This window comes from Magallana gigas, chromosome 8 (genome assembly GCF_963853765.1).
Source record: "Magallana gigas chromosome 8, xbMagGiga1.1, whole genome shotgun sequence".
NCBI lineage: Eukaryota > Metazoa > Mollusca > Bivalvia > Ostreida > Ostreidae > Magallana > Magallana gigas.
The window spans coordinates 43,734,041-43,806,129 of NC_088860.1; the positions used below are offsets into that span (position 1 = coordinate 43,734,041).

Consider the following 72,089-nt stretch of genomic DNA (forward strand, 5'->3'; position numbering starts at 1 on the left):
TTGAACGGTGAAAAAGGGGGAGGGGGTCATCACAACAAGTTGTAACATACATGTATGTGACCCGATTTTCGTTCAGTTGGGCGATTTCATTAATCTTGAAAAGGGGTCATAACTCGCGTGTCTTACTAAATGTTCATTACTACATTTAACAATTACTAATCAAGTGTGTTTCTTAATTCGATAGAATTCTTTCAAAACATCCGATCCAGAGTATAATATACGTGTATGTAGCTGTTACAAAACAAATGTCAAAAAATTCATCTTATCCCCTCCTCATGGATCTCTGCCAATGGATGAGTTCATTCGTTGCGTGAACGGTAATAGCCGTATTTTGCCCCATAATGTTTATTCATAAATTTTGCGTACCGATTAGGTGACGAGACCGTTGGGATCATGCGAATTGAAGTTACAGTTAGGGTTTTTTCATGAATTTGAGAATTCACCCTTTTTTAATTGGTTGTCAAGATGATTTTGATGAAGCTGACCACACACATTAAAAAACTATACGTGTTTGTATACCCTTTCATATTTCAAGTGGTTGGAAATTTTTAAAAATGCCTTTCAGTTGATATTGCATCTTAATATAACAAATACAATTTTTAAAAAACTACTATTTACTTTCAGCTTTCAAGCTTACATGCACTTATATGATATGTGTACATTCCAAAAAAAAATAATAAAATAAATGAATTTCAAGTGATATATATGTAGATGTTCTAGATCGAAGAAAAGACTGACATTTTGTCTTACATTTGCACGTTCCGTTTATAAAGTTATGATCAGCAGCGAATTTTAAAATTCATTTCTGATAAGATAGTCTAATTGATACATGCATGCTTCCATTGAATTATTTTGTTTAGTCAGGCAAGCTTTTTGGAAAGCTATTACTTGTATCTTCATTATACCGAACTTGTATGATAATTTGATAGTTAAACATGGGAATGTCAATGTCCTCTGTCGAACACTCGGCGTCGTCCTACCACGACGTTTGTACGGGAGGTATCTTCTCCTCGTTGTGAGGAGTAGGCGGATTACTCAGTACAAAAAGAGAAGGCAAAAGGAGAGCTTACATTTGACTAGTAAAGAACTGCTTTTTTCTCCACCCAATTCTTATACACTTGAACGTTGTGTCTAAAAATTCCAAACTGTTGAAGTAAATATAGGTTCATGTTCATACTAATGAAATTACGCACAGTGGTCAGCAGTTACACTTTCTTTATATTTCTGACCCGGTGTCTACAAATACCTTACTGGAATTAATTAGGAAACAGATTTCTCCATAAACATTGACGGTCACAAGTAATCTGTATATCGAATGCACTTTCACTAATTTCTATAGAATCTATGTTATCATATCATATGATAATAGAGCTTCGTGACTTTTCTAATGCTTACAGTATCATTATGCGGTACTGAAAATTCCTTATTTCACGATAGCGCTTAATTCCGCGAGTCCATTGTTTTGCATCAGACCCATGTGAACGAATGCAGTAAAATAATTTTCATTGCACCTGACATTGTTAAATGTAGTTAATTTTAAAAAATAATTGAATAAGACTCCTGGTGCGCAGATATGACAGACTTGTATGTAACTTTTTGATTTGAAACTTTGATAACATTTCAGTAATCGTAATATGATCTTTAATAATTTAATTTCAACGAATCACATTGCCATTTGAGAACAATTTTTGTGCGGTTTTTTTTCTGAAAGAGTCAATTTTTCTATATCACATAACGAGTCAATCAAAGTCAATTTAGAACCATTCTACTGTTTTTACATTGGATGTTTTATCAAATGGTTCAAATTGATATAAGTGTATTTTTAAACCAACATTAATGAGAATGTTTTGTGAATACTTGCTATACCAGTCGTTAAAACGCTTACTCTGGTTACCAGAACGTTTTCAATCCTCTAGCTAATTTTCGTATCTTTTTCGTTGCTTTTACAATGCATTTCAACTAATTTATAATATACCTTTTAGTTAGTTAAAATGTAAAACTAAAACTGAAACAACATTACAATATTTTTATTTGGGTCAGAACTTCAAAGGGCAAGGTCACGATTTTGGTCAAATTCTATTTTTTTGTTTTTATTATTTACAATGCTGTAGGAATACATTTCTAATGATCAAATGGACGTTAAGAGTCAGTCGTAGAGTAATAAGCAAGATAAAGGGCTCACAATTCTTTGTCATGTAAACAAGGCTTGTGCACTGTTTTTTGTTTAAATAGGTTCAATATACGAATAAAAAATCTTTATCAAGCTGATTTGTCTATGTTTTTATTCATTTTAAGCATAAATAAACAGTTCCTAAAGTTTTAGCACATTCATTTTAGGTCTAAAATTGGAATTTTCACTTCCCCATTCAAAATGTAAACAAAAGCTTTGTTTACATAGCAAAGAGTTGTAAACTCTGTAACTCGCTTGTAACTCAACAAATGACACTCAAAAATTGGTTGCCTTTTAAATAAGCTATACTGAAGCATTGTAAACATTAATGTCGGAAAAATTATTTTTGACCAAAATCGTGATCGTGCCTCTTTAAAAGAGCTTAATGACATTTAAAAATGTGTTGTATTTATTAACTGGTCAATACAGTAAGACTCCTGAAAATCCTGAATACATGTCAGGATGTATGTAACCGTTGTTTACATGATTTTCAACTTTGACATGGTCTCCAGACTTCAGCTTCACGATGACTGTCCTGCTTATTTGGATTAAAGGGGTTGAATTGAAACCACCATTAGACACGTGAAGTTTACCTTTAGTTTTTTTGTTGACCTTTATAAATAACCATATTCCTGGGTACGATAAAGAATCGACAACAAACATGTAGGTTCCCGCCAGAGGACACGTGAACACTCCCGTTCTGTCGTCATATCCGTTCCCGTCATTCGTTAGGACTGTGTTATATTTTACTGTTTGTCCAGCTCCAAGTCTGAGAGGTTCTGATTGTAAGTTGACAGAAAAACTGACTTGTGGAGAACTGGATGAATCTGTTATAATATTTAAATAATTTTACTTTGGTTTTAACGCCTCTTTTTGGCTAAACATAGTAATCTACATTCTATAAAATAACTTGCCTACATCAAAATATGCAGCCCCTGCAAAATGATCAATCAGCCTGACGTTACATTAAATTAAAATGATATTAAAAAAAATAATGGACCTTATTATCTGATTTAATTCATTTAATTTCTTTTAATGTTCAACAAGTATAGCATAAATTGTGATAGTTTACAGGGTTTTAATTTTTACCATTCCTCTTTATGCATAAACTGTCCTAGTTTATGTTATATCTTTTAACATAGCTTGGAATTTTATCCGTTTTTAAAAATACTATGCACATTTGATAGCCATTATGTTTATGCATAAATATTAAGGTAATACAAAAAGTTTCTCCTTAGATTTTATTCTTTTTTTAAAATTACCAGGGGACAGTTGAATCAGTTGTTTTAGAGCTGATGAATCCAGGGTCACCGTTGCCTTGGTGTTGTCGTAGATTAACGATTTCAACAAATCAACCTTTGTCCTCTTGCCTGTCTGTACATTGTTTCCACTGAATGCAACATCAAGTAATCCAAAGGACAACACAAACAGTAAAGGTAGCAACATTTCTATTTTTAATTCAACCGACAATTAAGTATTTCTGTATGAGAAGCTTTCCTCAGCTTGTATATATAAATAATAATACAACACCTGTTACACATTCGACATCATGCTATTTCAACATTAATATATCAAGTAACCATATATATATATATATATATATATATATATATATATATATATATATATATATATATATATATATATATATATATATATATATAAACACAAATAATAAGTCCAATGCTCAAACAACTTTTATCTATAGCGCTTTCGCCCTTCCGGGCTCTTCAGTAGATTTAAACAAAGTAAACAAGAACATTATGACGTCAATCTCGTGACGTTAGGTAGGCAACGTTATACAAACAAAGCGTTGAAGACGTGATTATGACGCTTTGTTTGTAAATTCCATCTGTGCTTATAGATAGTCATATACGTAAATGAAATCTTATACAATTCTGATTCCATCTTTTTGTGCATTTGATAAAAATAGATATGACAACTTCCTTCTTTTAAAATAAATCAAAAAGTTTTATTACCGTTAACCATTAGGTAAAACAAATTAGCTTATTTATTCTAAAGTAACATGGCCAGAATAGCACTGAAGATTAGTAACCCTCCCACTCCCAGTAACAGGAGGGGAACGGCGTCCGACTCGGTTCATAAGGAATTCAGACACTAAGGTCATAACGACATTGACCCCTCCTGTTGCTATGGTTGCATACTCAGCCCTATGTGCACTTAGAGCAGCTGTTTTGAAAATTTCTGTGGAGTAATATATCAGTAAAACATGGCATATTGAAGACATGGTTTTTTTCCTGAATGGTTAGAAAAATACTTTCAGATTTAAATAATGAATTAAAATTACTTTTCTTAATTTGTGTTTGATAGAAATGTAAACTCAATTTTTTTTTCAACAATATAATTCAACATGGTGAATTTGTGTAGAGGTTTCTTACCGCGTTGATGCCACTAAGCTGCTGTGTCAGTTGTAGAACTACGCTTATAATCAACTGCTCCCTGAAAAAAATTTTCCGGAAAAAATCCATGAAAGCAAACTGAAAAAGGGAGAAATAAACGTGTTCTACAGAAACGTCTAAAAAATACCTATTACTGTTAGTTATAATTCTATCCTTGTGACGAATACTAATGTTATCAAATTTATTTGTAGTGTCAGTATAAATTTTAACATTGTACATATTCCAAAGAGTGTAATTAATATAATAGAAAAAAAAATCAGCATCCAGCATTAAAATTCGTAATAAGCACCCTCCTCTGCATCTCTGCTTCCCTTTTCATTTCATCCATATCCTCTCCTTCATCGTCAGTTTCCCTAAACCATATTAGATCTATCAAATAAGGGATGAAATATTAATCTGTTCGTGTACAAATGTTTTATCATAATGAAAAGGAAAAACAATTTTGTGGAATATGCAAAATTTTGAAACAAATAAGATAACATAATTCATTGAAATTGTAAAACATGTTATTATTAGAATGATACCTTATACCTATTATGTAATCTTTATTTGCTGAAAGTCATTAAGCCTTACTATTTGCCTTCTGACGTTTTTTAGCCTTCTCTTTATCCAGTGCAGAAAGCATCAGAAATCGCGGGGACTCTGGACCCATGGCAGTGAGCACAACATTATGACTATTGGTACAATGTGGCATCTATATGTCAAAAAGTAATTATTCTTCCTAATAATCTTTGGTTTTAGTAAACATCTTATTAAAGTTATGTTATGTTAGTCGCACCTTCAAATTAAAAATTATTCATGACATTTTTGCCCATTTTATCAAAGCATCAACGATATTGTTACAACCGGCGTACCAACATAAAATAATACGTAAATATTTCTTGCTCTTTATAATTTAATGAAAACATTTGCGGCAAATTTAGCTTTCATATAATCACTGATAGCTTATCTTAATACATTGAATATGAAGCCAGACGACTTGGCGGTATCTTTCTACCCTCTGCCTACCAAACCTCCCTGAGACAGGCAACACCGGTGAGTTACAGTCATGTCTCATGTGGTTATGTAACAGTGTGGATGTGGTTGGAAGATCTAGGGCACTAGTGAAGAGTATGTTCGAAAAAGACCTAACAGAAATGGGGAGAGAAAGAGAACTGAGAAGACAACTGGAGAAAAAGAACAGGGAGGTGGTGTGCAGCTGAAAGCGATCGACAAACTGTTTGAGGAGTGAATGAATGTGCCTGGTGGGAGTGTGTGAAGGTGCAATTTGTGTAATTGCTACTTTATTGTTTAAAAATGGTTTATATTATATTAATTTTAATGCTTTATTGGATATGTTACCTTAAATTTGTTGTTTTTATAAGTGATTTTTAAAATTGAATGTCTGTTGAATTATTATGTACATCCATGTATTTATTGTGCATTCAAGTAATTATATATACATGGACTAATGTGTGTTTTCACACATTAGGTCTTAAGAAAGGCGGAGTGTTGTGGTTTTATTGTATCTAATGATGTGTATTTATCTATTTATTATAAGTGTCCATATTTTATTCATATTTCACCCATTTATTTTTCACTTTTTGTATTGAGTCATTTCCCTTTGGTTATAACCCGTCTGTGTTGGGCGCGCCCGGGTCTACAATACCCGGCCGGGATTTATTGTTATTATATAATATGTGCATTTGTAAATCGAGGGAGTCTGCAGTATTAATGATTACAGTTAAGACATACTTTGGAGAACTGTCAAAAACAATGGTAAATATCTCATTATTGGTTTTTATATGATAATGATTCATGTCTTTTAACCCAATATGAGCTGGGTTTTTTTAGAATTTAATTTTGCTGCAAAAACCTGCTAGTATGATTAGTGTGCATGTAAATTAAATTCTTATGATAAAAAGGTTTGAAATACTCATTAATTTTCATCAGAAGAAAGATTTCTCTTCCAAGGAATATATAGCAGGTCAATTTTTGTACAGGACGACAATAATTCAATTTTGGTTCATTGAAGGCTTCTTTACGGCTTTTCCAATAAAAATATGGCTAACAGAACTTTATCAACCATGATATTTTGTCATTTTATTTGAAAATAACATTTTTCGTGAAAAAAAATTTCAGCATGAAAATTGCAGCTCATATTGCTTTAAGTTTGATTACTTCCGATTGTGACTTACACAGAATACAGAATTTAATTCTGAAACACTGAAAGCTGTTCTTCTTTTATCCTTCCGAACTCGGAATTATGTATGGGACCAACTCCCTTTACAATAAATATCTTTATGTTTGTTTGACCCCTCCTATAAAATCATATCAGTAACTCGCAGGTAACAGGAATAGGAATGGTCATTTATTCAAGACATATCAGAATAAATGACAGACCATGAACATATATACAATCAATAAAAAGAATGGGAACAGAAATATTATGCAATGAAAACACAAGGTTGGTGCCAATCTGAGACTAGAAAACATACATTTTACAAAAGAAGCACCAGAATAAACAAAGTACGTTTAATTAAAAAATGTCCCCGAGTCTGGGTTGTAAAATTGTATAATCAAAAAACAAATTGTAGATGTAAACTTATGTACAGTTACAACTAAAAATGACAATATGGGGCGTTATCTGCCAATTATACATCAAGTGATATAGAAGGTGGAGGGGAAGGTGGTGGTTATAGAATGACGGTCATCAATGTTTACAAAATAAGGAATGATCAATGTGCATGGGAAAATACCCTAAGACACATATTAACATCTAAAAATAAACGAACTACAAACACCATAAACCATTTATATACATACATATAAATGTGTTATGTCAGCACCTTGCCACACACGATTTTCATTCAATGTAATTGATAATAATAAGCAAAGACAAACATTTAAGATTAAAATGTAGAGTGTACAATGTATACTTATGGCAAGCCAAAATCACAAAAAAGAGTAAATCATAGTTTCACATCTGATAAATTAGGTTCATCGACTTCTACCTATAGCAATGATGAACAGCAAACTATAATTAATGATTTGTAAGCTATAATGTTTATCTGTAAAACTATATTTAACGGTTGTAAGCAATAGTTTACGAATGATAATCTAAGTTTATCTGTCTGCAAATAACGTTAACAATAGATTTTGCTGATAAATATAGATTCGTTGTTAATCATAGATTGACAACTGTGAAACTATATTTATTAGATAAACTATGAAAACATCGCAAATGGTTGTTTTCAGTGTTAATTATAGCTTTACACTTCTTCAACATAGATGACCACGTTAACTATAATTAACGATCCGTTAACTATAGTTTATAACCGCAACCCATATTTAACGATTGTAAACTATTGTTTATGAATGATAATCTAAGTTTATCTGTCTGAAAATAACATTAACGATCGATTTTGCTGATAAATAAAGATTTACATCTGTAAACTTTGATTTGCATTTGTTAACTATGGTAAAGCATTGTTAATCATACTTTCACACTCCTGAAAATATATTTATCAGATAAACTATGTTTTGCAATCGCAAATGGTTGTTTTCAGTGTTAATTGTCTGACGTCATGACGTCAGGCATATCTAAGGTTTGAAAGTTGCCTTCTCCGAAACAGTGCAGACAATGGGAGCAAGCAATATCAAGATTTTTCCGAAAAAAATTAATCGATGCATGTTTAATGTGTCAGCATTTACATTCACAATTGATAAGAATGTTATATTGAATGTAATAGCATCAGGTAGCAAGAATTTTCAAGTAAAAGGGCTGTTCACCATGCGGGTGTGTAATCCTGATTTAAAAATAGATTAGCCATATTTGAACGGTGGAATGGGGGGGGGGGGGGGGGAGGTCATCGCAACATGTTGTTACATATTGTCTATTGTGGTACAATGTAAGTAATAATTGGTGTTGGATTATCATCAATACCAATGTTTGGATTAAAACAAATATATATTCATATAGCTGGAATGTTTAATGGAGGAACTAAATCACCGAAGTGGTAGTGATACGATTTTCGATCAACTGGGAGATTTCATTCATCTTGAAAAGGGACAAAACTCGTGTGTCTTACTAAATGTACGTTAATACTACAAAAAACAATTGCTAGTCAAGTCGAAAAGTAACAATTCGATAGATTTCTTCCAAAACATTCGCTCCAAAGTATAATATATGTAGTTGTTACAAAACTAATATCGAAAATTCATTTGACCACCTCCCCATGGATCTATGCCAATGAGTTATTTCAAACCATCGGATCGAGATTTTACCCGTTGCGTGAATGGTAAAGCAGGACTTCGCGCCAAAATGTCTCATACAGAAGCGCCGATTAGTGGCCGAGTGCAAATTGGAATTACAGACGAATACTCCAGAGCACACCGTGTGTACACATCAAAGGCATGTAGCATCGGGAGTGGAGGGGGGAGGGGCTGTTTCCCCCTTTTTTTTTGCAGCGGGCACTTTTCTTAACTTTACATGTATAATTAATGGATTTATTTCATGATTTTAAGAATTCGCCCTTTTATCAATTGCTTGTCAAGATGTTTTGGATGAGCTGCCCCCACACACTTTCAAAAACAATACGTGCTTGAATATCATTTCCTATGGTTGGAAATTAAAATTAATTATAAGTGATATACGTGTACATGCACTAGATTTAATTATCAGCAGCGAAAAATTAAAATTCATTTCTTATAAGATAGCCTAATTGAACATGCACGCTTCAATTGAATAAATTTGTTTAGTCAGGCAAGATTTTGGGAAAGCTATTACTTACACTTCTGAAACATTGATCATTGGTTTACAGATGTAAACTATAGATTATCGCCGTTTAATGTAGTTTTCCGTCCGTAGTTTACAACTGTTAAACCTAGTTTATCGACTGTTAAACTATGATTAGCTCATTTGTGTGAATTTGGCGTGCCATACCTATTTACATCTCTAAATTAGACTTTGATAGTTGTTTTTTTTTTGCTTGTTTTTTTTTTCATTTTGATCCTGTTCATTCTCAAAATCATAAACACTATGCACACTACACAAATCGGCAGCAAGAGTCTTTTTTTCACTTTCGGTTTGATCAGTTACAGGGGAAAACAAAAACAGGTTTGTTATTTATTAAGGCGCACTTGATTTAGCTTAACGAAGTGTACGCCGGTATAAACATTATATAGTGTATATCAAATGCACTTAAATGGTTCTTGGCTTTTATCTAACATAGATAAAAAAAAAATAAACACATTAATTTCAAATTGAACAATTACATCTTAGGACAAAAGAACTTGACAAAAGCAATCTAACTTCAAACTCATGCAAACTCTGTTTATTATGTTAAAATATCAAAGTGACTTAATTATAGGTGACCATTTATTATTGCAGTGAAAAAAATGTCGATAATTTTCTTTAAATAAAAATACATCCAGATGAGTTTAGATATCTGAAGTACTTGTTGTAACAACGTATCGAGATACATGTGCTCTATAAAGAGATGCGTTATATAAGCAGTTGGTGAAGAATTGATTTCCGTGTACTGCCTTTTGCAAGAAATCAACCCATCATTTTCTTTGTAAAGTATATCAACCTAATAACTTCTTACTGACTAATATCATCTTTGAATTAATTTAAAGCTGCTTGGTCCGATTTTATATCAAATTTTATGCACGCTTTTAAAGGATGGCTATGCTTAGTACATGTATAATAATAGTCATTGCAGTAGTTTTACCTGTCAAATATGCCAAATTTCAATGAAGAAAAATACGTACAAAATTTGCTAACAAAATAAACGACATTAATAGGTACCGCGTTATTTCGCCTCATGTTAAATTTCACCCCTGACGACGAGACGGGTATGGTTGTATTACGAATTTGACATCGCTTTAAAAAAAGGTCGAAATGATCAGACAAATTACAAATAAACATGTGTACGTTTTGTTCGCTAATATTTCTAAAGTCTGCTTTCTTTACAATCGATGCATAGCATGCGGGTTGAATAACCCCAATCATTCGGGGGACGAAACCAAGCAGTTTTTTTTTCCAAACATTGATGCATTTTGGTTTGTTTTTTCGTTTGCCCAAAGAGATATTATTTTTATTTACTTTGAATATTTTTAACTTTGAAAGGAGACTGATTCTGCTGGTGTAAATAGGAGAAAGTCCATAACTTTCTAAGATAAATGATTTGTATGAAAAAAATTTTGATACTGTAATTACAAAAATATCGGACCAAGCAGCTTTAATTCTACAAATAACATTGCCATTTGTGCGCAATTGTGGTTTTTTTCTGCAAGTTACAGCGGATAGAACATTTCTATAGGTCTAGACAAGAAGGGTCAATCAAAGTCAATTTAGAATCATTTTACCGTTTTCAAATTTTTTTTACATCGGATGTTTTTTTTTTTTTAAATATTCAAGGTCATATATTTTCCAACAAACATTAATGGGTATATGTTTTGTACATGTTTTAACCAGGTCTTCAAACACTGATTCTGGTTATCGGATGCAATTATCCAATCCTCGAAATTTCGTATCTCTGTTTGTTGTTGAAACACTGCATTTGAACTAGTTTATAAAACATCTTTTAGTTACTTAAAATGACAAAACTGTTACACTACTTCTACACTTTTATTCAAAAATGGAAGAGCTTAACGATGTGTTGTATTTATTTCTTGTCAATATAACATAGTTCCTGAAAATCCTGAGTACATTCCATACTGTATGTAACCGTTGCTTGCATAATTTTCAACTTTGACATGGTCTCCAGACTTCAGCTTCACGATGACTGTCCTGCTTATTTGGATAAAAGGGTTTCCATTGTAACCACGAGGAGACACGTGCAGTTTACCTGTTACTTTCTTGTTGACTTTCAGATATAACCAAAGCCCTTGGTAAGATAAAGAATCGACAACAAACATGTAGGTTCCCGCCACAGGACACGTGAACACTCCCGTTCTGACGTCATATCCGTTCCCGTCATTCGTCAGGACTGCGTCATATTTTACTGTTTGTCCAGCCCCGAGTGTTAGAGGTTTTGATTCTAAGTTGACAGAAAAACTGACTCGTTGTAGAGAACTAGACGAATCTGTTTCCATGTTAAAAAAATGAACACATATTATGTCAGCTGGTATGTTATGCATAACTTGTTGGGAAATATAAAATGTTCTAAAGTTAAGTTTAATTTGTTTTTAAACAATTACCTGAAGACAGTTGAATCAGTTGTTTCAGAGCTGATGAATCCAGGGTAACTGTAGCTTTGGTATTGTCGTAGATTAACGATTTCAACAAATCAGCCTTTGTAATTTTGTCTCTCTGTAAAGTATTTCCGCTGAACGCAACGCCGATTAAACCAAAGGACAACGCAAACAGCAGACTCAGCAACATTTTTAACTCAAACGACAAGGGAGTAACTGTGTGAAGAACCTTCTCACTGTTGGTTTATATAAGTAATAATACAACACCTGTTACACATTACACATCATGCTATACTATAATCAAACATTAACATATCAAGTAACTAAATATTTTGGGTTTAGATAGAATATTATAAAGATATACATGCAAATTTGCTATTAAAAAACAATATTGTAAAAAAAACAATCAGAAGAAGTATGCTTGATAAATAAAAAATAAATAAATTGTGTATATATTAATCAAATTGATGTTAGTTTATTTTAAATACCTAGACTTAACTTAATATGAAACTAAAGCAACGAATTGACCAACTACTTGTTATTTCACAAGTGGAAAAAAAGTCTTAGGATTTAATCACAGCCATTTTTAATGACGCAAAAGGAACGCCGCTTAGGTATATTTGGCATGCCTCCGTTCTGTCTCAATTTCATCTTAAGGATGACGTTTACTCAGAATGAAAAAAAAAACACTGATGATAATGAAAAACCAACTATTGTGTGTTATAGACCTTACATGGTAGTGTTATTCTTCTCTTTCAAAAAAGTAGGTCAAATGCTTTTTAAGTTAATCGCCATTGAATATTTTTTGAAAATTTAAGAAGAATCCATAAAAATTTTACACTATGATTGAGATTTTCTTAATTTGGAGAATAATTACAAATTGCTTAATTCTTGAACAAATGAAATACAGTTTATGAATGGTAGTGACATTAAACAGATACCAAGCATTAAGTTTTAATTCACAATTATTATAGATATTCTAGTCCGAATTTTCTCTATAAGTTTTCAAATTACTACCCATTTTTGATTCAATATAACAAAAGCTGAATGATGATTATGCTAAAACATTCATAGTATTAAAATAAGTATATTGACCTTTCTCAGCTGGCATAAAATTCATATGAGGTCTATGATCAAAATTTTGAGATATGGTGTCGTTTATCATTTTTAAGCACTTTCAATAGTTTCGTAGTGTGTGCCATACGATTATCTAAACGAAAAAGCAAGATAAAACCAACATAAAATATGCAAAACAATGTTGACTAACAAATAAAATCTTAACCATTAATATTCTAGTACTACCAAAAATATTTCAGTGGAAAACAAAATCTGAAAAATATGGTCCGAATTTCCTCTGTTTTGCTAAAAGTCAAACTTTGTCAGAGCCTAATTCCAAATTAATTTTGGTAAAAATATCGATTGTTATGTCAATATTAATTCATTTCATAAATACTTTTTGTATTTAAAACAAATTTTACTCGTGAAATTGAACTTTTTAACAATCCTGATTTGATCATTCAAACCCTGAGTAAACAACGTCCTTAAATGATTTCAATTTCTACCTCTATACAACATTTGTTATGGATATTCATTTAGTTAAATCATGCTTTTGCTTTTTATTTGTACTTTCAGATTCTTTTTTTATGAAATATATATTTTGGTATACAATTAAAATATAACATTGAGGGAGACAGCAAGATTCCAGTTCCCCGAGAGCAAGTCGAGAAATTGACTAGCTTGAGGGGAACTTGAATATATATGGGTCAATCAAAAAATACGAAGACAATGTGGCTGTCAATCAAATATTTTTCATAAAAATCACAACTAACAGATTGATAAATGCAGTAACACTTTTTTTTTAATTTTTTGGTTTAAGAAGTTTCATTCAATTTTTTGTTATCCAATTTCAAAAACAACATGTTTTGTCACCACGGCGTACGGTCACGTTTAAAACATGACGTCAAGATGACGCACGCACAGTTAATAGAAAAACCCAATCTTTACATAGCGCTTGATGTGCTTTTCACCTTACAATTAAAAAACGGCAATATATTACTTGACAATTTATTTGTTCACATTTGTTCGTACAGAAATAAAGTGTGTCAACATCCTGATCATACCAAGGTTTACTTCTCAAACAACATAACTATATTAATACTACTGATACATTTTCATTTTTTTACAGCTGGTAAATCAAACTAGTTTTATCTTTATTTATCATTTTTTGATTAACTTGTTAATGGCGATATATATGGTATGCATATTGATGTTTGTTTTTCATGAATTTGTTCTTCATTTTCTTTCAAGTTTTATTAATACCATACTTTTTTTTTAATTCCAATTCAGACCAATTGGTTACATTGAATTTTGATAAAAACAATCAGACCGATATGGTCAAATAATATAGAAAACAAACATTGAGAACGATGAGGCAAAACATTATCAATGAATTAAACAACCACAATGCAAGGGTTCGAAAAACACCAAAACACAGCCATGAAAAAATGACACTCAAGCAAAGGAATGACAATGAATATATATTTAGTTACAATATTTCATGTACATGTATTTTAAATTTTAAAAAAATTTTGATCGAATGGTGTTCTGTTTTTCTAGAATGACCATAGTAATAAAATAACACGGTCTCTCCATGTGACTCTTTGTTGGGGGAATGACACTAATCTTGAGCAAAACAAGCAACTAGTGTGAATGTTACGCTTTGTAAACGACTTTGTTAAAGAAATAGTCATGAAAGAGTTGGAATTCGAGAAAAACAAACTGATATTTAAGACATAAAGTACGAGTTTTCGTGAATGTTGCAGAATAACCTCCGAGGTCGAGAAATGTTGTTTTGAAATATAAAAGCCGAGGCGTTAGTCGAGGCCATTATATTTTAAACAAAATTTAGAGACCAAGGAGGTTATCATGCAACATTCACGATAACAAGAACTTTATTTCTATTCTACTTACAGCCCAGTATTTCTAAAGATCGTTTCTCCTATAGAAAGACGATCTAGGTCATTTTCACGGCTGTTCCGTGTAACGCCAACGGTTTTTATAGTAACGTTTACATGTCTATCGATCAAAGGAATCACATACAGACGACAGAATTTTTCTTTGGATTTTTAATACTCTTTACTTAATTATAGAACAACTTTGAATCATATTCCTAATATTTTAAGGGCAATTTATTACAAATACACGTTATATATTTTATGTGAAAACACGCAGTGAAAATGTGCTAGGGAGGTCCTATGAACAGCCGCGTTGATCTCTTAGAAATAAACATTTGAGGCAATACACATCGTTTTGACTGGAACTAACACGTGGAATTTACATGGTTTTAAACTTTTTACGGTCTGAAGATGTACTTTCATGATCAGTGCGAGACAAATAGGTATTTCTGATCTGATAATTTACTGATGACGTTCGTGGTATATTGGAGAATAATGTCCGCGGCATCTCTTATATCTCGGCAATTACTGTAGTAGAATATTCAATAACTTGACAATCTAACAAATGCACAACCATTCATTGAATTTGAATAATTGAATGAAACCAAGGCATGCATTTTTACATTAAAGCTGGTTTATTTAAAAATAGTATTTGATGTATTTAAGGTTTATTGAGATTTTATACCAGTGCATGACACTACATATCTTATCAACTTTTTATGAAATTTTTTATTCAATTATACAAGATTAAACAATTTGCGATTAGAAAATAATTATTCCTTTTAACTGTTTTTGATTGACCATGTTCATTGAGGTGTTTAACTAAGTTCCATTTGGAAACTTTTTTTTTAATGTATTTGTTTAAAAACAATTACATACTAATTGAAATTGTTTTGAAATTTTCTTCTAACAAAAAATTTAGGTTACAATAACGTTTTCTTATACTAATTGCACATATAAAAATATAATAGTTATATTAATAAAAATTATAATAATATAATAAAATATAATAAGTTAATGAATTGTGGGATGAATCTTCATTTTGTAACCTGGTCTATGCTGTATTAATAGAATCCTGCTGAATAATGCTTTCATAAACCATCATGTCAGGCCTTCTAAACAGTAGTGAGATCTGTTCAAAGGTTTTCCCTTTCGTCTCGGGAACCCTTCTGTATATGAAGTTTAAGAATATAATCAACAGCACCACAAACGGAAGGAAGGAGTATTGATGAATTGCCAGCTCCTGAAAATGTATTTTTCAATTCAATTTACAAAGTGAATGAGAACAATATTACTTTATATATGTTGGTAAAATACAGGTCAACAATATTTCTTAAACCGCTTTTTTGTTATCGAATGTGATTTATGTCTAGTAAAGATGAAAAATAATGTCAACAGAAGGAAAACGGTACGTATCGACATTATTTATGATCAACCATGACCCCTTTTCTTCCCATGCATACGTTGAAATCAAAACTTTATACAGAGCCGTATAAAATACAATGTATACCTACATTCAATAAAGGGAAAACTAGTCCAACTGTGAAGTTAGAGAACCAGTTTACCATGGTGGACACGGAAATTGCCGCTGATCGCGGACCTTGCGAAAAGATCTCAGCGACCATAAACCAAGGTATTGATCCTGAAGTAAGAATGAGAGATTAATTCATTGAGAAATGACTGCAATGTTATAGTTTTACTTCATCGATAATCAAACTAATATTTATCATTTCAATATGGCATTACGAAAAAGTATGATTTGATTTTAAGTTGATAAATATTAATATACAGAATATGACAAAAATGTGAAAGAAAATCAAACAAAGAGATAAAATTAAATTACAAATATACATTTTACATAGAGTTAATTAAAGTGTTTTCATTCAAAATCAAAAAGGGGAAAAATAACTTTCCTATTGCTATCAAACATTAGGTATTGTGATAAACTTTATTTGCAATTGATTAAACATTTCTCTTTCATTTAATTGGTAGCTTCCTTCTCGAACAATTTGAATAAAAGAAATAGATTTTTAAACGGGCATAATCACAATTTTCTTTAAATGTGACTGTTTACAAAATTTTATTAAATGGTCATTACAAATGTCAGTACAAATTTTGACTTCAGTTTTTATATACGCGAACATCTTACAGATCTTACATTTCATTGTTATATGTTTTCATTAAACTTTTTTATATGAAGGCTTATTATGAACTAAATCAATTTCTAATGTTGTTTATCACTTTTTATTTTATCATAAATAACTACTTTTTTTATTTGCCAAACTAGATGTAAACAATAACATAACATGAGCCTTGATTACATATCAAAGAATTGTGAGCACTGCATTCTTGCTCATAATTTGAAAACTAGCATTAAAATCTTTGCTTACCATTAAAATATTAAATTAAAGTTGTAAATATTAAAAATAAAAATCCGCCAAAGACTGAACACAATGTTGCATGTTCCTCAACAACCCAGGTGTCTATGAGAAATCAATTTTTACTATAAGAAGTTGCCAGGGGACACATTTTTGGAAAGTGTATATTGAACTATGAAACATGTTTATTTTATGTGAATCACGAAAGAAATTAATAGATATGAAATATTTAAATATATTTTACTGAACACACCTGGACCTGAGGCAAATGCAATGATGTAACATATCACAGACACGATAGCTAGGTAAGGCAGCCACACAACTGTAATGTTCAGTTCCTGTAAAAAACAAAAAAACATTTAATGGTTTTTAAGGATCATTTAATACTGTTAGTCAATGACTACATCCTGATTATGTTTAAAAATATACTACGACATCAGTGTAACATAGAACAAGACTTCTGCAAACATTTCGTTACTGTAGTGGAAAGACTTCTATTATAGTGAGGTAATGTACAAAGAGAAAATAGGTGTATATCGCTTACCTACGCAACAACGTCCGACTTAAATTTAATTGACAAAATGGCTTCACTATGATTATTTATTTATAGAAATATGATATCCTCTTCCAAAAATGATGTCAATCTGACTATAAGCGTTGTTGCATGGACATATTTCAAAATTCTCTTTAAACACCTGCTTTTTTACCTCTATATTTCATCTTTGAATTCTTTATGAGAAAAAAAGGAATTTCAACACCTTTGTTTAACAATTGTGTTGTTAGAATATATGTTTGCCCTTCATTTTCACTAGCTTTTTATCAATTTATGAATTTTCGCCCTAATTCTCACCATGGTACTATATCTATCAAACACAACCTGCACACATTATCAGCTGCACCCACAATATATCGTGGATTCCCTTATCATATGTTTTGGTATGGATAAAGTAAACAATATTTTCGACATGCTTGCTTTAACTATAGAAATTATATTTACAGGAAGTACTTTTTTTTTTTTAAATTTGTAACCTGTCTAGATTACGGATATCTCTTACATTCTTCCGGATCTTGGCAAAACATACTTCTATTTATAAGGTTGCTTTGACTAAATTTAAAAAGTTTTAACCACTATGTTCTAAATATGAATCCACGCATATTTCTGAAAAGTTTTAACCACTATGTTCTAAATATGAATCCACGCATATTTCTGATATGTCTGTTCAAATTTTTGAATCCCAATATGAAGGGAAGTTATGATATAACTGCCATTTTACTTGATTTTACTGCATACATCCTACATTTATTACTAAGCATTTTCTCATCATTCCCCCTTGGAAGAGGGATTGGTATTTTCTTTACACAAACGCAAACGTCTATACACAAAGACACTCTGTATTAAGTTTTGAAAATGAATTTATTAATGTCAAAGATGTTAAAAGTTTATGAGATAGGAATGGAAAAACAAACGTGTACGTATATGCAGAATCTAGAAGAATAAGATTAGAAAAGTTTAAAAATTTTAAGTACATGTGGACTAAAAACATGTATTCGTGAGGCAAACCTTTGTAGATAATCAATTATGTCAGCTATCAACAGCTTTTAATTGGTTAACAACCATCCAGTAGAAATGGATATCGTTAAAGGAATAGTAAAATGATCGCATGATGTATAAACAAGAACATAAAATGCACTGCGCAGAAACTAAAGTACAGGTGGATATCAGTACCTCGGATATCGGTTATCTTGAATAGCCCGTAAATATCAAGTTTTAACGTCAGTCCCGATTGCATTCTCTAAATAATTCATTTTTAAAATTATCTTTTACCTGACAACCTCTCAAATCATAAATTCCATCTAGGCTTATAGATAGTAAAAAACATAAATGAAATCTTATATACAAATCTGTTTTAGGTGTCTGACATTTGATAAAAATAGATAAGACCAACAAAACTCCTTTCTTTAATAATATATCAAGTTTTACTTCCGTTAATCATTTAGTAAAACTATATATGATATGAGTTGAATTTGGCCCCCATAATTCGCCATTTTTTAAGTGTTTCGGGTACAATAAAAAGTTGACTTCTTTTTTTAAAGAGTTGATATAAAATATATTTTTCATATAATTATTTGATTTTTTTGCTCTCACTGGCAGTATATGACGTCAGAAGTGACGCTATTTTTAGAATTCAATCAAAATCAGTCAAAAATCGACATTTTTCTTATCTTTTTACGAATGGTAAACATAGAGCGCATGCTTGAACAAGATTAATTTTTTTGTCACTTATAAGTCTTGGCTAGATACATCTCTGATTAAAGTATGTTGTTTGTTCAAGCATGCGCTCTATGTTTTCTGAAAGAAAAACTGCTTGAAAACAAGCTGTTTTATGCTAAAAATGCAAAAATGGCGGGAAAAGGTTGTCTTTACGATGTCATATTTCTATATTGTGGGCACTTGAATCAAATGAATATTATGTAAACACATCACATATATATTTGAACTAAAAAATCTAAGAATTACAGTAAAATGATGATGTTCATTTTAGGGGGCCATTTTAGGCCCATATCATATATAGTCCTTTGCTTGCTTGTTCTTAAGTGCCAAAATTTAATTACGAGCAATGTACTTACTTTGATAAGTATTAGAGACAGAGCAAGAATAGCACTGAAGATTAGTAACCCTCCCACTCCGACTAACAGGAGGGAATGGCGTCCGACCTGATCCATAAGGAACGCAGACACTAATGTCATAACGACATTGACCCCTCCTGTTGCTATTGTAGCATACTCAGCCCAATGTGCACTTAAACCAGCTGTTTTAAAAATTTCGGTGGAGTAATACATCACCTAAATGGATATGAAAGGTAGACATGTGCACTGCTTAATTTTTCTAGTCCAACATTGAAATGGAAGAAATATGTTTTTTTAAATACTGAATGGTTAGAAAAATACTTACAAAATTTAAAGAATAAAATAAAATAACGTCTGTTAATCTATCTTTTATAGATATATCACATTAATTGTTAACCCCAAAAGAAAATTGTTCTACAGTAGAATTTGACATGGTGAATTTGTATAGACGTTTCTTACAGCGTTGATGCCACTGAACTGCTGTGTCAGTTGTAGAACTACGCTAATAATCAACGGCTCTCTGAAAAATTTGTTCCGGAACAAATCCATGAAAGCAAACTGAAATAGGGAGAGAAAACAAGTTTTTTACAAAACTGTCTTCAAAAAATACCTATTAGTGTTAGTTATAATTTTATCCATTATGACGAATATGAATGTTCTCATATTGATTCTTTATGTCAGTCCAGTATAATAATTCGCAATTATCATCTTTTGTTACCTCTGGCATCCTCGTCTGCGTCTCTGCTTCCCTTTTCATTTCATCCATATCCTCTCCTACATCTTCAGTTTCCCTTAACCAGATTAGAGCTATCAAATAAGTCATGAAATATTCATCTTTTTCGTGTATAAATGTTTTATCGTAATGAAAAATAAAACATTTTTGAAGGATATGCAATATTTTGAAACAAATAGAATAACTCATTGAAATAATAAAACATTAGATACTTTACACCCATTATGGAATCTTTATTTGCTGAAAGTCAAACCTTACTATTTGGCTTCTGACCTTTTTCAGCCTTGTTTTCATCCATTGCAGTAAGCATTAGAAATCGCGGAGATTCTGGACACCATGGCAGAGAACACAACATTATAACTATTGGTACAACAGTCGCACCTTCAAGTCCAAAAGTAATTATACTTCCTCGTGTATTTCTGGTCTTAGTAAGCATCTTATTAAAGCTTTTTTTATATAAGTCGCACCTTCAAATTCAAAATTATTCATGAAATTTTGCCAGAGTAATCACAGCATCAACGGTATTGTTATAACAGTCGTACCAACATCTTAGCCATGGAAAAGACAGTCGCACATTCATACCATAAAATAATACATGACATATTTCTTGCTTGTTGTAATTCACTGAAAACATATTCAGCAAATTCATGCTTTCGTGTAACAGTGATAGTTTATCTTAATATATTGAATATGGCTTAATACAAATAAAAAAAAACAAGTACTGTTTATATTTACCCAAGTCGTATGGCCAAAGGCCTTAGTACCCATAACAGAATCCAGTCCAAACATTTGAGAGACCAGAATGCCTATGTTGATGGCTAACTGGTTGAAGACCCAAGTAAATCCTCTCAGAGACGTGGGTGCTATCTCCATCAAGTATAACGGGGCAGCCCCTGAGTTTATTCCTAATGTTTTTTGTTTGAATTTTAAAAAAAAAAATAGCATGTACATGGCAGTTATAGACATTATATAAACTCTTTGAGACAAAATGATAGCATGGTTTTATTAGAGTGGGTGTTATTTTCATTTTTATAAAAAAGAAAATCAGTTAAATAAGTGATAAAAAAATTCTGCATTATTGCGGGAAAAATATCAGTAGTAATTTAAAAAGTATCATAATTAAAAAAGTTAAGAAACTACAAGATCGGTTTTTCCTTGTGATAGGAATCCATGATAAAAACAATAGTATGAACTTTTGTCAATATGATCACGATTTTTTGTGAATATCAATGCAAGTTTGTCAGCTTTGGAAGATATTTATGTTATTTCTTCTCAGATATACGAAATGATAATTAACTACGCACAGAGAGGTGTATATTTACAGTACTTCATAATGGTAGAATTGTAAGTATACCTGCACATATCCCGACCAAAAGTCGACCAACTATCAACATTTCATAGGAGTTTAAAAAGTTAGAATAATACATCAAAGCAGCTGATAATAAATGCAATAGGTTGTTTCTCAACAAGGCTCCTTTTTCTGCAACAAAAATTCCTCTTTTAAGTCAATGCAAACTAATTGTAGGCATATATCTAAGACATAATATTTCCATTTAATCTATATACTCCATATAATATTTATATTTCATTCTATTAAAATAAATCCGAGTAGTCTTCCAGTAAGCATTGAAACACAGGAACTTGAAAAGAGGTTTGAGCTACCTTCCGTATTTATTGCACCAATACCCTGCGCTGAGCCCCCCAATCATTCCACCCAATGCAAAAACAGAAACGGTAGTGGCCCAAAGGACTGAGATGCTTATGGTACTGAGGTACTTTGAGGAGTTTTTTTCTTGTCTTTTGTTGTAGCTTGCGTTGTAGAAATCTTTGATTATCTACAAAAAAGGCATAATAGGTACTTCAAAAATATTCACATAAATTAAATAGAATACAATTACTGACTGTTCCAATGATCCATGTACAGTCGTGCGCATGGTACTACATGTTGTTCCTTGTTGTTCCTGAGAACATCATGTTAGCTAGCTGTAAAACTTTAATTAAGAAGTGAACAACAGATTGTACTAAATACAGAAGTCATTTAATGACATATTAAAGTATCTTAAATTTTTCCCAATTTGAGAAAAAATGTCGATAATTTTCCCAATGGAGAGGAACCCGGCCCCGTACCAAAAAGTGCTGTTACAGCCCTGTACTATTAATGAGGATATATTAGTAGGTTCACCAGATCACTTCTTGTACCTATCCACAGAAGAACAGCACAAAATATTGGATTTAATCAAATCTTTCACTATTTAAGCCTATGTAAGTAATACAAATGTGTTGAAACATTTAAAACATTTAAACTCTAATTTAGTAGACACAGTATTTTTTCTCACCAATTTGGGACTGGGGCTGGGGCCCTTTCAATTGGGAAAAATAGCGACAAAACAAGAAAATTGGGGATATTCGTTTTTAATAATTATGATGAAATTTAATGATTTATATCATTTATTCGTATACCAATTAAAGTACAATACTTCTTTTTCTAGAATTCTTCAAATTATTTATTATTCTGTTCAGTCTTTCTTGAAAATTTTGATAACTCGCGCTAAGTTGTTTTTTTAAAAATACAATTAGGAATTTTGGGTCCCAAATTGGGAAAATATTAGGAAATTTTCAGTTGGGACTGGGGCAGAATTATGCCCCCAAATCAGGCCCAAAAACACTTACTAGAAATAATATCAATATCTGGTAAAGGACTTTAAAGTTCAACTCACTGATAGAAACTGTGTCACAAGTTGGAAAATTTCCTTCACCCGCATTTCCTCTACAAGAGGTAACATCACAAGAAGAAGATCCAGCAAAGCTTGCCTACAGAAAGCAAAATAAACAACATTAGGACAAATATAATAAATGGGGGGTGGTATTTTTGAATTAACAATAGCACTGTATTCAACTGAGCATTCATCTTAACTTAAAAACCAAAAAAATTACTGCATCCAACCTTTTAAATGATGAAATGCCTTCTTCATGGAACTTTTTTTTACATTCATCACAGTATGTGTTCACAAGCTGAAAGAGAAATCAACACAACTCCAATCACAAAACAAGCTATCAAGACCAAATTCTTTTTTTAAATGGTTATTTAGTGTTTTACACAGATTGTAGTACATGTAATATTTAATATTCCACCTTCTCAATCTCATGTCAATCTAAAATAAGAACCTGCATAAGAATGGAAGATATTGCTGCTGTAAAATAAATACAGCAGTGTCCGCTATGTGTAGGTAACACTTGGTGGTTTCTAGGACAGCAAATCGGGCCGTGTCCTTGGTGTTCTCTGGTTCCGTTGTAAACAGGTTGAACAAGATCGGCAGTAAGTTCTTGGCAAACCTTGCCACCTCTTTCTTGCGCTCCTCTGTAAATTAAAATTCCTTCATGTCATTGAAACTCTAATGGATGTTTGAGCATCATAAGAGCAACGCTCTGTCACAGACTTGCATGTACGCAGCACTGTTAAGGGCTACTTTATGGTCCTGCCAACCAGAAAGTACGAGAAATGTTAACTATGACATCACACAAAACAACTAGTCATCAAAAATGCCAAAAAATAAAATAACTCTCGATTGTTTTTGGTAGAACACATTAAACCACAACTGTCTATGAACATGGCAAAAAAAACTATCCATGACATGTAACCAAACTCTTCCACAGAATAATTTTTTTTTTCATAGCATCAATAGCATATGCATCTTGCAATTGCTCTTTACATTTTCATCAACTGTGGTGTTACCTTTTTCATCAAAGGTAAAAGTCTATTCTAAATCTCAGGTTGAGTTATACAAGAGTGATCTGTCTTATAAAAGAGTCAATGTACCTTAAACTAGAAAGAGCTTTTAAAGCAGACGGCAACAATGATCAAACCCAAATATTTGTCTTTCTCTAAAACTCAGCAACATAGCTCGCTTCGTGGTATGAACCAATTAGTTCTTCTCAAATCTGAGATTACTCAAAACAAAATTCTTTCAATTGGTATTTTACTGAAAAAAACTAAGCTACCATTGGCAAATAGGTTATCTATCATCTCCACATTTCAGATTTATCTCAAAAAGTTTGTCACAATATCTTTTTCCCCATATCTCAGCCAAGAAAAAAAATTTCTGAGTTTCTCAGAAAATATTGAGCTTAAAAAACAGAAATCTCACCGCCCTCTTCGCTGTTGTTGATGAGCCTCCTCAGGTCAGACATAACTTCCACCCTCAGGTTTTCTCGCTCACTGGAAAACAACAGTACAATCATTATGTATTACCTGTATGAGGTCTGTGGCTTTACTACAGCTTGAGGTTTGTAATAACATAGGTTACAGTTAGAGGATGTATTACCTATGTGTGGTCTGTTTGGTTGGTTACAGTTTGAGGTTTATATTACATTAGTTACATTGTGAGATTGTATTACATGTATGAAGTTGTATGTTTAAGTTTGTATTACCTGTGTGAGGTTGTTTTACTTGTGTAAGGTTGTGTTACCTGTGTGAGGTTGTGTTACTTGTCTGGAACTGTGTTACATGTGTGTGGTTGTGTTACCTGTGTACAGTTGTGTAAACTGTTTAAGGTTGTGTTACCTGTGTGAGATTGTGTTGCCTGTGTGAGATTGTGTTGCCTGTGTTAGGTTGTTACCTTTGTAAGGTTGTATTACCAGTGTGAGGTTATAATACCTGTTTGTGGATGTGCTTTCTGTTTGAGGTTGTGTTACCTGTTTGAGGTGTGTAACCTGTGTGAGGTTGTTACCTGTATGAGATTGCATTACCTGATGAGGGTTTTTTGTTACTTGTGTGAGGTTGTGCTACCTGTGTGAGGTGTGTTACCAGTGTGTGTTTGTTACCTGTGTGAGGCTGTATTACCTGAGATTGTATTACCTGCGTGTGGTTGTGCGGTTTTACTTCAGTTTCAGGTTACAGTTTGAGGTTTATATTACATAAGTATCATTGTGAGGTTGTATTACCTGTATGAAGTTGTATGTGTAAGTTTGTATTACATGTGTGATGTTGTGCTACCTGTGTAAGGTGTGTTACCAGTGTGTGGTTGTTACCTGTGTGAGTTTGTATCACCCGAGGTTGTTTCACCTGTGTGTGGTTGTTCCTGTGTGGGTTTGCTACCTTTATAAGGTTGTATTACCTATGTGATGTTGTATTACCTGTGTGTGGTTGTTTTACCTGTTTGAGGTTGTTTTATCTGTGTTAGGTTGTGTTACTTGTTTGAGGTTGTGTTACCTGTGTGTGGTTTTGTTACTTGTGTGTGGTTGTATTACCTGTGTGAGGTCTGTGGGTTGGTTACAGAAGCCAGGTAATAGGGACCAGATCTGCCTCTGCAGAGCGTCGTAAGACTTGCACACCACTTGGTTACCAGTGCGGACTTCGCCTCAAGAGCCTAAAGCAAAATACATCAAAAACTGAAAATACATCACTTCTAAAATCATACTATAATTATTAAAAAAAACCCAACCAAACAGCCAATCACAAACAATTAAAACAAAAGCTTTCAACAATCATAGCCCAGATTTCCAAACACAAATAAACGAGAGAATATAAGCAATTCTTTACTGTTAAAGCTAATCAAAATTGACTATGTTATTGTGTAGAAAGTAAGTAACCATAACATTTATCTACCGTATATATATCATGCCATTGAAGTATTCTTTAACCAACTTAACATAAATAGACTTAATACCTTTTCAATGCACACAGAAGAAACATTACATCTCTTCTTGAGTTTAGCAGCCAGGGGGAGAAAGTAGGTCGTAAAGAACCCTAACTCTGTGTTTCCAACATTGTCTCTGATTACTGGAATCAACCAGCAATGAGGAAAGGTGCAGTCATCACTGAAATAAACAACAAACAAAATCTTATGGACAACCAATTCAAGGTATTCTTCATTGGTAATTACTGAAATGTCTAACACAAATAAGATGTGTTTTTAACGGAGATTATTTTTGAAGGTTTTATACTACATATATTGTAGCTTCAACACTATGCACTCAATGATAACATGAGGCTAAAACAAGAGGCCCACGGGCCACCTCGCTCACCTGAGCAACAATAGGCATGATAAAATCAGCTTCATGGAGACATAATACAAAACATCTGCACAATGTGGTGTAATACATGTAGATCCTATTACAAAATCAAAGGCCGGAACGGCCACAAAGGCGTCGAGCTGACATTTTCTTTTATATAGAATGATATCAATAATTTGAATTTCTGTACTAATATATATAGTCGTTTATCAAATAATATTAGAATAAAAAAGGAAATAAATTACGTTTTGTGCTGTTTCAAAAACAATTATCAGTATATTTCGTTATAAAATAGGTAGTGATGAGTTTATAATACAATAACTTATCATGGTTACAAAAATCGAAGAAATTTCAAAGTTCAAAAAAAATTATTATTTTCTTTGCACATTTCACAGGCTCATAATTTGAATACATTAACAGTGTGTCCCTAATTATAATAATAAAACATACTTTTATTTATTTCAATTCCCGTTTGAAACAAGATTACCTATGCTATGGTTGTTTACAAACAAATCCACAACACGTGCTATCTAAAATGCTCGACCAAACCAACTGCATTATCGTGTTTATTACTTGCAACAAAATCTCTGGATAAGTTTATCGCTTACAATTATTTTGGAGACCATGCCCGATAACAAATACATTTACATATCAAATTTTATTTCTGTCGGGCACAGTCTCCAATCAAAATGTAAGCGATAAACTTAAATAATATTTTAGTGAATGTTTACATTGCACCTTATTGTATTAATCCGCCATTTCTTGATCAAGCAAATTTATACTAATGCAATGAGTTGTCAATAACCAGGGAGGCAAAGTTGGTTTTTTTGTACACAATTTAGTTGAATAAAAGGAATACAAATCTTGTTATACGTTTAATACTTCAAGGAACTTATTTTTTATGCGCATTAAAAAGGCGGTGCAGTGCATGAATTTTTGGACAATTGCCAATCCAGACGATCGCTAGAAGGCTGCCGAGCATTAGCTCGACGCCTTAAAAATCAGTTTCCCCCTGGATATTCTTATATTTATAATCAAGTCCCTTTTCTAAGATGATTTTATTGGCATATCACATTCAGCATTGCAGTTCTCAAAAAGACCCTTAACAGTTGTTTATATAAAACAGTTATTGTGGTTATTTACAGTTCTTAGCCAATATATTCACTCTAGACACTCTACTGAACCATGATTCCAAATTTGGAAAAATTCAATACATGATAATGGATTTTGCAGCATTGATACACATGCATGAAATCTGAAAAAACAGTCCAGTCATAATTTACCTACACAACATATAGCTCATTGGCACTCGATGCTCTTCAAATAGCATAAATTGAGGAAACTTTAATCTCAAGGATTAAAATACATGTAAAACATAAACCTTCAATATTTTACCAAATTTATTTTGTTCATATTCTTATGAAAAGGCTCAATTATGTCTGATTTTCTAAAACTTTTGTTGTAAAAATCATGCATTTTCTTTTAGTTACAAAAAAGAATTGTTTTCAAATACCATGAAAAAGGTAAAATAGAAAAGAATAGGAATTTCCCTATCCATCAAGGTATTACATGTAGGTATTGGTTTATTAATAATAAAGTTATATGACACTATAATGTGAAGCCCTAAATTCAGTTTTTGCTTTATTTTGATGCTAGCATGAGATAACCTCACCTATGACGTCATAATGACGTCATAGTGATGATTTGTTTTTACTCAAGCAAGTGTAATATTTGCTGAACTTTTATTAAACGAGGCCAGGCCTAATTTGTTCTGCACTAGATTTTTGAATGAAATTTTTTTACAAGAATTTCTAATGATATAATTATTATTTCAAGATTAAAAAATAAGACATTTACCACACCGTTTGTTTAAGGGGTCATCTCAAAGTTTGTCAATTTTTAAAATAGGACCCTATGGGATTTTGCTTGAAATGTACCAATTTGGCACATTTTTTAAACTTCTGCCCTAGGGATTTCTTTTTCTGTTCTACATATTAAAGTTAGTGCTAAAAGGCATTAAATGGTCAAATAAAAAAAACCTTTTACCTCCTGGTTTGTTCCAGGGGTCTTATCAAAGTAATTTTTTGTATGCCCAATTTCCCAGTTTGTCAGATAATGGCTATTTTTTATTTGACAAAGACGGAAATGGTGATCTTTATAGTATTATTAAAACATTCAGACATATTTAAGTAATAAATAAATATATAACATCACATATTAAGGGTCATTAATATAAAATACATGGTTAATGTCTTGAAATAAATGAAATAAGCGATATTCAGGCGAGTTGAGAAAACGTGACAGACGGCTAGGCTTGCTGAACCCTCTTCACGTTTTCGACCCAAGCCCAAATATAGCTTATACTTTGAGACATTTATGTTTATTCCTTAATATAATATCAATTTTATGCATAAAACGAGCTATTTTCAACAAATATCACGGAATATCTGGAGTTGAAACTCTCACGCCATGGCATCAACAAAGCAATACAAAAGAAACGCTGCACGAAAGCGTGCGTACTCGTTCTGTACTCGGCCTCGTTAGGCCTAATTTCGGAACAAATGCACCATGACTTAACTCATCAAATATATGTCATAGGGAAAAGAAACTTGCTAATAAGGAGTTTTTTTTTTACTCTTGTATATTGTTACCATGGTAACAAATTTAACAAACTTTATCAAAAGACATATCCTGTGGAAGAGAGTCTACATTTAACTAAAGTTTAAAATCCAGAAGAACAAGAAATACCCACTAAGTCTGTGAAATATGTATAATCAATAAAAAGTTTTCCAGTATCTAATATTCTAAATTATCTGCATGTAAAATACTGGCCAGGGTATATTAGTTTTTACAGGTTCCTTCTTTTAAACTTGGACGAGTGTACTTACAAAATAAATTTTACTTACATCAATTGTGGCTCATTGTTGTGTTTTATTCTTTGAAGAAGATTTCAATTTACATGTTATCTAAAATGAAATGTTTTGAATTTAATTCTACATGTAACAAACACTATCCCCAACATTTGCAATTCCATGTCAAAAGCAGTCATATATTGAGAGAGAGAGAGAGAGAGAGAGAGAGAGAGAGAGAGAGAGAGAGAGAGAGAGAGAGAGAGAGAGAGAGAGAGAGAGAGAGAGAGAGAGAGAGAGAGAGAGAGAGAGAGAGAGAGAGAGGGAGGGAGGGAGAGAGAGAGAGAGAGAGAGAGAGAGATTAAGAGAGTAAGAGAGAGAGAATGAGAGAGAATGAGAGAGGGAGAGATACAGAAAGAGAGAACAGATAGGCAACAATAACTACATCTTCATGCACAACACATCTATACAGCCTAAAGACCAACACCCCACTCCCCCCCAATAACATTCAATATCAACCCCCACCCCAACATATTGATCTTTTTTTTCAATAGTATGAATAAATCAATACTACTACATACTACTTTAAATGATAACTGATAATTTCATTCAATTTTGATTATGAAAACAAAGATAGGTTTTGTGGATTAAGTACTCACCAACATGGTAGGCTTCTACATGTTTAATAAAGAGTGCATACCTACATCTTCGGTACATAGTCATGTCACATGCATCATCAGACAAATTAATTTACTTAAATTTAATGCGAATCTATCATCATAAATATAGAATTGGAACCTAACAGACACTAAAACAATTCCCTTACAATGCAAACTAATCTTAGATAGCTGGACACTGCTAGAATGAAGTATTTTTCCTCACCAGAAACTTTCTTATCAGCTTCTCTACTTTCACTTTTGCTCGCTTGAAATGATCGCACTTAAAACCTGAAGTGATATTTGGTCTCAAAATTTATAAAAATGTCTTCTAAACTCATATATAATTAGAAACACACATACATTTTCATTTTTTAAGTAAAAACTCAAAATAAATCATATTCAGGTTAAAATCACAATTTCTTTAATTTAAATTGTTTTTTTTTAATCCGGGGGTGGGTGGGGGGGATGATGGACATATCCTAGAAAATGTGTTATTAAAATAATTACACTTGTTGATATTGTTGGAAATTTAGTTTGTTCACATAAATGAGAAGATGTACAAAAGAAAAATGCACGTTTAGCATAATAATTGCAAATTAACAAGAAATATGCCTTACCAGCATGGAGCTCAATATGGGTATAGTCCTCTAATGCATTTTCCGTAGGTGGTAATGTTAACGTTTGGATTGATAGCTCCGGCCCTAATTTTCGTTCAGCAACGAGGAACCTCTTGAATGAAAGCTAATCAAATTGTCTCTTTCTTGTTTAAATTTCGTGGTTTGAAGTTATATTCGTTTTCCGGCGCGTCTGTATTGAAAAACTCTGAAAATGAAAGTAAAAGTCGGGAATTTCTCAGTTTTGGAAAGGGTGTACATCAAACAATTTGAATTCTTTTCTTCAAATGATAATTCAATTTTGACACTTGTTTTTAAAATTGCAAATCCTCTTTTCTGACATGTGTCAAGCATTCTGGTTTAAAATGTCCCATTAAATGTATATACACTCTGCAAGTATAGGGACTATTTTGCTTAAAGGCACTACTTTAATTGTTGTCCTACCGATTCTAAAAATAGTTAGAGGGATATACCCATATACAGGATATAAACCTACATCAAAATCTAAACCCCTTGTGAGGCCAAATAATCATTCAGGGGCCAAAGTTTAAACAATTTTACAGAATCAGCGATATATAAAAATACTTCCCCATTAACTGAATCCCCAATGTGGCACTTCTCTTAAAGATTGTGATTTGAACAAATTTGTATCTACACTATCTGAAGTTGCTTCCACTAAAGTTACAGCTTTTCCAGGCAAATGTTTTTTTAGAAAAAGATTTAAAGATATTTTTCTTTATATTCCTATGTAAAATTTGTCTCCCCTTCCCCCCTTGTGACCCCACCCTACCCTCAAGAGTCATGATTTTCACAACCTTGAATCTACACTACCTGAGGATCGATGCTTACATATAAGTTTCAGCTTTCCTGGCCAAATAGTTCTTGAGAAGATTTTTTTAAGATTTACTGAATATATTCATATGTAAAAAGTCGCCCCCCCCCCCAAAGTGGTCCCACCCTACCCCCAAGGGTAATGATTTTCACAACTTTGAATCTACGCCAGCTAAGGATGCTTCCACACAAGTATCAGCTTTCCTGGCTGATTGCTTTCTGAGAAGAAGATTTTTAAAGATTTACTCAGATGAGCTGTAAAATTTTCTAATTTTATAATCCTATGTAAATTTTTAAACTTCACCCCTCCCCCCCATTGTGGCCCCTCCTTACCCCGGGGACCATGATTTGAACAAACATGAATCTACACTATCTGAGGATGCATCCACAGAAGTTTCAGCTTTTCTAACCAAATGGTTTTTGAGATGAAAATTTTAAATATTTACACTAAACATTCCTATGTAAAAGTACGACCCCCCCCCTTCCATTGTGGCCCGACTCTACCCCTGGGGATCATAATTTTCACAATTTTAAATCTACACTACATGTCAGGGAGCTTCCACACAAGTTTCAGGTTTCCTTGCTGATTGGTTGCTTTTTAAAGATTTACTCTATATATTCTATGTAAAACTTCGACCCACCATTGTGGCCCCACCTTACCCCAGGGACAATGATTTACACAAACTTGAATCTACACTATCTGAGGGTGCTTCCACACAAGTTTCACTTTTTCTGGCCAAATGGTTTCTGAGAAGAAGATTTTTGAAAAATATCAACAAATTTTCAATAAATCCTAATTATCTCCCCTTGAAAGAGAGCGCGGCCCTTCATTTTAACAAACTTGAATCCGGAGAAGAAGTTTAAAATGAAGGAAGATTACAGAGAGACATACGGACGGACGTTGGACACAAAGTGATCAGAAAAGCTCAGGTGAGCCAAAAACCAGAATGTACAAGAACATTTAAGTGCTTCATAAATGCACCCAATGAATATTTCACATTAGCTCACAGCAAAATTAATGAAGAAAATTATCAGACAACAAACTATGGAATAAAAATATTTCTGCCCTCAGTCTCTGTTTTACGTCAGCTACTGACTCCTCTCCTGTGATGTTGAGAGGAACATGCAGCTTCCAGACGTGTCGTGGTCCAAATAACTGATGGCTGCATGCTCCTATAGTATGGTCAAGCTCTGCTTTGTAAGGATATCAGGGACTGTCCCGCAGCTTGCCAGTTGACAGCACACCCTGTGTAAAGGCACAATACAGGAATCAAGTCAACACAGTCAATACACAATATGAATTTCACCTTATGGCTTGAAACTATTGTTATCGATAACATTGTTCATATTACTTTTGTTTTTTAGTAACTTAGAGTAACCTTAAGCTATTAAACACAAAATGTTGTTTTTAAAATTGATCAGCCCGATTCCTATATTCCTATATACATCCACCCTCCTCCTCAAACACACACAATTACAGAATATTTTTTTAAGTGGGGTGCATGTTTTTTTAAAAAAAAAATTAAATGAATCTAAACCGAATGTTTTATACGGTTTCTCTGTTTTCACCAAATAAAGAATGCTGTTTCCCGTTTAAACCTTAACAATGTTTGACCTAGATTTGAGAGCACTCGATCAGATATCTGATTTATCTGTCCTTGTCATATTACATGTTTGTACCTGAGATTTAAGTCAGAATCACGTGATCCTGTACAGGTAGGTGGACCAGGAACAATAAACACCTATGACCTGCCATATTTCATTTTTTCAATATTAGAACATTGTGGTTCTGAAGTGTTCATAAAAGTAATCTCTGGAAACCCTTGAACATGCAGGTATGACTTTTCTCTTAATATCAATTGGGTTTTTTCTTCTTAATAAATGTATCTAAATCTTTTTCTTTGACTGGTAATTATTTTTCCGTGGGGGATTTTTGGGGGGAGGGGTGCTACATCTAGCTAGTGTGTAGATATTAATGATTGAGACCTTACAAATAATCATGTGCAAGTAATTATTTTGGAATATAAATTGGTTTTTATTTTCTTTAATTTTGAGAATTTGAGGCTTTGATCTTAGAATGAACAATATTGTGTTGACCTGAAGAACAACAATTTGCCATCTACATGTACTGATTGGAAAGAGAATGTTATAATTGCACCTATAAATCCCATGGTTAGATGGGATACCAGGAACAAATATTAAACACCCAGAACCCGCCATGTTGGGTTGTGATGTTAAGTAGTTTACCTGTGGATTTGAATAAAGTAAGTTCTTCAAAAAACTTATTTATAAATAATCTGACAGTTTTATAGAGTATATCAAGTTATGAACATTTATTTACAATAAGTTAATTAAAACTGTTGTTGATTGATAGATAAGTTCCATGCACCTACAAAAACAATAGCATGTAATGGTATAAATTAATTAATATATGGCATGTACGTATAAGGTACTGCATAAAATTAATTTGATGTCAATTACATTTAATATTATTCATGTAATTTTGACAATACACATATTTACATGTTCTAAATTCTTTTCAGATAAATGTCGATCCCCCTAGATAGTACATAAAGGTTCCCTAACCATGGACCCCAGGAACAGCGCCCAGGATGTTGTACGCTGCACCCTGTGTCAGTACTCTGTGGCCCCCATGTACTGTGAAGTTTGTCATATACATCTGTGTAAAGATTGTGTAGAGAAACATTTCTCCGATTCCTCTAAAGTCCATAATGTGGTGCCACTTAAACAATACTTAACCACTCTGAACTATCCCAAGTGTAGGAAACATCCCACCAAACAATGTGAACTCCACTGTGAACAATGTGATATTCCTGTTTGTGCACAGTGTATTTCTTCTAAAAAACATTTAGGACATATACAAGTTGACATTCTTAAAACCTTCGAAAGCAAAACAGAACAGTTGCAAAAAGATTTGCAAGAATTAGAGAAATTCATTTACCCTAAATACAAAGACATTGCATCCAACTTCCCAGTGCAGAAAGCTGATCTGAGTAAAAACTCCCGGAAATTGACAACAGCAATCGACAAACAAGGAGAAGTCTGGCACAGAGAAATAGACACCATTATAACAAACCTGAAATCTAACGTGGAGGAAATGGAATCCAAACACCTGCCCATCCTAAACAAACAGGAAGATAAAATCACACACACCGTTTCTCAAATCACACAGATCATTGCTGAACTGAAGAAGTTACTGAACTCCAAAGATGTCCGTCTTGTCTCTGAGTACAAATCCAGAAACGCTGAATTCAGAAGATTGCCTCCTAAACTCAAAGTGTCCTTACCAAACTTTAGGCCTCAGGAAATTCACACAGATCAACTGATTGAACAGTTTGGTTCTCTGTCAGCATTATCTTTTACAACAGAGAAACAAGACTACAGCATGCCGCCCCAGGGAGCCGAGTCCTCTCCCCCAGACCAGTCATTGATGGATGAACCCAAGGTCATCACAGCTATAAACACAGGGTATAAATATCTACACGGTGTGACGTGTCTTAATGATACAGAAGTATGGACGCGTGGTAGTGACAGCATGATGAAACTCTACAACCAGCAGGGAAAACGAGTGGAGTCCATCCAAACCAAGTCAGGGAACGATCCAAAGGACATAGCAGTGACAAGGAGTGGAGATCTAGTTTATACTGATTACAAAGATAGAACTGTGAACATAGTGAAGAATACACAGATACAGACAGTGATCAGACAACAGGGGTGGAAACCTCGCGGTGTCTGTAGCACCTCCTCTTGTGACCTCCTGGTTGTCATGGAAAGTGATGATGTTAAACAAACAAAAGTTGTGTGTTACTTTGGCTCCAAAGAGAAACAAAGTATTCAGTACGATGACAAAAGACAACCTCTCTATTCATCTGGTGGCATTAAATACATCAGTGAGAACAGGAACCTAGATATCTGTGTGTCAGACAATAGAGCCTGCGCAGTAGTGGTGGTCAATCAGGCCGGGAAACTCCGGTTTACCTACACTGGTCCTCCCTCTACTACCAAGGGATCATTTGATCCACGCGGCATCACAACAGACAGCCAGGGTCGGATCCTGACAGCAGCCAATGACCGTATCCACATCCTGGATCAGGACGGACAGTTCCTCCGCTTCATTGACAACTGTCATTTACGGGCTCCATGGGGTTTATGTGTGGACACCAGAGACAACCTCTTTGTGGCTGAGTACTACACAGGTAAAGTGAAGAAAGTACAATATTATATGTAAATCAATTAACTGCATGAATTAGATGTAAACAAATGAACAAAGTATACATTACATACTGTGTGTAGATATTACATGTAAAGACATTGTTTGTATTGATCCTGAATATACCATCTACATTAGATGAGAATGTTGTGTGTGTTTGTATCATATAGGTATTTATCATTACAGGTAAAATATACATGATCTGTGTTATTGGGTCATGTAAGTTTTTCTATTGGATGTAAACAAATTGTTGACTGTATGTATATAACATGTAGGTCTCCATGTGTATAATTATAGTGCATGTCATCAAACTGTGTGCATTTTAACACCAAATGTTTAATGCAAACAATTTGTTTCTTTCATATTACATGTAGACTGTCCATTCTTGTATAGTATATAAACAAAATGGTTGTGTTTATGTAATTGGTAATGTGTAAATTAAATGATTCAATATTCATATTACATATAAACAAACTCTCTTCATCATTTGATGCATATAAGATGACATTTTATCTATAACATGTCAAACAGTCTTTGTATGTAACATGAAACAAGGTAATGGTCTCTTTATATGATTAACTTACACGTGGTTATCTGAACAAACTCTATGTTACATGCATTAATGATGAAGGTTAATGGACGTGTAGCACTCAATTCTTTACCAGCAATGGAGCGAGGCCACAAAGGGACTGAAGCCCATTCCTTATAAAGAGGAGTGGTACAGGTATATTAACCCAGGTAGAATTCAAACTGTCTTAGCTAATTAGCATTACTTACCTTTAAACCTCAAGATTTAGAGTAATTGTGTGTGATTTTTTAACAGCCTTGTTTTCTCTGCTGAATGTTCAAAGCTTCAGAAAATCCACATCCAAAATATCCAGATCCTTGTTGGGTGTCTTTTTTTTTAGTGTTTAATTTTCTGATCTGATCAGCTGTTTTCCTGAAAATGTATTTAGACATTGAGTATATATGTTTGTTTTTTTAAACATGATTTTGCTGTGTATCATGGATTTAAAACAATAAAACTTTAGTCAGAGAAATAATGTGTTGTGAATTAAACAAAATTATATACATCATAGGCGTCGGAACCGGGGGGCTATGGGGGGGGGGGGGGGGTAGGAGTATTTTCCTGACAAACTTACCCTAAAAAAATCAAACTTCTTAAATCCACATTGTAAAGTTACCTAAAATAGACCTCGCACTCTCCATCGGCTCTCCTCCCGGAAAACATCTTTATCACTTGGATCGCCATAGGTATTCTTTCTGGATCCGCGCATATCCCATTGAACTGAAACTATTGTCGTATTGATTCAAAGAAACATGAAATATAGACCTGTTATGCTATTATCTTGTTTAAAAGAAGTTTGCATGATTCAAAGAAAAAACGTATCTTTGAAGGGCTTACATGTTTAATATTTTGTATAATAACTTTCATCTTGATCTTTGTCAGAAACATTCGGGGTTTTTGTTATAAGGCATGAAGACCTATTCTGACTGCTGTGCCCGAGTACATGTATGACAACAACACACAGGGGATTTTTTTTATAAATAACACTGCACGCTGTTGAAATTTAAAATAGTCCATAATAATATATAAATATAAGCTATATATATAAAGTACCCTTTAAAATATATCCATCTGCTTCCTCCAGACGACAAGTACCTTTCCGTAGTTGTAACCCGAACCCGACCTTGAAATGTACACCCTCCTCTTCCATGTAACTAAAACAAACATAAATATATTAATTTAATTTAAAGTTGGTGTAGTTATCATTTTTTGATTAATAGTCAGTTACTAGCTTTTAACATTATCAGAAATATGTATTAAATTCAGGATGAAAAAAACTCCCTGCAGCTTGCGCTAATCTAGAGGGGATCGAGGGTGGGTCAGTTCAACTGGAACCACAACCCCCCCCCCCCACGCTTAACTAGGATAATCAAAACGTATAAGATTAACAGTTAAGTTATGGTAAATTGGCGTTGGAACCTCTGGCAAACAATTTTATTCCTCGAAACACCCCTTACCCCTTTCAGGCGCGTAGCTAGGCGTACGAAAGTACGCAAGTGCTTCCACATCATTTTCAAACAAGTATTCCTTTTAAAGGAATGATCGGCAATAATGATAAATTGATATCTAGAAGCAATCAACATGATCAGTTTGATGTAAAATAATTAAACAAGTACTGTATTTTTACAAAATATAGAATATTTTGAATCTGTACACCATATTTTCATCATTATAAACCGTCAACAAATTTAATTTTGAAATAAATTTGGGGAAAGCCGTTCGTAAACTCCTTGTCTAGTTTTATATTTTTAACGTAATTATTAAATGTTAATGTATCTTCTTCAGAATACTGAGTATAGGGCTCTTCAAAGCGCACTAGTTAACACGAACAAAGAAAGAGTTGTATTAAAATAATTTAGTGCGACTGAAAAACATTGAATGCCATCATAACCTGCTATTGAGGTCGCATTATGTTAACATATCCCCACTCTTACTATCTGACACAACACGCACCTCTGTTTATAGTATTGGGTATGAATTTAGACTCAGAAGATGCGTAGTATGTATCAGCTACATTTTTTCCCCGACCAGTTCGTCCGAACAGGTATAATTAATTAGTTTACACCCTGCTTATAGTACTTAGGTTATATCACTCTGCAAATCGTCAAGTGATGGTGCTTCTTGTTATCAGCTATTCTCAGTGGGGATCTTAACATATCCCCACTCTTACTATCTGACACAACACGCACCTCTGTTTATAGTATTGGGTATGAATTTGCGAGATACTTAAAATCATCATAGTGATTACGATTTGTAAATCAATGAACCAGGCCGAGTTTCAATGGCCTATCCCCAATACTCACTCAAAAGAGTTATGTTTGTATTTTATTTAAAAAAATTAAATCTATGTAAACGATACCAATTTCAATGCCTGCTTCCAAAGGAGCAAGGCGTGTCCTAGAAAAAAGATCGACATTCAAATACGCAAGTATACATCTTTGCGTGCCAATATAAGAAACCGGGTGTCTTTAGATACTTGGCACAAATGCAGAATCTAGGGATGAGAAGTCTCCGTTGAGTTTGTAAAATTCTTCGACTTCATTTGAGTCTGCCGATAAGTTGGCAATATCTGCAGCTAATTTACTTGCATCGGTCAAAGTTTTTGTTCTACAATAGTAGTGCGCCGACCGTTCACTCGTCCAGCCAACATGATTCATTAGATCCTGTGGAGATGAGGCGGTACCCGAAATCGCCATCGTTACAGCAAAGCCGCTTCGGAGACTATGGGGGGTCTCCCCCTCGTAAATACCTAAAGATACCAGGTAATATCGCAGTCGTTCGTAAACGGCCTAATAACCTAACTGTTGGTCCAATACACGTCCCGACTCCGAAACAGGTCTGAAAAGGTACCCTAAACTAAGATCCACCTTATTTTCTTTAGACCAGTTGTAGTATTTCTCGAGGCCCACAACAGGACAGATAGCTTTATCATGAGATCTTTTCAGGACAAAGGTGTTTGATTTCCCATCTCCCCTCAATGTTTTTCCGTACGTGTGATTAAAGACAAAACCAAAATTGTCTTGTAATTTTTTCACTTCCTGTGATAGAATGTTGCACACATCACTGATCCTGTCACCCGCAAAGAATTGGATTTTAAAAATCGCTTGGTCCCGAATAAGGACAAACTTTTCTCTTAAAGATAAATCGGGACGCGAAAATTCTCTGTCAATGTGCATTGTCATTGATTTTATTTTCCCCAAGAATATTGGTTTAGCCTGTTTTGGCAATACATGAGATTTTGCCTGCTCCTCTTTACACTGCTTTATATAATTTTTAACTTCCATTGATAAACAGGGATTTCCTACTTTCAATTGAGCATCCCAAGAACGGCTTCGTCCATGGGTTCGCAAAATCTCCGTCATCTGTTGGATCATATTTTGAATAGTTCCCGCTGCAAGTCTAGTAGGACATGCACATCCAAGTACCCCCATTCTCCCTAAGAACGGACACGAAACCACGTGAACTTGAGTTTTTCCAAACTGATCACTCCAAACGAGGAATCTACATACGTCTTGTGGCGTCATAACTGTAAAGTCAGGAGAGTGTGGTAACTGTGATAGAAACAACCGCAATCTTCTCTCCAAGCTCCAAGCTTCTAATGCAAGAAGGTCAAGTCCATAATTTGACGTCTACAAATAGAATTTCATTGTTATTATAATTTCAGTCAAAGTTCATTCTGCATGCTCTTAGTTCCCATTTTAGCCTTATCTTGTCAGATACATGTATGTATCCCTTTTTTGATGGGATAAGCAATATTGTTTTATCACCCTTTTCACCCAGCATTAAATAACTTTCACAATAATCAACTAGAAGTGACCACCATACCGGTCGAGGGTGAACAATGGGTACAATGATGGTACATCGTTTAACTTTTTGTTCTTTAAGAAGGCACAAGACAGGAAAAACGAGGTGAAACGGCGGAAATACATATGGAGATTTTTCGATAGCTACGTCTTGTGCAAAAACGTTCACACCCGCTTTTTGTGGGGACGGATATTGAGTAAAATGTCGTAGTGGCAGCCCTGATGTGGACCTCATAACATTCGCATCCGTTGCCATTAAATCTACTGTATGAGGGCCATACATTTCATCGACCACTTGCCAAATTGTTTGTTGTAACATACAATCTGTATAAGATATGTTCCTCGAAGGGGCATCTGCCAAATTTTCTGCTGACGGCACATAGTGTAGTTTTAAATCTACATTTAATTTCCACACTATCTGAAATATTTTTTTCATTAAGTCAGCTAACTGCCGATCTTTTGACCTTTGATTTTCCCATGCATACAAAACTGCAGTGTTGTCAACGTATACGTCTAATCTCCGATCTTTGATTTTCGCTTCTAATGCTTGAAGAGCAATAATAACAGCTGAAGCTTCCTTCAGGTGAATAGGTCTATCATCTGTGTTTGACCAAAAATCCCCAAAAAATAGACCTTTCTCCTTTCGTGACAGGAGAGAAATACCATAGCGAAAAGAGGATGCATCTGTAACAAGAGATAACTGTAAATGTTTCTCCTGTCTCCACGGTGCGTAGCCTAACCACTCGTCTATAAATCGCCAATGTTCGAGCTCTTGTCGCAGCTCGTGAAAAATAGCTGCTCTTCTACTGTTTTTTGTGCATTGCAAAATTGCAAAATTAACTTCTCGTGTATACAGTTTTGCACCTGGTATAGCGATTGCCATAGATACACATTTCCCTGCAAACATCTGAAGCGTCTTTACGTCAACAGCATCCGCTTTTAAAATAGTTTCTCTTATTTCTATAACCGTTTTCTTTTTACCCGATGGCAGTAAATAGGCTTGTTTAGAGGAATCCACAATGAAACCTAGATATCGGACAACAGTAGTTGGAACCAGCTGACACTTGTTTATGGCTAGTGTGTATCCTAATGTTGTTAACTCCGTCACTATGAGACAATCTGTAACGGATCCCGCTGTGTGTGAGATTGCGTCTTGTCATCGGATTCGAAATGTGTACGTCGCGGACACACCGCAAATCTGTCATCGATGTATTGAACTATGCTTAAACCTTTTCCTCGTAAGTATGATGTCACTTGCATCCCAATTGTTTGATATATATATGGGGACGCCTTCCACCCAAACGGAAGAGTCGTGTACGTAAAAATCCATCCCCCAAACTGGATTCCGAAATAGGTTTCTGATTCCTTAGTAAGTTTGATATGGTCGTACCCAGATTTTTCATCGCAGCACACCATGTAGGCATTCTCCTCAACGAGCCTATGAACATCTTTTAGTGTATCTAAGGTAAACGGCAAGTCCTTTGTCCAGAGATTTAGGTAACGTTCGTCGTGACAAAGACGTGGTTTATTTGGTTCTATTGTTAGAGGCATAATAATATGAGGAAGACAAGTTTCACCAACCTTTCCCCATAATCTCAAAGACCCATTTCTTAGTCTCTCGCCGATTTCATCTCTAATGAAGGGAACAAAGTGCCTTTAAATTGGCTTAAAAAGGATTTCCCATCAATGCCGTTATTTATCCAATTTTGAATTGAACTTGACATATTGTCAGCATTGTCTTCAGTTATACGCAACCATTCCTTTTTGTGGTTATGAATTTCACCCGAAACAAACTGATCAGGATTTTTTACTGGCAAATGAGTTAGATTTTCATATGATTTAACAAATATTTGTTCATTTGTATGGATTGGTGATTTGAAACCGTATTCTCCCAACGTTGTCCAGATAGGATGCTCTTTCTTAAGTAAAACGATTTTCTCTGGATTAAAGTCGTCACTTCTTTCCCAGTCGTGACCATTAATGTTTATGTCCTGTAAACATGAAAAAATTTTCTTTAATTATTAATGATTCCGGTTTGAGCATCTACTAGGATAACACGGGAAAACATGATCCCAAACCATCAATCCACGTTAGAGAACTCACTAGGGCTTCAGTGTCCCTGGATATCAGGTGTAGGAATAAATACAAAATAAAATAACACTCATAATGTGTAATATTTAATATGGACTTAAGCCCACCATAAAGTTAATATCAAAGTTTATCAGCATTTTGTTTCTTTTAAAATTCGTCAATTGTGCTATTCAACTCGTAATGATATAAATTGTATAAAATGAGATATAGTATGCCAAACACTCATTATTAACAGAAGTTATGAACGTAGATGGTCATAAAGTAAGTTATTTTCAAAATTTTAGAATCATTGAGAGTTCATTTTTCCTCGCGCAGCTTTCATTTGTGTGCATCCGCGCACATAATGATCACTCGCCCCACAAAACAGGCAGCCTGCAGATCTCGATTGTCTGTACGAGGGACGCTGATAACGTCGGTACCCATATGGGACTCCCATTTGGTGTGTATTCGGTGCAAAGTTGAACTGGGGTTGCATATACCCCATGTAGTTTGGTTGGCCATACAAATTCAACAGTGGAGAGTGGGCTTGATTTTCAAAATTGATTTTCTCCATCTCTGTTGATTTCATCTCTGGTTTGATCTTGGTGGCTTTAGATAGCGCTTTTCCCACAATATCAGAAGCATTTCCACCCAAAACATTTAAGCAAAAACTTTGAATATCTATCTTTTCCTGATTAAGATTGGCCTGACGAGATAGCTCTTCGTACATAGATGCTTCACTATGTCTCTTTCGGCGGGCTGTCCTGGCAACGTTTATTAATCTACCGTCTTCCTAGCTTCTATTATGCAACATCAATAGATCGGGGTCAGTTCATGGAGCATCTTCTTATGATTGAGGTCAGCTCATCGAGGTCAGCTGCATTACTGAATGGATCTTTCGATCGAAATTCTTACGCGTGAGACAAAATGTGCATTCTTGAATTAAAAGGTCGAACTGTATTTGGTTATAATTTCTGAGTGTTAACTCAGCACAAGTTAATATTTCTATTTTTAGCATTTTAGAGTTACAATTTTCATTTCAAAATCATCTAAATTTTACTTATTTTAAATGCTTTGTATTTTTTCTCACGATTAAAAGTTTTACTTTATTTCTTAATCGAGAAAATTTATTGGTAGCGGTCTACTTTTTAATTGTATAACCATGGCATCTAAACAATTTGACACTTTTCTGGAAATTATTTAGTTACGACAGATTGCCGGACAATAAGTTAATTTGTTAAATAAACTGACAAATTCCTCGTCAGGCAAACCTTTGAAGATAAATTCTTTATGTTATCAGAGGGACACTTTAGCGACTCGCGAAGATTATTCTATTTTCATTACGTCAGAAAACCTATTTACTCGTTTCGGCTTTACTTAATCTTCTCTTTGTTAACATACGTAAATCGAAATTCATCTAATTGACTTTATCACCTTTTTGGCCTATAGTAATGAGTGTCAGCCAATAGAAGAAATTCTGTGAAATTAGCCCGCTAGCATTTAAATCAAGTATCCTGATTGGTCAATGAGAGCAATTCCAAATTAAGCCGGATGGTTGGTGAATTTACTTAATTCACTTTCCATCCGACGTTTAAAGAATAAAGAACTTGTTTTAATTTTACGGAATTGTTTCTCTTTTCCATTAGGTAAGCTTGAATGAAATGTTATCTATTTTCAGTAATTTAGGTTTTCATTACAGTATTTATTATATTTTTCTATTGCTAATTTTGATAAATTTTGGTTTGTTTTGTTTAGAATACTTAAGAACAATGATTAACTATATATTTCTTAATATTCGGCGGAACTATGAATTTTAATAGACTTTCCATCCGACGTTTAAAGAATAAAGAACTTGTTTTAATTTTACGGAACTGTTTCTCTTTTCCATTAGCAACCAGTAGAAAGCCGAGTGGCATCCTACCAAGCTATTCCCCAATTTAATCATATTCACAAACAGAGAAAGTCTCTGTGTGAAACATCTCTTAAGGTTAATGATTTGAAATAAAAGTGAGTAAAATGTTATATAGATATTAAACCAAACCTCAAGTTTTTATAAGAACTACTTATGGAAGCGGAATGTGTGCGCACGTGGAAGCATTTGCCGGATGCCTAATATGGACACAACAGTGATTGGCCGAAGCCGATCACAAAAAAGAACAAGTATTCCTTTTAAAGGAATGATCAGCAATAATGATATATTGATAGCAAGAAGCAATCAACATGATCAGTTTGATGTAAAATAATTTAAAAAGTACTGTATTTTTACAAAATATAGAATATTTGAATCTGTACACAATAATTTCATCATTATAAACCGTCAACAAATTTAATTTTGAAATAAATTTGGGGAAAGCCGTTCCTAAACTCCCTGTCTAGTTTTATATTTTCAACGTAATTATTAAATGTTAATGTATCTTCTTCTTCTTCTTCTTCTTCTTCTTCTTCTTCTTCTTCTTCTTCTTCTTCTTCTTCTTCTTCAGAATACTGAGTAGGGCTCTTCAAAGAGCATTAACAAAGAGTATAACATTAACGTATACAAAGAAAGAGTTGTATTAAAATAATTTAATGCGAATGAAAAACATTGAATGCCATCATAACTTGCTGTTGAGGTCGCATTATAACGTTGCCTTGTTTATATATCAAGCCGTCTTCCTAGCTACTATATATTATGCAACATCGATATCAATAGATCGAGGTCAGTTCATGGAGCATCTTCTTATGATTGAGGTCAGTTCATCGAGGTCAACTGCATTACTGAATGAATCTTTCGATCGAAATTCTTACGCGTGAGACAAAATGTGCATTCTTGAATTAACAGGTCGAACTGTATTGTATGTATGTTTGCATCTCTTAAGGTAAATGATTTGAAATAAAAGTGAGTAAAATGTTATATAAATACTAAACCAAACCTCAAGTTTTTATAAGAACTACTTATGCAAGCGGAATGTGTGCGCACGTACGTGGAAGCATTTGTCAGATGCCTCATATGGACACTGCAGGTGTCACTACAGTATTAAATTTTACTATATATTCTTACCAAAATTGCACAACTTTACATACAGATTAAAAATTCAAAACGAACTTCTGGAAAAAATCCTCTTGACATCTTTTTAAACAACGCTTCATTTACAATTTTCAAAATACACACGTGCATCCAGCAAGGCGTGAGACTTTGTTTACCTCGAAGTTACACATGTGCTTGAAAATCAAGCCCGGGCCTTTTCACCCACCTCCGGAAACAACACGCATCAAAAATTCAAATGACCTCGCATTATTACAAAAATGGGATAGTTAGACCTCTTACACATTGTTTTTCATCTCATTAAAAAAATCAGCTCCTGTTGCGTGCGGAAACGCCCCGAATTCAAAGGAAAATTCGGGAATTATTTTGGCTCAGCCATGTTTTGTGAAATACTGTTATGACACCAATAGTGATCGGCTTCTGATCGGCCGAAGCCGATCACAATCAAAGTACTGAAAGTACTTTTAGACGGTGGCGCCGTTTGAAAGTGGCATATTACATGTATGTAAATTATTGTTGTCGAAAATCCACAGCATGCAGCGTCTCATACATGTACTAGCACAACTGGTCGTGAGTTACTTACATGGATAATTCTGTGGAAATCGTAATTGTGTTCACAATCTACACTTTACAAATGTTTTGTCTCTTTATCGTCATCTTTTGGGGAAAATGCATAGATTTATCACAGTAGCCTTTGTAGTATAGAAGTTTGTATCTATATGTTTGTATCTATATCAGTTGATATTAAAAAAAACTCCGTTTTCGTTAATACATGTACTACACAAATGTATTTTGATTGCCCCAGAATGACTCATTATTTATGTGGGTTGCCACCACATATTGAATGAATAAATCAAATCCAAAGCGATTTCATCACAGTACGCCAAACTATTTGATTGTATAAAGAAGGGGAATTTTGGTTTTTTCCCTTTTGACCTTTGGGTTGACCCTGCAAAGGGAAACAACTTTTGAAAAGTGTGGATTGGACTTTTGTGCTTTAAAGATATTGTAGATTTCTCAAAGTAACGAGAACAAATAAAGCTTTAGTACGATAAAATACTTATCAGGTTTTTACTACCTATTTTGGCATACATGTAGTATGTTTATTGTCCCTCTCGACAGCATTTGTCCAAGTAGCGTAGTGGACAATGCACTCGCTTTTCACCGCTGCGATCCGATTTCGATCCCCGTGATCGGCAGTGGTTGTATGTGATAGGGTTTGGCGGTCGCCCGCTTGGACACGTGGGTTCTCTCCGGGTACTCCGGCTTCTTCCCACACCAATGACCCCCTCGCGCTAACATCCGTGCCAACGAGAGATATTAATATAAGTTGTAGAACTTGCTTATCACTCGTTGTAAAATAAATAAAGTTCAGGGTTTTTTTTAGCATTTTCCCTCAATTTCTTCACGGGGAAAAAGTTGCATCATCACACTTGCTTGTGGACTATCACACTTGCTTTTGTCCTCATAGTCAGTTATTCATTTAGGTGTACAGAAAACGGAATGGTTTGCAAGAACCTGTTTAATAAAACTGGTATTGCTTTTGGAATGCACGTCATCATGAAACAGAAGAGTCAATCAATATTTTATCTTCGACTGTAGTGGATTATTTCCATTTGTTCCCAACGAAAGTGAATAAAAATTTGAGAAAAAAATATCATACAATATTCAGTATCGGCAGTTTCATTCATCAACGTTTTAAAGTACATTTGTCTAATCGTATTTAGCTATAGATTTATTCATATCATTTGAATGAATTTGGGAAAGTCCTATGTATATTTTATCGCTTCTCAGTACACTTTAACACGCATAATATACCTGCAACATATAACTTTTCTAGTAAACGTACAAGAAATATATTAATTATTTAAAATTAGTTTTTAAAAACACCAAACAAACAAAATCCAAGTTAAACGCATGTTTTTCTGACCGTACAGCTGTGTATATAAATTTCATTTTATTCTTTGCATGTACTATAGTCTATACAATAGATCTACGGTCCACAAATCCCGGCAATATTTCCGGAAAGCTATAGTTCTGTAGCTCAGCAGAATACTACAGTCATCTATGAAGCACATTTTTAATTTACCTTCATGTCTCATTATTTATCGCAAGTATACGCTACGGCCGATATAGCATTTCGTTGAGTGATTACAATTATTTCGATTGCGAGTCGCAACAAACTGGCGCATTTATATTGGCCCGCTTATTTGTAAATGGAAACAAATGTCGAAGAAAGCTCATAATTACGGCGGCGTTGAAGGGCCAGATGAAAAAATAAAAAATTCTTCTTTGTTCAGACAAATAAGTTATTTGTTCGGACGAATTAGGATTTGTTCGGACGAATAAGTTATTTGTTCGGACGAATTACGATTTATTCGGACGAACTAGGATTTGTTCGGACGAATAAGTTATTTGTTCGGACGAATTACGATTTGTTCGGACGAACTAGGATTTGTTCGGACGAATAAGTTATTTGTTCGGACAAATAAGTTATTTGTTCGGACAAATAAGTTATTTGTTCGGACAAATAAGTTATTTGTTCGGACGAATTAGGATTTGTTCGGACGAATTACGATTTGTTCGGACGATTTAGGATTTGTTCGGACGAATTAGCTATTTTTTCGGACGAATTGGATATTTGTTCGGACAAATAACTTATTTGTTCGGTCGAATTAGGATTTGTTCGGCCGAATTAGGATTTGTTCGGACGAATAAGTTATTAATAGTGGTACATGTATGAGAGAGAGAGAGAGAGAGAGAGAGAGAGAGAGAGAGAGAGAGAGAGAGAGAGAGAGAGAGAGAGAGAGAGAGCTATGTCATAATCATGGATACATAAATGTGAAAAGTCTCATCAGTTTTCATGATCATGCGCGGATCCAGAAAAATTTACCGGGGTGGTGGTGGTGGTGGTGTCCCAAGTAAACAGGAGAATGACTACATTTTCAATATAAACATCGACAATCGAAATCCACCTGCGGAATCATATAATTATGACTATTGGAATCATTTCTTCTGGCATTGCGCGAAATAAAAATTATAGTTAGCTAAGAAAAAACCTGCGATGCCTAGAATTGGCATACATCTATACGCGGATCTAGAGCCAGGGTGGTCGGGGGGCCTTGGACCCCCACCCCGCAAACAAAACTATCTATCAGACCCCCCCCCCTCACCACCACCACCACCCCGGTAAATTTTTCTGGATCCGCGCATGATCATGAAAACTGATTAGACTTTTCACATTTATGTATCCATGATTATGACATCTCTCTCTCTCTCTCTCTCTCTCTCTCTCTCTCTCTCTCTCTCTCTCTCATACATGTACCACTATTAATATTCGCCCGAACAAATCCTAATTCGTCCGAACAAATCCTAATTCGTCTGAACAAATCCTAATTCGTCCGAACAAATAAGTTATTTGTCCGAACAAATCCTAATTCGTCCGAACAAATCCTAATTCGTCCGAACAAATAACTTATTTGTCCGAACAAATACCTAATTCGTCCGAACACATAAACTACTTGTCCGAACAAATTATAATTCGTCCGAACAAATAACTTATTTGTCCGAACAAATCCTAGTTCGTCCGAACAAATCCTTACACTTCCGAACAAATAAGGTATTTGTCCGAACAAATAGCTAATTCGTCCGAACAAATCCTAGTTCGTCCGAACAAATAACTTATTCGTCCGAACAAATAGCTAATTCGTCCAAACGAATATGATTATTTTTTTTCATCTGGCCCTTCCACGCCGCCGTACATAATAGAGTTGTACTCACGAGTTAAAAATTATTTGAGAACAAAAGATAATTACGTACATGTGTAAATAATGTTATCTGTTTGCGAAAAAATCCCCCAAAACCAAAGAAAAGGTTCTCAAATAGCAGAGACGGGTGCATATGGATTGAAGTAACATATTGTACTTCGCTCATCAAATTGCGTTATTTCAGTTTAGTGTGAAAAATTCGTCAGAAACTGTTCAGTGAACAAAATTATTATATCTTACATTACCGTTCACAATGTACCATAAATGTATATGGAATATTGCATGAGTTGAACCGATTGTTTTTTCTCACAAAAAAGCTAGCGTTTGCTGCAAATTAGAGATACACTTTGTACACGAGCTGATACGCCGTGGAATCCCTAAGACGTTTTACAGCATGTCTTTAATCCCTTATTTGCTTACAAAAACTCTGAACTGAAAATCTTTGAAACGTCGTAAAATGTTGTTTGTTTATACATGTACATGTAAAATGGCGACTTGATTTGCACGTGAATTTTACAATCCGAGGTCGATCGATTAGCGTGTTTGAGAGAAAGTCAGCAGCAAGCAAAGCGTCAACATTGTCTGATGAATATTGAGGTGCCTGTAATAATATTAATGTTCCTACAGACTGAGTTGGTTACACAATTAGGTAAATCACAGGCTAGTCCAAAATTAAACACATTTCTATCGTAAATTTCAAGTTTTTTGTTTGTTAAAAGAACACATGAACACTTGTAGAAGAAAGTGTGCCATTGATCGGTTGAAGTTCAATAATATGTAATTTATCTAATATTCATTATCAGTATCTGTTGTGAATTCTTTAGAATAAGCTACAAAAAAATAAATATTTTTCCTCACCAAAAATTAATGCGTTGAAAATGAATGAATTTATCGATGAAGCATACTTGCTGAAATATGAAATGGCAAACCTGTTTAAATTGTGTGTGTTTCTGACAATTGTTTACATCATAAAAAAACAAGAAGCGATCATTGTGAGATCTCTTAGCCAATTATCGCAGTGATATAGTTTATGCAGTCCTGATACAGAGTTTAACGTCACAACTGGCAGTTGGTGCATAAATTATCGATACTGCGTAAGCAGACAGGGTAACGGCTCATTTAAAATAAAACACAATTTCATAAATTATATAAATATATGTACAAAATGATTAGCAGCTATAATGCTTAATATATCTGATAAGATTAAAATTAGCTATCATACTGAAATCATACGACACATAGATAAAACAGTGTGTGTAACACTGCATACCTAACAGAGTTATCGATCGTTATCCGCTAGGGTCCCCGTGAGAAATACTCTTCCTGTCAGGACCGTAGCAATAGACCGTGGTGTGATGGATATATCCCAGAAAATGTGTTATTAAAATGATTACACTTGTTGATCTTGTAGGAAATTTAGTCTGTTCCCATAAATGAGAAGATGTACATGTAACGGGATGAGCGGAGGCTACTCCAAACAACAACAAGACATCTTAAATTTAACAAAATTTATTAACAAAAAAATAAGAGAAAGAAAGAAAAGATAGAAATATAAACACTAAACCACACAAACACTCACACACCTTTCACTCAACAAGAAAAAATAAGATGTTTATACAAATGACCAAAAATATTTGATTCAACGAACACCTCTTTACAACTTATCAACTATCATTTTAGAAGAGTGTCCGAAACTCCGGGGCTGTAGTCCTAGACCAACTACGGACAACCAAAACTAAAGTTGTTACCTCACCACAATCATCATCATCACCATCATCGTCGTCATCAACATGACCATCGCATCGTCATCGACCATGAACGACATCATCTACACCATCATCATCGACATGACCATCATCATCATCGTATTCGTCGACATCACCATAACATCATCATCTTCTCAACATCAACAATATGACACTACAATAAGTGTACAAGTGACACCATAACACCATAATAAAAACAATATTGTATAATACATTATAAAAGTATCTCATTTATAGTATCAAACTATGATACTGTATGAATAGTATTATATTAAAGGCAACATCTGAAAAAATTTGAAGTATATGGTAACTAAGTTATTTGTTTACAGTAAACAATATGGCGTCTGAGACTTCCGGTGACGCACTTCCGCACAAGTAGTTAAGTGGAAAAAGTGACAATAAATTGTAAAATAACATAACGCATAGAAAATAGCCTTTTAAATCACCGTTACTTTATACAGCAATAGCAAAAACTGTACTATAGAAAAAGACGAATTCCATTTAAACACTCTCGCTAAAGTCACACATCAGTGAACACACAGGTAACTCTACAGTGAACAATGGTCAAGGTGACTTTATAGGACGACTGCGTAAAACTAATAAAAAGGCAAAAATTTACAAATAAACTACACCAAACTAAATAAATACTTCCCACGGTCAGCTATCCGTGTCCGCGTCAAATGCTGAACTTGTGAAACTAAAACATGCCACACATGCTTCTAACACGATACCCCCTTCTAACACTAAGCACGTCTTAATCGCTGGACAGCTCGGCCGGGTATAACTTAGCGCCTATTGTTAGGGTCGGCCAAGCACGTTGCAAAGAATAATGGGGGGAAAAAATCGGGTGCGTTCGATATGAACAGTGATTGTCACAGTACAAAAGAAAAATGCACGTTTAGCATAATAATTGCAAATCAACAAGAAATATGCCTTACCAGCATGGAGCTCAATATGGGTATAGTCCACTAATGCATTTTCCATAGGTGGTAATGTTAACGTTTGGATTCATAGCTCTGGCCCTAATTTTATTCAGCAACGAGGGATCTCTTGAATGAAAGCTAATCAAATTGTCTCTTTCTTGTTAAAATTTCGTGGTTTGATGTCCTATTTGTTTTCCGGCGCGTCTGTATTGAAAAACTCGGAAAATGAAAGTAAAAATAGGGATTTCTCTGTTTTAGAAAGGGTGTACATCAAACAATTTGAATTCTTTTTCTTCAAATGATAATTCAATTTTGACACTTGTTTTTAAAATTGCAAATCCTTTTTTCTGACATGTGTCAAGCATTCTGGTTTAAAATGTCCCATTAAATGTATATACACTCTGCAAGTATAGGGACTATTTTGCTTTAAGGCACTACTTTAATTGTTGTCCTACCGATTCTAAAAATAGTTAGAGGGATGTACCCATATACAGGATATAAACCTAGATCAAAATCAAAACCCCTTGTGAGGCCAAATAATCATTCAGGGGCCAAAGTTTAAACAATTTTAAAGAATAAGCGATATATAAAAATGCTTCCCCAATTAACTGAATCCCCATTGTGGCACTTCTCTTAAAGATTGTGATTTGAACAAATTTGAATCTACACTATCTGAAGTTGCTTCCACTAAAGTTACAGCTTTTACAGGCGAATGTTTTTTTAGAAAAAGATTTAAAGATATTTTTCTTTATATTCGTATGTAAAATTTGTCTCCCCTTCCCCCCTTGTGACCCCACCCTACCCTCAAGAGTCATGATTTTCACAACCTTGAATCTACACTACCTGAGGATCGATGCTTACATATAAGTTTCAGCTTTCCTGGCCAAATAGTTCTTGAGAAGAAGATTTTTTTAAGATTTACTGTATATATTCATATGTAAAAAGTCGACCCACCCAAAAGTGGTCCCATCCTACCCCCGAGGGTAATGATTTTCACAACTTTGAATCTACGCAAGCTAAGGATGCTTCCACACAAGTATCAGCTTTCATGGCTGATTGCTTTCTGAGAAGAAGATTTTTAAAGATTTACTCAGATGAGCTGTAAAATTTTCTAATTCTATAATCCTATGTAAATTTTTAAACTTCACACACCCCCTCCCATTGTGGCCCCTCCTTACCCTGGGGACCATGATTTGAACAAACATGAATCTACACTATATGAGGATCCATCCACAGAAGTTTCAGCTTTTCTGACCAAATGATTTTTTAGATGAAAATTTTAAATATTTACACTAAACATTCCTATGTAAAAGTACGACCCCCCCCCCATTGTGGCCCCACTCTACCCCTGGGGGCCATAATTTTCACAATTTTAAATCTACACCACATGTCAGAGAGCTTCCACACAAGTTTCAGGTTTCCTTGCTGATTGGTTGCTGTGAAGAAGATTTTTAAAGATTTACTCTATATATTCTATGTAAAACTTCAACCCACCATTGTGGCCCCACCTTACCCCAGGGACAATGATTTACACAAACTTGAATCTACACTATCTGAGGGTGCTTCCACACAAGTTTCACTTTTTCTGGCCAAATGCTTTCTGAGAAGAAGATTTTTGAAAAATATCAACAAATTTTCAATATCTCCCCTTGAAAGAGAGCGCGGCCCTTTGAATCAGGAGAAGAAGTTAAAATGAAGGAAGATTACAGAGAGACAGACGGACGGACGCTGGACAAAAAGTGATCAGAAAAGCTCAGGTGAGCCAAAAACCAGAATGTACAAGAACATTTAAGTGCTTCATAAATGCACCTAATGAATATTTCACATTAGCTCACAGAAAAATTAATGAAGAAAATTATCAGACAACAAACTATGGAATAAAAATATGTCTGCGCACAGTCTCTGTTTTACGTCAGCTACTGACTCCTCTCCTGTGATGTTGAGAGGAACATGCACCTTCCAGACGTGCCGTGGTCCAAGATAATTGATGGCTGCATGCTCCTATAGTGTGGTCAAGCTCTGCTTTGTAAGGATATCAGGGACTGTCCCGCAGCTTGCCAGTTGACAGCACACCCTGTGTAAAGGCACAATACAGGAATCAAGTCAACACAGTCAATACACAATATGAATTTCACCTTATGGCTTGAAACTATTGTTATCGATAACATTGTTCATATTACTTTTGTTTTTTAGTAACTTAGAGTAACCTTAAGCTTTTAAATACAAAATGTTGTTTTTAAAATTGATCAGCCCGATTCCTATATTCCTATATACGAGGGTCAATCAAAAAATACGAAGACTTTTGTCATAGCTTTGTTACTTAACGTCATATCATTACTAAATTTGGTAGACATAATTTAGCAATAGTTTCAAACAATTTGCAAGAAAAAAAGTTAATAAATTCCTTTATTTCTAAGAATTATTTAGAATATAATCCTGCAAAAATGAGGTCACGGCGCACGGTCAAAATTTGTGTTATGTCAACAATAAACCATAAAATGTTGAAAGTAATATCTCTTTAAATTGGGCTAAAAACCAAATAATATTGAAACCTCAAATTAAGTATAGTCATGGTATTCTATGTTCCAAATAATGATGGGATATATTGTTTTGTCGAACAAATATTAGTAACTAAAGACAGATAGTCCTCTTTAGAATTGACTAAAAACATCGACGTCGCTGGACGTCACGTCGCAACGAGAGGTACAAACAAAATGGATTTATCCCAGAAAAAAGCCGACACAAGCTGTGAAAATGCTAAATGGTGCAAAAATAAGTCAACAATTATTTGCAAGTTTGTGTTTAACTGTAATAAATTTTGTGGGGGTGGTGGTAATTGTATTTTGAATATAAAACAGTCCGAAACAGAGTAGAATATCTGTAAATATTTGGTCAAAAAATGAGTAACGTCAACCGACTTCAGGGTTATCCTTACTGTTAACTAATAGATACACGGTTAGAAAATGTAAACTTTGAAGAACTTACTTATGATTCTCGAACAAATGTGTGCAAATAAGATGTTATGTGGTTCAGTGCAATTTTAAATTGTGAGGAGAAAGGCACAAGAGACTAATTGTGATATAAAGATGGGGTATATCTATAAACTGTGCGTGTTTAATCTTGACGTCATGTTTTGAACGTTACCGTGCGCCGTGGTGACAAAACATGTTGTTTTTAAAAAGGAGTAACAAAAATACCGTTTCATCAAATGGACTAAAACTTCGCATATCAATAACAGAAGTGTTGGTGCACAGATTAATCTGTTAAGTATGACTTTCATGAAAAATATATGATAGACAGCCACATTGTCTTCGTATTTTTTGAATGACCCTCGTACATCCACCCTCCTACTCAAACACACACAATTACAGATTATTTTTTTAAGTGGGGTGCATGTTTTTTTAAAAAAAAAATTAAATGAATCTAAACCGAATGTTTTATACGGTTTCTCTGTTTTCACCAAATAAAGAATGCTGTTTCCCGTTTAAACCTTAACAATGTTTGACCTAGATTTGAGAGCACTCGATCAGATATCTGATTTATCTGTCCTTGTCATATTACATGTTTGTACCTGAGATTTAAGTCAGAATCACGTGATCCTGTACAGGTAGGTGGACCAGGAACAATAAACACCTATGACCTGCCATATTTCATTTTTTCAATATTAGAACATTGTGGTTCTGAAGTGTTCATAAAAGTAATCTCTGGAAACCCTTGAACATGCAGGTATGACTTTTCTCTTAATATCAATTGGGTTTTTTCTTCTTAATAAATGTATCTAAATCTTTTTCTTTGACTGGTAATTATTTTTCCGTGGGGGATTTTTGGGGGGAGGGGTGCTACGTCTAGCTAGTGTGTAGATATTAATGATTGAGACCTTACAAATAATCATGTGCAAGTAATTATTTTGGAATATAAATTGGTTTTTATTTTCTTTAATTTTGAGAATTTGAGGCTTTGATCTTAGAATGAACAATATTGTGTTGACCTGAAGAACAACAATTTGCCATCTACATGTACTGATTGGAAAGAGAATGTTATAATTGCACCTATAAATCCCATGGTTAGATGGGATACCAGGAACAAATATTAAACACCCAGAACCCGCCATGTTGGGTTGTGATGTTAAGTAGTTTACCTGTGGATTTGAATAGAGTAAGTTCTTCAAAAAACTTATTTATAAATAATCTGACAGTTTTATAGAGTATATCAAGTTATGAACATTTATTTACAATAAGTTAATTAAAACTGTTGATTGATTGATATATAAGTTCCATGCACCTACAAAAACAATAGCATGTAATGGTATAAATTAATCAATATATGGCATATACATAGGTACTGCATAAAATTAATTTGATGTCAATTAGTTTACATTTAATATTATTCATGTAATTTTGACAATACACATATTGACATGTTCTAAATCCTTATCAGATAAATGTCGATCCCCCTAGATAGTACATAAAGGTTCCCTAACCATGGACCCCAGGAACAGCGCCCAGGATGTTGTACGCTGCACCCTGTGTCAGTACTCTGTGGCCCCCATGTACTGTGAAGTTTGTCATATACATCTGTGTAAAGATTGTGTAGAGAAACATTTCTCCGATTCCTCTAAAGTCCATAATGTGGTGCCACTTAAACAATACTTAACCACTCTGAACTATCCCAAGTGTAGGAAACATCCCACCAAACAATGTGAACTCCACTGTGAACAATGTGATATTCCTGTTTGTGCACAGTGTATTTCTTCTAAAAAACATTTAGGACATATACAAGTTGACATTCTTAAAACCTTCGAAAGCAAAACAGAACAGTTGCAAAAAGATTTGCAAGAATTAGAGAAATTCATTTACCCTAAATACAAAGACATTGCATCCAACTTCCCAGTGCAGAAAGCTGATCTGAGTAAAAACTCCCGGAAATTGACAACAGCAATCGACAAACAAGGAGAAGTCTGGCACAGAGAAATAGACACCATTATAACAAACCTGAAATGTAACGTGGAGGAAATGGAATCCAAACACCTGCCCATCCTAAATAAACAGGAAGATGAAATCACACACACCATTTCTGAAATCACACAGACCATTGCTGAACTGAAGAAGCTACTGAACTCCAAAGATGTCTGCCTTGTCTCTGAGTACAAATCCAGGAACGCCGAATTCAGAAAATTGCCTTCTAAACTTAAAGTGCCCTTACCAAACTTTAGGCCTCAGGCCATCCACACAGATCAGCTGATCAAACAGTTTGGTTCTCTGTCAGCATTATCTTTTACAACAGAGAAACAAGACTACAGCATGCCGCCCCAGGGAGCCGAGTCCTCTCCCCCAGACCAGTCATTGATGGATGAACCCAAGGTCATCACAGCTATAAACACAGGGTATAAATATCTACACGGTGTGACGTGTCTTAATGATACAGAAGTATGGACGCGTGGTAGTGACAGCATGATGAAACTCTACAACCAGCAGGGAAAACGAGTGGAGTCCATCCAAACCAAGTCAGGGAACGATCCAAAGGACATAGCAGTGACAAGGAGTGGAGATCTAGTTTATACTGATTACAAAGATAGAACTGTGAACATAGTGAAGAATACACAGATACAGACAGTGATCAGACAACAGGGGTGGAAACCTCGCGGTGTCTGTAGCACCTCCTCTTGTGACCTCCTGGTTGTCATGGAAAGTGATGATGTTAAACAAACAAAAGTTGTGTGTTACTTTGGCTCCACAGAGAAACAAAGTATTCAGTACGATGACAAAAGACAACCTCTCTATTCATCTGGTGGCATTAAATACATCAGTGAGAACAGGAACCTAGATATCTGTGTGTCAGACAATAGAGCCTGCGCAGTAGTGGTGGTCAATCAGGCCGGGAAACTCCGGTTTACCTACACTGGTCCTCCCTCTACTACCAAGGGATCATTTGATCCACGCGGCATCACAACAGACAGCCAGGGTCGGATCCTGACAGCAGCCAATGACCGTATCCACATCCTGGATCAGGACGGACAGTTCCTCCGCTTCATTGACAACTGTCATTTACGGGCTCCATGGGGTTTATGTGTGGACACCAGAGACAACCTCTTTGTGGCTGAGTACTACACAGGTAAAGTGAAGAAAGTACAATATTATATGTAAATCAATTAACTGCATGAATTAGATGTAAACAAATGAACAAAGTATACATTACATACTGTGTGTAGATATTACATGTAAAGACATTGTTTGTATTGATCCTGAATATACCATCTACATTAGATGAGAATGTTGTGTGTGTTTGTATCATATAGGTATTTATCATTACAGGTAAAATATACATGATCTGTGTTATTGGGTCATGTAAGTTTTTCTATTGGATGTAAACAAATTGTTGACTGTATGTATATAACATGTAGGTCTCCATGTGTATAATTATAGTGCATGTCATCAAACTATGTGCATTTTAACACCAAATGTTTAATGCAAACAATTTGTTTCTTTCATATTACATGTAGACTGTCCATTCTTGTATAGTATATAAACAAAATGGTTGTGTTTATGTAATTGGTAATGTGTAAATTAAATGATTCAATATTCATATTACATATAAACAAACTCTCTTCATCATTTGATGCATATAAGATGACATTTTATCTATAACATGTCAAACAGTCTTTGTATGTAACATGAAACAAGGTAATGGTCTCTTTATATGATTAACTTACACGTGGTTATCTGAACAAACTCTATGTTACATGCATTAATGATGAAGGTTAATGGACGTGTAGCACTCAATTCTTTACCAGCAATGGAGCGAGGCCACAAAGGGACTGAAGCCCATTCCTTATAAAGAGGAGTGGTACAGGTATATTAACCCAGGTAGAATTCAAACTGTCTTAGCTAATTAGCATTACTTACCTTTAAACCTCAAGATTTAGAGTAATTGTGTGTGATTTTTTAACAGCCTTGTTTTCTCTGCTGAATGTTCAAAGCTTCAGAAAATCCACATCCAAAATATCCAGATCCTTGTTGGGTGTCTTTTTTTTTAGTGTTTAATTTTCTGATCTGATCAGCTGTTTTCCTGAAAATGTATTTAGACATTGAGTATATATGTTTGTTTTTTTAAACATGATTTTGCTGTGTATCATGGATTTAAAACAATAAAACTTTAGTCAGAGAAATAATGTGTTGTGAATTAAACAAAATTATATACATCATAGGCGTCGGAACCGGGGGGCTATGGGGGGGGGGGGCTTAGCCCCCCCCCCCACCACTTTTTTTGCAAAGTTAGACCTAACCATTAGAAACATAGCATGATAGAGGGTTCAGCCCCCCCCCCCACTTTTTCTCTGAGGATTAGTCTAGCCCCCCCCCCCCCCACTTTCAATTTGCTTCCGACGCCAGTGTACATGTATCTATCTATCATATATAAATGATTAAATTTTTATTCTATAGTTTTTCATCCACTGATCCCTCTGGTGGGAGACATGGGGGGGGGGGGGGGGGGTAGGAGTATTTTCCTGACAAACTTACCCTAAAAAAATCAAACTTCTTAAATCCACATTGTAAAGTTACCTAAAATAGACCTCGCACTCTCCATCGGCTCTCCTCCCGGAAAACATCTTTATCACTTGGATCGCCATAGGTATTCTTTCTGGATCCGCGCATATCCCATTGAACTGAAACTATTGTCGTATTGATTCAAAGAAACATGAAATATAGACCTGTTATGCTATTATCTTGTTTAAAAGAAGTTTGCATGATTCAAAGAAAAAACGTATCTTTGAAGGGCTTACATGTTTAATATTTTGTATAATAACTTTCATCTTGATCTTTGTCAGAAACATTCGGGGTTTTTGTTATAAGGCATGAAGACCTATTCTGACTGCTGTGCCCGAGTACATGTATGACAACAACACACAGGGGATTTTTTTTATAAATAACACTGCACGCTGTTGAAATTTAAAATAGTCCATAATAATATATAAATATAAGCTATATATATAAAGTACCCTTTAAAATATATCCATCTGCTTCCTCCAGACGACAAGTACCTTTCCGTAGTTGTAACCCGAACCCGACCTTGAAATGTACACCCTCCTCTTCCATGTAACTAAAACAAACATAAATATATTAATTTAATTTAAAGTTGGTGTAGTTATCATTTTTTGATTAATAGTCAGTTACTAGCTTTTAACATTATCAGAAATATGTATTAAATTCAGGATGAAAAAAACTCCCTGCAGCTTGCGCTAATTTAGAGGGGATCTAGGGTGGGTCAGTTCAACTGGAACCACAACCCCCCCCCCCCCCACGCTTAACTAGGATAATCAAAACGTATAAGATTAACAGTTAAGTTATGGTAAATTGGCGTTGGAACCTCTGGCAAACAATTTTATTCCTCGAAACACCCCTTACCCCTTTCAGGCGCGTAGCTAGGCGTACGAAAGTACGCAAGTGCTTCCACATCATTTTCAAACAAGTATTCCTTTTAAAGGAATGATCGGCAATAATGATAAATTGATATCTAGAAGCAATCAACATGATCAGTTTGATGTAAAATAATTAAACAAGTACTGTATTTTTACAAAATATAGAATATTTTGAATCTGTACACCATATTTTCATCATTATAAACCGTCAACAAATTTAATTTTGAAATAAATTTGGGGAAAGCCGTTCGTAAACTCCTTGTCTAGTTTTATATTTTTAACGTAATTATTAAATGTTAATGTATCTTCTTCAGAATACTGAGTATAGGGCTCTTCAAAGCGCACTAGTTAACACGAACAAAGAAAGAGTTGTATTAAAATAATTTAGTGCGACTGAAAAACATTGAATGCCATCATAACCTGCTATTGAGGTCGCATTATGTTAACATATCCCCACTCTTACTATCTGACACAACACGCACCTCTGTTTATAGTATTGGGTATGAATTTAGACTCAGAAGATGCGTAGTATGTATCAGCTACATTTTTTCCCCGACCAGTTCGTCCGAACAGGTATAATTAATTAGTTTACACCCTGCTTATAGTACTTAGGTTATATCACTCTGCAAATCGTCAAGTGATGGTGCTTCTTGTTATCAGCTATTCTCAGTGGGGATCTTAACATATCCCCACTCTTACTATCTGACACAACACGCACCTCTGTTTATAGTATTGGGTATGAATTTGCGAGATACTTAAAATCATCATAGTGATTACGATTTGTAAATCAATGAACCAGGCCGAGTTTCAATGGCCTATCCCCAATACTCACTCAAAAGAGTTATGTTTGTATTTTATTTAAAAAAATTAAATCTATGTAAACGATACCAATTTCAATGCCTGCTTCCAAAGGAGCAAGGCGTGTCCTAGAAAAAAGATCGACATTCAAATACGCAAGTATACATCTTTGCGTGCCAATATAAGAAACCGGGTGTCTTTAGATACTTGGCACAAATGCAGAATCTAGGGATGAGAAGTCTCCGTTGAGTTTGTAAAATTCTTCGACTTCATTTGAGTCTGCCGATAAGTTGGCAATATCTGCAGCTAATTTACTTGCATCGGTCAAAGTTTTTGTTCTACAATAGTAGTGCGCCGACCGTTCACTCGTCCAGCCAACATGATTCATTAGATCCTGTGGAGATGAGGCGGTACCCGAAATCGCCATCGTTACAGCAAAGCCGCTTCGGAGACTATGGGGGGTCTCCCCCTCGTAAATACCTAAAGATACCAGGTAATATCGCAGTCGTTCGTAAACGGCCTAATAACCTAACTGTTGGTCCAATACACGTCCCGACTCCGAAACAGGTCTGAAAAGGTACCCTAAACTAAGATCCACCTTATTTTCTTTAGACCAGTTGTAGTATTTCTCGAGGCCCACAACAGGACAGATAGCTTTATCATGAGATCTTTTCAGGACAAAGGTGTTTGATTTCCCATCTCCCCTCAATGTTTTTCCGTACGTGTGATTAAAGACAAAACCAAAATTGTCTTGTAATTTTTTCACTTCCTGTGATAGAATGTTGCACACATCACTGATCCTGTCACCCGCAAAGAATTGGATTTTAAAAATCGCTTGGTCCCGAATAAGGACAAACTTTTCTCTTAAAGATAAATCGGGACGCGAAAATTCTCTGTCAATGTGCATTGTCATTGATTTTATTTTCCCCAAGAATATTGGTTTAGCCTGTTTTGGCAATACATGAGATTTTGCCTGCTCCTCTTTACACTGCTTTATATAATTTTTAACTTCCATTGATAAACAGGGATTTCCTACTTTCAATTGAGCATCCCAAGAACGGCTTCGTCCATGGGTTCGCAAAATCTCCGTCATCTGTTGGATCATATTTTGAATAGTTCCCGCTGCAAGTCTAGTAGGACATGCACATCCAAGTACCCCCATTCTCCCTAAGAACGGACACGAAACCACGTGAACTTGAGTTTTTCCAAACTGATCACTCCAAACGAGGAATCTACATACGTCTTATGGCGTCATAACTGTAAAGTCAGGAGAGTGTGGTAACTGTGATAGAAACAACCGCAATCTTCTCTCCAAGCTCCAAGCTTCTAATGCAAGAAGGTCAAGTCCATAATTTGACGTCTACAAATAGAATTTCATTGTTATTATAATTTCAGTCAAAGTTCATTCTGCATGCTCTTAGTTCCCATTTTAGCCTTATCTTGTCAGATACATGTATGTATCCCTTTTTTGATGGGATAAGCAATATTGTTTTATCACCCTTTTCACCCAGCATTAAATAACTTTCACAATAATCAACTAGAAGTGACCACCATACCGGTCGAGGGTGAACAATGGGTACAATGATGGTACATCGTTTAACTTTTTGTTCTTTAAGAAGGCACAAGACAGGAAAAACGAGGTGAAACGGCGGAAATACATATGGAGATTTTTCGATAGCTACGTCTTGTGCAAAAACGTTCACACCCGCTTTTTGTGGGGACGGATATTGAGTAAAATGTCGTAGTGGCAGCCCTGATGTGGACCTCATAACATTCGCATCCGTTGCCATTAAATCTACTGTATGAGGGCCATACATTTCATCGACCACTTGCCAAATTGTTTGTTGTAACATACAATCTGTATAAGATATGTTCCTCGAAGGGGCATCTGCCAAATTTTCTGCTGACGGCACATAGTGTAGTTTTAAATCTACATTTAATTTCCACACTATCTGAAATATTTTTTTCATTAAGTCAGCTAACTGCCGATCTTTTGACCTTTGATTTTCCCATGCATACAAAACTGCAGTGTTGTCAACGTATACGTCTAATCTCCGATCTTTGATTTTCGCTTCTAATGCTTGAAGAGCAATAATAACAGCTGAAGCTTCCTTCAGGTGAATAGGTCTATCATCTGTGTTTGACCAAAAATCCCCAAAAAATAGACCTTTCTCCTTTCGTGACAGGAGAGAAATACCATAGCGAAAAGAGGATGCATCTGTAACAAGAGATAACTGTAAATGTTTCTCCTGTCTCCACGGTGCGTAGCCTAACCACTCGTCTATAAATCGCCAATGTTCGAGCTCTTGTCGCAGCTCGTGAAAAATAGCTGCTCTTCTACTGTTTTTTGTGCATTGCAAAATTGCAAAATTAACTTCTCGTGTATACAGTTTTGCACCTGGTATAGCGATTGCCATAGATACACATTTCCCTGCAAACATCTGAAGCGTCTTTACGTCAACAGCATCCGCTTTTAAAATAGTTTCTCTTATTTCTATAACCGTTTTCTTTTTACCCGATGGCAGTAAATAGGCTTGTTTAGAGGAATCCACAATGAAACCTAGATATCGGACAACAGTAGTTGGAACCAGCTGACACTTGTTTATGGCTAGTGTGTATCCTAATGTTGTTAACTCCGTCACTATGAGACAATCTGTAACGGATCCCGCTGTGTGTGAGATTGCGTCTTGTCATCGGATTCGAAATGTGTACGTCGCGGACACACCGCAAATCTGTCATCGATGTATTGAACTATGCTTAAACCTTTTCCTCGTAAGTATGATGTCACTTGCATCCCAATTGTTTGATATATATATGGGGACGCCTTCCACCCAAACGGAAGAGTCGTGTACGTAAAAATCCATCCCCCAAACTGGATTCCGAAATAGGTTTCTGATTCCTTAGTAAGTTTGATATGGTCGTACCCAGATTTTTCATCGCAGCACACCATGTAGGCATTCTCCTCAACGAGCCTATGAACATCTTTTAGTGTATCTAAGGTAAACGGCAAGTCCTTTGTCCAGAGATTTAGGTAACGTTCGTCGTGACAAAGACGTGGTTTATTTGGTTCTATTGTTAGAGGCATAATAATATGAGGAAGACAAGTTTCACCAACCTTTCCCCATAATCTCAAAGACCCATTTCTTAGTCTCTCGCCGATTTCATCTCTAATGAAGGGAACAAAGTGCCTTTAAATTGGCTTAAAAAGGATTTCCCATCAATGCCGTTATTTATCCAATTTTGAATTGAACTTGACATATTGTCAGCATTGTCTTCAGTTATACGCAACCATTCCTTTTTGTGGTTATGAATTTCACCCGAAACAAACTGATCAGGATTTTTTACTGGCAAATGAGTTAGATTTTCATATGATTTAACAAATATTTGTTCATTTGTATGGATTGGTGATTTGAAACCGTATTCTCCCAACGTTGTCCAGATAGGATGCTCTTTCTTAAGTAAAACGATTTTCTCTGGATTAAAGTCGTCACTTCTTTCCCAGTCGTGACCATTAATGTTTATGTCCTGTAAACATGAAAAAATTTTCTTTAATTATTAATGATTCCGGTTTGAGCATCTACTAGGATAACACGGGAAAACATGATCCCAAACCATCAATCCACGTTAGAGAACTCACTAGGGCTTCAGTGTCCCTGGATATCAGGTGTAGGAATAAATACAAAATAAAATAACACTCATAATGTGTAATATTTAATATGGACTTAAGCCCACCATAAAGTTAATATCAAAGTTTATCAGCATTTTGTTTCTTTTAAAATTCGTCAATTGTGCTATTCAACTCGTAATGATATAAATTGTATAAAATGAGATATAGTATGCCAAACACTCATTATTAACAGAAGTTATGAACGTAGATGGTCATAAAGTAAGTTATTTTCAAAATTTTAGAATCATTGAGAGTTCATTTTTCCTCGCGCAGCTTTCATTTGTGTGCATCCGCGCACATAATGATCACTCGCCCCACAAAACAGGCAGCCTGCAGATCTCGATTGTCTGTACGAGGGACGCTGATAACGTCGGTACCCATATGGGACTCCCATTTGGTGTGTATTCGGTGCAAAGTTGAACTGGGGTTGCATATACCCCATGTAGTTTGGTTGGCCATACAAATTCAACAGTGGAGAGTGGGCTTGATTTTCAAAATTGATTTTCTCCATCTCTGTTGATTTCATCTCTGGTTTGATCTTGGTGGCTTTAGATAGCGCTTTTCCCACAATATCAGAAGCATTTCCACCCAAAACATTTAAGCAAAAACTTTGAATATCTATCTTTTCCTGATTAAGATTGGCCTGACGAGATAGCTCTTCGTACATAGATGCTTCACTATGTCTCTTTCGGCGGGCTGTCCTGGCAACGTTTATTAATCTACCGTCTTCCTAGCTTCTATTATGCAACATCAATAGATCGGGGTCAGTTCATGGAGCATCTTCTTATGATTGAGGTCAGCTCATCGAGGTCAGCTGCATTACTGAATGGATCTTTCGATCGAAATTCTTACGCGTGAGACAAAATGTGCATTCTTGAATTAAAAGGTCGAACTGTATTTGGTTATAATTTCTGAGTGTTAACTCAGCACAAGTTAATATTTCTATTTTTAGCATTTTAGAGTTACAATTTTCATTTCAAAATCATCTAAATTTTACTTATTTTAAATGCTTTGTATTTTTTCTCACGATTAAAAGTTTTACTTTAATTCTTAATCGAGAAAATTCATTGGTAGCGGTCTACTTTTTAATTGTATAACCATGGCATCTAAACAATTTGACACTTTTCTGGAAATTATTTAGTTACGACAGATTGCCGGACAATAAGTTAATTTGTTAAATAAACTGACAAATTCCTCGTCAGGCAAACCTTTGAAGATAAATTCTTTATGTTATCAGAGGGACACTTTAGCGACTCGCGAAGATTATTCTATTTTCATTACGTCAGAAAACCTATTTACTCGTTTCGGCTTTACTTAATCTTCTCTTTGTTAACATACGTAAATCGAAATTCATCTAATTGACTTTATCACCTTTTTGGCCTATAGTAATGAGTGTCAGCCAATAGAAGAAATTCTGTGAAATTAGCCCGCTAGCATTTAAATCAAGTATCCTGATTGGTCAATGAGAGCAATTCCAAATTAAGCCGGATGGTTGGTGAATTTACTTAATTCACTTTCCATCCGACGTTTAAAGAATAAAGAACTTGTTTTAATTTTACGGAATTGTTTCTCTTTTCCATTAGGTAAGCTTGAATGAAATGTTATCTATTTTCAGTAATTTAGGTTTTCATTACAGTATTTATTATATTTTTCTATTGCTAATTTTGATAAATTTTGGTTTGTTTTGTTTAGAATACTTAAGAACAATGATTAACTATATATTTCTTAATATTCGGCGGAACTATGAATTTGTCATTCCAGAATTTTAGTTTTCATTTCTATAAAAGATATTTCGTGTCATTGTTTATTATGCCATGATACATAATTTTGCTTCATTTCGTTTAAATGTGTTATTTTTATTATTGAACTTCTATGCTGTTAAATGCTGTTTTTCTAAAGTTTGAATTCGCCGCGTAATTATTGTAAACCTGTAGTGAACTCTTCAGTGCGAGAAGGTGAATTTAAGAATCGGTAGAAATTCGCCAGCTAAGTAATATTTGTAAGTTATTTCCTCTTTAATTATTTAATGACAACAGTTTATATTTTGTTTTCTACTTTTCTTGCATTTTATAAGCGTTATGCATTTTCATACTTATGCGGAATTATCGATCCTTAGATTATAAGCGTAAAAACGATCTCGCTTTCTCGCATTGCGGTGTTTTACTACAGGGTGTTTCGAAATATGTTTTTGTTTTAATAGACTTTCCATCCGACGTTTAAAGAATAAAGAACTTGTTTTAATTTTACGGAACTGTTTCTCTTTTCCATTAGCAACCAGTAGAAAGCCGAGTGGCATCCTACCAAGCTATTCCCCAATTTAATCATATTCACAAACAGAGAAAGTCTCTGTGTGAAACATCTCTTAAGGTTAATGATTTGAAATAAAAGTGAGTAAAATGTTATATAGATATTAAACCAAACCTCAAGTTTTTATAAGAACTACTTATGGAAGCGGAATGTGTGCGCACGTGGAAGCATTTGCCGGATGCCTAATATGGACACAACAGTGATTGGCCGAAGCCGATCACAAAAAAGAACAAGTATTCCTTTTAAAGGAATGATCAGCAATAATGATATATTGATAGCAAGAAGCAATCAACATGATCAGTTTGATGTAAAATAATTTAAAAAGTACTGTATTTTTACAAAATATAGAATATTTGAATCTGTACACAATAATTTCATCATTATAAACCGTCAACAAATTTAATTTTGAAATAAATTTGGGGAAAGCCGTTCCTAAACTCCCTGTCTAGTTTTATATTTTCAACGTAATTATTAAATGTTAATGTATCTTCTTCTTCTTCTTCTTCTTCTTCTTCTTCTTCTTCTTCTTCTTCTTCTTCTTCTTCTTCAGAATACTGAGTAGGGCTCTTCAAAGAGCATTAACAAAGAGTATAACATTAACGTATACAAAGAAAGAGTTGTATTAAAATAATTTAATGCGAATGAAAAACATTGAATGCCATCATAACTTGCTGTTGAGGTCGCATTATAACGTTGCCTTGTTTATATATCAAGCCGTCTTCCTAGCTACTATATATTATGCAACATCGATATCAATAGATCGAGGTCAGTTCATGGAGCATCTTCTTATGATTGAGGTCAGTTCATCGAGGTCAACTGCATTACTGAATGAATCTTTCGATCGAAATTCTTACGCGTGAGACAAAATGTGCATTCTTGAATTAACAGGTCGAACTGTATTGTATGTATGTTTGCATCTCTTAAGGTAAATGATTTGAAATAAAAGTTAGTAAAATGTTATATAAATACTAAACCAAACCTCAAGTTTTTATAAGAACTACTTATGCAAGCGGAATGTGTGCGCACGTACGTGGAAGCATTTGTCAGATGCCTCATATGGACACTGCAGGTGTCACTACAGTATTAAATTTTACTATATATTCTTACCAAAATTGCACAACTTTACATACAGATTAAAAATTCAAAACGAACTTCTGGAAAAAATCCTCTTGACATCTTTTTAAACAACGCTTCATTTACAATTTTCAAAATACACACGTGCATCCAGCAAGGCGTGAGACTTTGTTTACCTCGAAGTTACACATGTGCTTGAAAATCAAGCCCGGGCCTTTTCACCCACCTCCGGAAACAACACGCATCAAAAATTCAAATGACCTCGCATTATTACAAAAATGGGATAGTTAGACCTCTTACACATTGTTTTTCATCTCATTAAAAAAATCAGCTCCTGTTGCGTGCGGAAACGCCCCGAATTCAAAGGAAAATTCGGGAATTATTTTGGCTCAGCCATGTTTTGTGAAATACTGTTATGACACCAATAGTGATCGGCTTCTGATCGGCCGAAGCCGATCACAATCAAAGTACTGAAAGTACTTTTAGACGGTGGCGCCGTTTGAAAGTGGCATATTACATGTATGTAAATTATTGTTGTCGAAAATCCACAGCATGCAGCGTCTCATACATGTACTAGCACAACTGGTCGTGAGTTACTTACATGGATAATTCTGTGGAAATCGTAATTGTGTTCACAATCTACACTTTACAAATGTTTTGTCTCTTTATCGTCATCTTTTGGGGAAAATGCATAGATTTATCACAGTAGCCTTTGTAGTATAGAAGTTTGTATCTATATGTTTGTATCTATATCAGTTGATATTCAAAAAAACTCCGTTTTCGTTAATACATGTACTACACAAATGTATTTTGATTGCCCCAGAATGACTCATTATTTATGTGGGTTGCCACCACATATTGAATGAATAAATCAAATCCAAAGCGATTTCATCACAGTACGCCAAACTATTTGATTGTATAAAGAAGGGGAATTTTGGTTTTTTCCCTTTTGACCTTTGGGTTGACCCTGCAAAGGGAAACAACTTTTGAAAAGTGTGGATTGGACTTTTGTGCTTTAAAGATATTGTAGATTTCTCAAAGTAACGAGAACAAATAAAGCTTTAGTACGATAAAATACTTATCAGGTTTTTACTACCTATTTTGGCATACATGTAGTATGTTTATTGTCCCTCTCGACAGCATTTGTCCAAGTAGCGTAGTGGACAATGCACTCGCTTTTCACCGCTGCGATCCGATTTCGATCCCCGTGATCGGCAGTGGTTGTATGTGATAGGGTTTGGCGGTCGCCCGCTTGGACACGTGGGTTCTCTCCGGGTACTCCGGCTTCTTCCCACACCAATGACCCCCTCGCGCTAACATCCGTGCCAACGAGAGATATTAATATAAGTTGTAGAACTTGCTTATCACTCGTTGTAAAATAAATAAAGTTCAGGGTTTTTTTTTGCATTTTCCCTCAATTTCTTCACGGGGAAAAAGTTGCATCATCACACTTGCTTGTGGACTATCACACTTGCTTTTGTCCTCATAGTCAGTTATTCATTTAGGTGTACAGAAAACGGAATGGTTTGCAAGAACCTGTTTAATAAAACTGGTATTGCTTTTGGAATGCACGTCATCATGAAACAGAAGAGTCAATCAATATTTTATCTTCGACTGTAGTGGATTATTTCCATTTGTTCCCAACGAAAGTGAATAAAAATTTGAGAAAAAAATATCATACAATATTCAGTATCGGCAGTTTCATTCATCAACGTTTTAAAGTACATTTGTCTAATCGTATTTAGCTATAGATTTATTCATATCATTTGAATGAATTTGGGAAAGTCCTATGTATATTTTATCGCTTCTCAGTACACTTTAACACGCATAATATACCTGCAACATATAACTTTTCTAGTAAACGTACAAGAAATATATTAATTATTTAAAATTAGTTTTTAAAAACACCAAACAAACAAAATCCAAGTTAAACGCATGTTTTTCTGACCGTACAGCTGTGTATATAAATTTCATTTTATTCTTTGCATGTACTATAGTCTATACAATAGATCTACGGTCCACAAATCCCGGCAATATTTCCGGAAAGCTATAGTTCTGTAGCTCAGCAGAATACTACAGTCATCTATGAAGCACATTTTTAATTTACCTTCATGTCTCATTATTTATCGCAAGTATACGCTACGGCCGATATAGCATTTCGTTGAGTGATTACAATTATTTCGATTGCGAGTCGCAACAAACTGGCGCATTTATATAGGCCCGCTTATTTGTAAATGGAAACAAATGTCGAAGAAAGCTCATAATTACGGCGGCGTTGAAGGGCCAGATGAAAAAATAAAAAATTCTTCTTTGTTCAGACAAATAAGTTATTTGTTCGGACGAATTAGGATTTGTTCGGACGAATAAGTTATTTGTTCGGACGAATTACGATTTATTCGGACGAACTAGGATTTGTTCGGACGAATAAGTTATTTGTTCGGACGAATTACGATTTGTTCGGACGAACTAGGATTTGTTCGGACGAATAAGTTATTTGTTCGGACAAATAAGTTATTTGTTCGGACAAATAAGTTATTTGTTCGGACAAATAAGTTATTTGTTCGGACGAATTAGGATTTGTTCGGACGAATTACGATTTGTTCGGACGATTTAGGATTTGTTCGGACGAATTAGCTATTTTTTCGGACGAATTGGATATTTGTTCGGACAAATAACTTATTTGTTCGGTCGAATTAGGATTTGTTCGGCCGAATTAGGATTTGTTCGGACGAATAAGTTATTAATAGTGGTACATGTATGAGAGAGAGAGAGAGAGAGAGAGAGAGAGAGAGAGAGAGAGAGAGAGAGAGAGAGCTATGTCATAATCATGGATACATAAATGTGAAAAGTCTCATCAGTTTTCATGATCATGCGCGGATCCAGAAAAATTTACCGGGGTGGTGGTGGTGGTGGTGTCCCAAGTAAACAGGAGAATGACTACATTTTCAATATAAACATCGACAATCGAAATCCACCTGCGGAATCATATAATTATGACTATTGGAATCATTTCTTCTGGCATTGCGCGAAATAAAAATTATAGTTAGCTAAGAAAAAACCTGCGATGCCTAGAATTGGCATACATCTATACGCGGATCTAGAGCCAGGGTGGTCGGGGGGCCTTGGACCCCCACCCCGCAAACAAAACTATCTATCAGACCCCCCCCCCCTCACCACCACCACCACCCCGGTAAATTTTTCTGGATCCGCGCATGATCATGAAAACTGATTAGACTTTTCACATTTATGTATCCATGATTATGACATCTCTCTCTCTCTCTCTCTCTCTCTCTCTCTCTCTCTCTCTCTCTCTCATACATGTACCACTATTAATATTCGCCCGAACAAATCCTAATTCGTCCGAACAAATCCTAATTCGTCCGAACAAATCCTAATTCGTCCGAACAAATAAGTTATTTGTCCGAACAAATCCTAATTCGTCCGAACAAATCCTAATTCGTCCGAACAAATAACTTATTTGTCCGAACAAATAGCTAATTCGTCCGAACACATAAACTACTTGTCCGAACAAATTATAATTCGTCCGAACAAATAACTTATTTGTCCGAACAAATCCTAGTTCGTCCGAACAAATCCTTACACTTCCGAACAAATAAGTTATTTGTCCGAACAAATAGCTAATTCGTCCGAACAAATCCTAATTCGTCCGAACAAATAACTTATTCGTCCGAACAAATAGCTAATTCGTCCAAACGAATATGATTATTTTTTTTCATCTGGCCCTTCCACGCCGCCGTACATAATAGAGTTGTACTCACGAGTTAAAAATTATTTGAGAACAAAAGATAATTACGTACATGTGTAAATAATGTTATCTGTTTGCGAAAAAATCCCCCAAAACCAAAGAAAAGGTTCTCAAATAGCAGAGACGGGTGCATATGGATTGAAGTAACATATTGTACTTCGCTCATCAAATTGCGTTATTTCAGTTTAGTGTGAAAAATTCGTCAGAAACTGTTCAGTGAACAAAATTATTATATCTTACATTACCGTTCACAATGTACCATAAATGTATATGGAATATTGCATGAGTTGAACCGATTGTTTTTTCTCACAAAAAAGCTAGCGTTTGCTGCAAATTAGAGATACACTTTGTACACGAGCTGATACGCCGTGGAATCCCTAAGACGTTTTACAGCATGTCTTTAATCCCTTATTTGCTTACAAAAACTCTGAACTGAAAATCTTTGAAACGTCGTAAAATGTTGTTTGTTTATACATGTACATGT

At 34.6% G+C, this 72,089-nt stretch overlaps 4 protein-coding genes and 1 long non-coding RNA gene across 5 annotated transcripts; 2 read left to right on the plus strand and 3 right to left on the minus strand.

Moving 5' to 3' along the window:
- Positions 1 to 15,667: 15,667 nt before the first annotated feature.
- LOC136271093 (solute carrier family 2, facilitated glucose transporter member 3-like) lies at positions 15,668 to 21,363 on the minus strand. Its single transcript, XM_066070354.1, has 8 exons — positions 21,198 to 21,363; positions 20,736 to 20,843; positions 20,448 to 20,536; positions 20,189 to 20,287; positions 19,730 to 19,945; positions 17,355 to 17,439; positions 16,238 to 16,365; positions 15,668 to 15,966 (listed from the first exon to the last, which is right to left on the minus strand). The coding sequence occupies exons 2-8, from the start codon at positions 20,815 to 20,817 to the stop codon at positions 15,778 to 15,780; spliced, it is 888 nt and encodes a 295-aa protein (XP_065926426.1). The 5' UTR covers positions 20,818 to 20,843; positions 21,198 to 21,363; the 3' UTR covers positions 15,668 to 15,777.
- A 1,840-nt stretch (positions 21,364 to 23,203) lies between these two features.
- LOC117689694 (RRP12-like protein) lies at positions 23,204 to 25,824 on the minus strand. The gene is made up of 5 exons (XM_066070355.1): positions 25,710 to 25,824; positions 24,608 to 24,678; positions 23,628 to 23,820; positions 23,407 to 23,474; positions 23,204 to 23,273 (listed from the first exon to the last, which is right to left on the minus strand). The coding sequence occupies exons 2-4, from the start codon at positions 24,648 to 24,650 to the stop codon at positions 23,468 to 23,470; spliced, it is 243 nt and encodes an 80-aa protein (XP_065926427.1). The 5' UTR covers positions 24,651 to 24,678; positions 25,710 to 25,824; the 3' UTR covers positions 23,204 to 23,273; positions 23,407 to 23,467.
- A 292-nt stretch (positions 25,825 to 26,116) lies between these two features.
- On the minus strand, positions 26,117 to 31,380 carry LOC136270819 (uncharacterized). The gene is made up of 3 exons (XR_010708679.1): positions 30,600 to 31,380; positions 29,381 to 29,440; positions 26,117 to 26,279 (listed from the first exon to the last, which is right to left on the minus strand). It is a non-coding gene; the product is annotated as an uncharacterized lncRNA (long non-coding RNA).
- A 1,792-nt stretch (positions 31,381 to 33,172) lies between these two features.
- On the plus strand, positions 33,173 to 35,900 carry LOC117689685 (uncharacterized). Its single transcript, XM_066068870.1, has 3 exons — positions 33,173 to 33,262; positions 33,971 to 35,521; positions 35,845 to 35,900. Exons 2-3 carry the CDS (start codon positions 34,015 to 34,017, stop codon positions 35,898 to 35,900), a joined length of 1,563 nt encoding a protein of 520 aa, XP_065924942.1. The 5' UTR covers positions 33,173 to 33,262; positions 33,971 to 34,014.
- A 19,277-nt stretch (positions 35,901 to 55,177) lies between these two features.
- Positions 55,178 to 57,944, plus strand: LOC117689687 (uncharacterized). The gene is made up of 3 exons (XM_066068871.1): positions 55,178 to 55,303; positions 56,015 to 57,565; positions 57,889 to 57,944. Exons 2-3 carry the CDS (start codon positions 56,059 to 56,061, stop codon positions 57,942 to 57,944), a joined length of 1,563 nt encoding a protein of 520 aa, XP_065924943.1. The 5' UTR covers positions 55,178 to 55,303; positions 56,015 to 56,058.
- The last annotated feature ends 14,145 nt before the right edge of the window (positions 57,945 to 72,089 follow it).

Coding starts and splice junctions, on each gene's coding strand:
- LOC136271093 (XM_066070354.1), bottom strand. CDS start 20,817: ATGTTGTGTTCTCTGCCATGGTGTCCAGAATCTCCGCGATTTCTAATG. Junction 17,440..19,729: donor TGTCTCTAATACTTATCAAA/GTAAGTACATTG, acceptor TGTTTTTTACAG/GAACTGAACATTACAGTTGT. Junction 16,366..17,354: donor TGCATTTGCCTCAGGTCCAG/GTGTGTTCAGTA, acceptor TTCTTACTTCAG/GATCAATACCTTGGTTTATG.
- LOC117689694 (XM_066070355.1), bottom strand. CDS start 24,650: ATGTCTGACCTGAGGAGGCTCATCAACAACAGCGAAGAGGGCG. Junction 23,821..24,607: donor CAACAACAGCGAAGAGGGCG/GTGAGATTTCTG, acceptor TTTAATTTACAG/AGGAGCGCAAGAAAGAGGTG.
- LOC117689685 (XM_066068870.1), top strand. CDS start 34,015: ATGGACCCCAGGAACAGCGCCCAGGATGTTGTACGCTGCACCCTGTGT. Junction 35,522..35,844: donor CCTGACAGCAGCCAATGACC/GTATCCACATCC, acceptor TTATCATTACAG/GTAAAATATACATGATCTGT.
- LOC117689687 (XM_066068871.1), top strand. CDS start 56,059: ATGGACCCCAGGAACAGCGCCCAGGATGTTGTACGCTGCACCCTGTGT. Junction 57,566..57,888: donor CCTGACAGCAGCCAATGACC/GTATCCACATCC, acceptor TTATCATTACAG/GTAAAATATACATGATCTGT.